The sequence below is a fragment of the Stegostoma tigrinum genome, chromosome 1 (genome assembly GCF_030684315.1).
Source record: "Stegostoma tigrinum isolate sSteTig4 chromosome 1, sSteTig4.hap1, whole genome shotgun sequence".
NCBI classification, from domain to species: domain Eukaryota; kingdom Metazoa; phylum Chordata; class Chondrichthyes; order Orectolobiformes; family Stegostomatidae; genus Stegostoma; species Stegostoma tigrinum.
This window is the reverse complement of record NC_081354.1, coordinates 79,319,542-79,391,630: the sequence shown is the minus strand read 5'-3', so window position 1 is coordinate 79,391,630 and position 72,089 is coordinate 79,319,542. Positions and strand designations below refer to the sequence as shown.

General features: G+C 42.2%; 1 protein-coding gene across 3 annotated transcripts; it reads left to right on the top strand.

Annotated features, from left to right (window-relative positions):
• Positions 1-58,197: 58,197 nt before the first annotated feature.
• On the top strand, positions 58,198-63,938 carry LOC125456027 (heparan sulfate glucosamine 3-O-sulfotransferase 1-like). 3 transcript variants are annotated; one of them, XM_048538658.2, is made up of 2 exons: positions 58,198-59,069; positions 62,033-63,938. In XM_048538658.2, exon 2 carries the CDS (start codon positions 62,148-62,150, stop codon positions 63,096-63,098), a length of 951 nt encoding a protein of 316 aa, XP_048394615.1. In that variant the 5' UTR covers positions 58,198-59,069; positions 62,033-62,147; the 3' UTR covers positions 63,099-63,938. The 3 variants fall into 3 exon arrangements, with proteins under 3 accessions (XP_048394615.1, XP_048394609.1, XP_048394626.1); XM_048538652.1 differs by lacking the exon at positions 58,198-59,069 and adding an exon at positions 60,732-60,859; XM_048538669.2 differs by lacking the exon at positions 58,198-59,069 and adding an exon at positions 60,896-61,790.
• The last annotated feature ends 8,151 nt before the right edge of the window (positions 63,939-72,089 follow it).

Sequence of the window (72,089 nt, the reverse complement as noted above, 5' to 3'; positions counted from 1 at the left end):
ACTATGAAGGGGTCTTCTATTCAACTTCTTCCTTCACTTGAGACGTTGTGACCCTTAGGTTAGATCACCACCAGTTAAGTCTCTCTCATGACAGGACAGCACTATGGCCCAGTGCGACAACAGCTATTTCCTGATATGGCTATGTGTCATTTCTTGTTTTATAATTCCCACCAAGGGCACTTTATGCTGTTTTATTATTTTCAAAGAGTTATATAAATATAAATGTTGCTATCCTATCCATCTTCTTGATGCATAAGCTCAAAAATGTTCGTCAAATTATCCCTAAATTCCAGGAAAACAATCTTTGCGTAATCCTTCCCAGTAATTTAAATTTTGGAATCCACATATTCTGATAAATCTATGCTGTGCTCCCTCCGTAGGCGTTATATTTTCTGAAGTCTTAGTGACAAGAATGATTTAAATACTCCAGCTGTGGTCTAATGAGCACTCTGTATAGCAGTAGCGTATCTCTCTACTCCTTCATTGTGGTAACATCCTCTAGATATTAATGCCAACAATGCAGTATAAAAATTAAATTTTGTTTATGCCATTTCAATGATCTTCCTAACCTTGAATCCAAAGCACTATTTTCCTGTGGGCTTTTAATGTTTCTAGTTTTTCAACATTTATAAATTACTCTGTTTTACCTTTTCCAGGTCCAAAGTGGATAAATTAGATTTACCTACATCAAATTTGATTTTGCTCTATTTATTTCACTCATTTGAACTATTAATATTTCATTTTATACCCTTTTATAAACTCTCTATCTCCTGTTGTTCGTGTGAAGTTGATAACTAGGTCAATAATTTTTCTTCAGTTTCATGAGATTTAATTTAGTTGATCATCTCTTCTCAAACTCTTATCCTTTCTTTTGTTCAGGCATTATACTCCAAATAACTTTGCATTAGCTTCATGTTTGTGATTTTTTTTTAGTTTTGCGATTTTATTTTTATTTGAAGTTGTGTTCCCAATACTCTGTTGCAGTAGTAGGCCTGCTTTAATAGGAAAGCTATTTAGCAACCACACATGTTAATGACTTCCTGCTTTTCCTCCCTTACTTACATGGCACCCCGCCAAAAGAGTCTGTTCTTTTTTTCAATTTGTCCCTGGGATTTAGGCATTGATGGCAAAGTCAACAATTAGCACCCATCCCTAAATGCCCTTCGGAAAATGGTGGTGAGATGCAGTGCTGCGGTACATGTGTCGATGCTCCTGGACTGTTCTATCGTATTATTAGTGAAGGCCCTGGAGCTGCCCACCTCACATTATGAAAATCTGCATGTTATTATCTCAATGCAAAGATGCCTTTCTTGGCTGATGTGTGGTTTGAGTGGAGGCGAGGGGGAGCGAAGTTCTGAATCTTCCAACCACACTTGTAGTCTCCTACCTTATGTGTGCCACATGGCTTGTGCAGCATTCATTTGAATGAGATCTACAATTTTAAAGGACCGTGTGAAAATATCCTATTATGTTCCTTGTCAGAGACTAATGTTTTCAGGACAATATTAAAATGAAGTTTGTGGGTGCTGTGACTGCAGTCGGATCATGTTACTGAGGAGCTGTTCTGTTTCTGATATTGTTCATATAGACTCATTAGAACTGTCCTCAATGGACCCAGGCACAGAGATCGCTTCCATCTCTGTACCTGCTGCATGAAGAGCATCCAAAGGACTGCACAAGGAACCTGTCTGACTGCAAGCCCAGAACTAGCATCAGCCTCCACTGGATGTGGAGCAGTCTCCTAATGCAGTGTTCCCAGCAAAAGGTGCTCTAAAGGCAGTGAGAATTTGGGATATGCCCCAGTTGTTTGTCTTTCATGGAATCCATGAATGAGAAAGGGCTAGTCGTGTTCGGCTCCTTATGGAGGTAGCAGCCATGATGTCCAGTACATCTGCCCCACAACTCCTTTTCTTATTCGGGCCAACAAGAGCCTTTTACAATGTTTTCTCAACATCAGGTTCCCATGCAGATAATGTTTTGGGTTTTGTTGCGGTACTGTATATATAGAAGATGCCATCAAATTCTCGGATGCATTTCTCTGGATAATTAGAATGGATAATAATGCTATAATAATAAATAGTGAGGACCCATGAGAGCCTATGACATTGCACTGAAAGGAAAATGAGCACATTTGTCAGAAGGAAGATCATTTTCACCATCCTACAGCCCAGCAGCATTGGCCAAAGCAATGCAGGCAGCACTTCAGTGAACATCATTCAATGAAATGATTACATAAAGTCATCTTTCACTGACTGGAAATATTTTCATGCTGCAGACGCAAATGCAGCTTGCAGTTCTCCTGTTTTTATGCTTTTCTTGTTGCTTAATGTAAGTTAAAGTTACAAACTGATAGGTGGATAGAGATAATTGAGGGAAGATGCTACATACAATACTGGGAGTGGTGGCCCATGAGTCTAGGTGGGACATGGGTGGAGTAGAAAAGTTAGAGCGAGTGTGAAAGGACAGAGAAGTTGGCAGTGCTTAAACTTGCTGAGCACAAAAGGCCATTAACCATCTTTCTGCATTGCTGGGTACTGCACTTTACCATGGAGATCACATTGACCTAGGTGGTAACTGCTGACCAGACTGGCAGGGTCTACACTGTGGTCTCTTCTGGAGACCCTGAGTAGAAATGATAGTAGTGTAGCCCACCATCCTATCTACAGTACCGCCAAGTACCTGTCAGCAACCCTGGGTGCCTCTATTGGCCAACTGACCACCCTATATTTGTGTAAGGTTATTCATGTTTGCAGCTTTTGAATAGGTACACATTTGGGGTTTAAACCTGGAAGGTCCTGGCCAAGAAAGAGCGGTGACATGGGGCATGAATCAGAATTAATGAGAGAAAACATCTTGCGACTCTCCAATATTGACACAGCTGATTTTCTTTAAAAGATCAGTCCTAAGCATTGATGAGCACAGTATTAGTGAATAACTGCCCCTTCATAGCATTGCCTATGGCTCTATCCATTGCTTTGCTGATGTTTGGGGGTAGTCCGATGGAGTGTTAGCTGGTCAGATTCAATTTGTTCTGCTTTTTTGGGCAAGATATAGCTGGGCAATTTTCCACCTTACTGGCTAGAACAGTATTGTATTTGTGTGTCAATCAAGTACATTGTGGAGAATGGTAGCTTTTAAATGATTATTTGCCCTATCAGAGCTTCATCAAATTCAAGTTTTATTGCTCCAAAAACAAAAGTAGGAAATACAATAAAATGTCATTAAGGATATACAATTAGGAAAAATTGTCATGCCTTGAAGTAATCTTGCTCAGATTAAATTTTTTCTCTTTTGCCTCTTTTCAGTTTAAGTTCATTTGAATGGGAGAGTTGTTACTAAACTCCCTCAGGCAATCTTCTTAATAAGTATTGATTTCTGGCAGCAACCTACTTTCTGACAAACCAATAAAAACAAACTAGCTGAACACATTAATGTTTAGAAAGATGGACCATACTACTCCTGAATTCATTATATTTCAATAAATAAATGGATCTATTTTGAAGTGTTTCATGTTCTGTACCTTGGAGGAGAGATTCCACTTGTTTATGATAATGTCAGCACAGTCTTGGCAGATTTGGCTGCAAATCAGAGGATTTTGAACATAAGTTACACCTAAATATATGTAATTACCATTTTGCATCTTTATATTCACACCTGAAATGCTGGGTCAAGATTGAATTCCTCCAGATCAATCCATGCACAGATGTATGACCATGACCCCATTTTAATACAGTACAATTCCACCAATTGCATTATTCAAAAATACTCTTCAAACTGCACTTACATAAGCACATGTGTATTTCTTAAAGCTTTCATATCAAAATGTTAACTTACTTAAAATCTAGCAAAAACAAAGGAAATTGTTGTTGTTCAATTTTTTAAAGTTGTTTCCCATTTATTTTAAATCAGGTTACTGACTGGTGAAGAAGTAGACACAAACTAAACGTTTACATGAGCTGATGGTATTACATTTTCAGTTGCATTTATAAAACAGACAGGACCAAATTGCTGCAGATGCAGGGATCTGAACTGAGGACAAAAAATGCTGGCGATCACTGCAGGTAAGGTAACATCCATAGAGAGAGAGAGACCAACCTAATGTTTCGAGTCTAGATGACTTTTTAATCAGAGCAATGAAACAGGTTCTCACTCTTAAACACATGAAGGAACACATTTATTGGAAATCCAAAAACGAATAAACTGCCTGATTGTGCTGGTTCATGGAATATTTTATAATTGGGTCTATTGCAATGATTTTGAACAGAAATTTGAACAATATCCTAAGCAACTAAATTTTGAGGCTCCTTTAGGCTCAATTCTACATTACAGCTGAAGCAGGAAGTCAACAACATTGTTTTCTGCCTCAAATTCTAAATAGTAAATTTTACAAGATCATGTTCCCAACATAAGTCTTCACTCAGTTCATGAGAGATTGGTGTCAGAGAATACTGTCTTGTTTGTGGTTCTGACTAATTTTCTGTTTGATAAAACAAACCATCAAAAAAAAGTTGAGTGTACTGACTACCACATCAGATTCTCCTAACTATCCTACTGGTGGGCTAGGCCAGGTGAACCAGGACTTGGCAACATTAACCCAGTTTTAAGCTTGATGCTACTAATTAGCTGATTATGAGTAATGTCAATTGGAATTGAGTGATTACAACACAAAAGAGGATAATGATGCAAAGCAAAGAGATATGGAAATGGGATAAGCTCAGGAGTGACATGTTTTTAGAGGTATCATTATCAACAGCTGCCATCAATAAAAAAGGAAAAAGGACACAAAGGTAATATCTGAATTGGTGAATGACATGTTGAGTATTCATGAGTGTGGAACACCAAGATCAAAGTGCTGTTACTTGCATTAAGCTTTGTTGGAAGAATGTAGGGAGCTAAGGATAGAATGATCAGTATGGGAGTACAGCAGAAAATACAGCATTTTCATGTAAAAATGAGGTATCCTCTATATTTGTGAAACCCAATGCAGATTGTAGAAAATCTCTTCAATTCATAAGTGTCACCTTGACCTTCCAGTTGTATGTCATTTAATTTTTCTATGTCTCTCTCATTCTGAATGATCTGTCCTCAGTTACCCCACCACCTTTTATTGCAATGCCTTAAAAACTGTTCATCTTAAGGTGTTCCCAGTTTGGAGGAAGGATCACTGACTTGCAATGCTGACTCATTCTATGGGTGCTGGCCAGACTGATTAAATACTTCCTGCAGAATTCTCTGTCACAGAAAAACAATTGAGGCTAAAACATGAATGTTTTCAAGACAGAGTTAAATATAGCTCTTAGCATTAAAGGGGTCCAGGGCTAGGGGGAGAAGGTAAGGAACAAGTCAGCCATGATCATATTAAATGTTGGGAAATGGCCTACTCCTACCCATATTTTCTATGTTTCTGTGTTTCCACCATTTTCTGTCCCTATTTCAGATTGTCATTATCCTCAGGACTCTCAAATTCTATCTCATTTCTTCAGTGGATGTGATGTTTACTTAATTGCAACATTGACACCTTTTAGGTACATCTAAAAGCTTTAACTCAACCTGTTATCTTTGTAACACGAATAATTTTTATCATTTGTGATTATATGTTGCTATTTTATCTGTTATTCTGTATTTTCCACCATAATACATTACCATGCTGATTTGTTAACATGCAAAGCAAATCATAAAACAAACCTCAGAATTCATAAGATTGATGCAGAGATTACTATGTTGCATCCCCAATTAGAAAGCATTTCATCATCTTTTTCCTTTAAATGTGGTTCCTCCTTCTCTTCTGAGGTTGCAGTTAAACTATCTCTAATCATTTACAGAGGACTCCCTCCAAAACCTCACTTTCTCCTCTTGAATTCCTCAATCAATATCAACAACTTACCTAAATAAAAAAAGCAGCTGACTAATGGGCTGCCACCCAAAGCTCAAAAATTGGCAATAATATAAAGCAGTAGAAAGTTTTCAGAAAATATTGACTCAAAACAACCCTTAATCAGACTAATTCAGCACATTTTTTAAAACCACTGGCAAGAAAGACAGCTCTTTCGTCTCCACAAGCAGTATGGTTTGACTTAAACGCTAAACTGTCCCAGTCATGTCCTTCACAAGCAACAATATACCAACAATGTTCACCATGACTCTCAAAACAATTGTACTTTAATGGAGATAAACAACTTGTAAAGACAACGTAATCATAGCTGATGACAAGATCAAAGTCCACTCGAGGAGTGGTACAACCATGGATAACTAGTGTAAAGCTTTTTTACAATTGCAGACTGAAATGAGAAGTAATTATTATTAAAAAAACAATATTTGAAAGGTTTTGAAAAACAAGTGACCTGACAACCATGCCAAGCATCATGAAATAGCTGCTTGAACAAGCAATATTTGAAGATTAAGTTGTAGGCAAACCAGATCCAATGGGTTCTGTATTCTAATGGAGCTCTGGTTAGCAACAAGAAGTTATTTTTGTCTATAGGCTAGTGACTAGCTATTGATGTTAAAAAAGCCAATAACCATGAGACTAGGTCTCACCCAATTTAACAGTTTGGGGCTGGAATCGAGGCACAGAGAAGTCATCCGATCTCAACCAGCTCAGAGCTGTACTTCTGAACTCTGAAGTCAAAATCCACCTCAAGCCTGAAGAAAACCAGTAGGTGAGCCAGCCGCCTTGTGTCTCTTGCAGACCTGTTGAGCAATTTTAAAAAAGGAAGATTTGAGAAGAAACCTTCTAATCAGCAAGGGCCAACTCAACAGATCTGTGAGCAACAACTTCCCAGTTTTCCCTCTGTTCATGTTTTGTGTGTGCGCGCGTGTTTGTGTGTGTGTAAGAGGATGTTTAGAAAGGATTAGAGTTTTGGTTAGTGGTCCTACCTGCCAGCACTTTATGCTTGTTTATTGGTAGCCAGAGTATAATTAATTATAATCATAATAATTCTTGTGGTGTACAGAAATCTTGCCTGTGCTTTCTATCAACATGGGTCCAAAAACCATGTAAACTGGGCAACCCAAAGTACTTATTTTAAAATCTTTAACCTTTGTGACAACTTCAGAAATACCAAGAATGGACTTACAGCGCGATACTCCAGTGAGTTATGGCGCTAGAGGACTATGTTTAAAATTGTCCCATGGCTGAACAACACAGACAATGGGGAAATAACAAAAATATAGCTAGAATAAAAAAATTAGATTTTCAACATCAAGAAAACAATTCCTACTTTTGCGTCAAGTTTTTGATGACTAGTTGAGAATCTCATGAGTAAGTGACAAGGGGGCTATGTGCATATATTAACATCTCAATATTAACTAATCTTGCCTCATTCATATAACCATAAAAGCCTCTACAATGTGGAAGCAGGACATTCAGCCCATCAAGCCCACACTGACCCTCCAAACAGTATCCCACCCAGACCCTCAGCCCTACTCTATCCCTGTTTTTCCCCTTGGCAAATTCACCCAGCCTGCATATCCCTGGACACTATGGGCAATTTAACATGGCCTTTCCAACCAACATGCACATCTTTGGACTATGGCAGGAAAGCCACACAGACACAGAGAGAATGTGCAAACTCCACACAGACAGTCTTCCAAGACTGGAATTGAACCTGGGTCCCTGCCACTGTGAGGCAGCAGCGCTAACCATTGAGCCACCGTGCTGCCCCAAATGTAGGTTGCTATTCTCCAAGGTCCTGGTAAGAAACTAGATTCCAATTGGTCCAAGTAGCCTCCACACCAGGTTTTAAAAGAAGTGGCTGCAGTATTAGTACATGTACTATTTCCAATCTTCCTGAATTATCTAAACTCTAGAATGGTTTTATGAATTGGAAGCTAGCAAACTTAGCACTTACTATTCATGTAAGAAAGGAGAAAGGAAACAACAGTCAAGTTGGCCTGATATCAAGATTGGAAAAAATAATGGAATACCTTTATTAAAGATGTGATAACCAGTCACTCCAAAAGTAACATTATAATTAGGCAGCAGCAAATGGTATGAAAGGGAAATCATATTTTACATGTCTGTTACAATCTTTTTGTTGTAAAAGGGAGGGCATAAAAACTGGGATTAGTCAAAGTAGTATATTTAGATTTTCAGAAATCCTTCTATAATGTGGCACACAGATTGTTACATAAGATTGATGTCTTGTGACTTGGAGAAATACATTTAATATGGATTGAAGATTAATTAAAGCACACTAAACAGAGAGTGAGAGTAGGATGACAGGGTGCCGCTAGTAACGGATCAATAACAGAAGAATATGTGGCTTTGCCTTGGTTGTATCCCAGTAAGCATTTACTCAGAATTGAAGGACATTACAGACAAATGCTTTCTAAAAAGAACAGCATGAAGGAAAGGGACCACAGAGGGATGAATCTGATATTTTTGTGGCCAAGTGTCAGCTTTGTTGAGTTTCATGGAGGGTTTCTCTCTGCAAATTCTCTCATCATATCTTAAAAAACTCGACTCATTAATCACCTACTCTCCCCGCTATGGTGCCCATCCTGAATAATTCAGAACCCGTTCACAACTAAGAAATTAGCAATTGCCAAGTGACAGTCTCACATCTACAGCTGAAACTTAAATAAACAATGCAGCAAATTATTCCCAATATCAAGATAGGCCTCACTGGACTTCTCACATGATTCTGCCAAAGTTCTCACAATAACCCCCATTGTTCTGGCACCCACAATGACTACATGTGCTAGAAAAGGCAAAAGAATCTTAGCATCATGTGGTTTAAAAATTGGATATAATGCTCAAAGTAGTCTGGGAAAGAGACATTAGAAGAAAAATCAAATTAAAAAAAAATCAGAAAGAGGCAATTTTAACACAACTTTACAATTTAAAACTGTTAGAATCAACTCAATGCTGGTTTTACTTCATGTCTCATTTGACTTTAATGTGTTGCGGCAAATGATGGGTAATTTTAAGCACAGTGTGAAACCCGATCTCCCAGCCTCATGATCGTGGGTCCTGATGGGATAGGCTAGGAAAATGGTGTGAAGCTGTGCCAGGATAGCTCCCTGATGCATTTTCACGGCCAGGAATCTTGGTGCATAGGTGGAATGGGTAGGGGAGTGGCTTGACTGCCAGTTGTGTGGAGTTTGGCCGACAATTTGTAAAATTAAGGTTCATTTCGAAAAACTTCATGGCTTCGCCGCCATCTCGGAGGCAGCTGCATTGAAGACTGATCTCCTGGTCCTAATGAAATCAGGTTTAAGTTCAGTACCACCATTTGGTCCTGACATGGAGGCCATAAAGCCCGTGACAAGTTGCAGCCTGGAGAATTTCCCATCTTGACAGTTAGGCTACAATTAGCACCAGAGAGTGTGGGAACAACTTACAACTGCAAGTGGAGTTGTTGCTAAGCTTGAAGATGACACCAATACAGGTGGAGGGGCAGATAGCACTGAGGACATGGGGAGACTGCAGAAGGAGATGGACACGCTAGGAGAGTGGGCAAAAAAAGTGGCAGATGCAATACAATGTGGGAAATTAAGATGCATAGGGGCAGAAACTATTTTCTAAATAGGCAAAAGCTTCAGAAATCTGAAGCACAAAGGAACTTGAGAGCCCCAGTTCAGGAATCTCTTAAAGATACCATGCAGGTTCAGTTTGCAGTTGGAAAGGCAATGTCAACGTTGAATTCATTTCAAGAGGGCTAGAACACAAGAAGATAAATACTGAGGGTCTATAAGGCTTTGGTCAGACTACATTTGGAATATTGTGAGCAGTTTTATGCATCCGTGTCTAAGGAAGAATGTGCCGGCATTGGAGGGGTCCAGAGGAGGTTCACAGGAATAATCTCAGGAATGAAGGGCTTGTCATATTAGGAGCAGTTCAGGAGTCTGAGTCTGTACTCTACAAAGTTCAGAAGGATTAGAGGTGGAATCTTAATGAAACTTATAGAATACTGAAAATCATGGGTGGAGTGCACCTGGGATAATGATTCCATTAGTAGGAGAAGTTAGGATCCGAGGGCACAGCCTCAGATTGAAGAGATATTCTTTTAGAGCTGGGATGAGGAGGAATGTCTTCAGTCAGAGGGTGGTTAATCTGTGGAACTCAGAGCCGCAGAAGGGTGTTGAGGCCACTTAATTGAGTATGTTAAAGACTGACATATATAGGTTCTTGATTTTATTCTTATTCAGTCATAGAATGTGGGCATTACTAGTTAGACCAGCCTTAACTGCCCAGAGGGCGGTTAAGAGTCAATCACATTGGTGTTGGTCTGGAGTCACATGTAGGCCAGACCAGGTAACGATAGCACTTTCCTTCCCTAAAGGACATTAATGAACCAGATGGGTGTTTTCCAAACAATAAACTATGGATTCGTGGTCATCATTAGACTCCTAATTCCAGGGTTTTTTTCTTGAGTTCAAATTCCACAATCCGCCATGACAGGATTCATGCCCGAGTCACCAAAACATTATCTAAGCATCTGGGGTAACAGTCCAGTGATCATGCCACTAGGTCATTGCCTCGACTGAATCCCTTACCAAGGGTTACAGGGAGAAGGTAGGAGAATAATTTGAGAAATGCATCAATCGTGATCAAATGGTGGAGCAGACTTACTGGGCTGAATGGCCTATTTCTGCTCCTGCGTTTTATGGTCTTAAGGAGAGAAGAATGTGAAATGCTGGCAGAGTAGGGCAGGTTCCAGGAGCCCGGAGTCTGCTGGTAAAACAGCTTTTGAACACTGACATGCAGGTCCCAAACAGGTAACAGAAAGCCTGGTTGTGCGCTCACAAAGACATGAATCCAGATATTCATGTCTCTCACAAACAGAAGCACCTGGCCGTATTTCATTGGCAATAAATATTTTCCACTTAGACAGCAACAAGCTGATGCTGAACAGACAGCAGCTCTCACAGACAGTACAACATCAATATCTAATGTCAGCTTGCGTTCAGTTAGCAGTAGTCTAATTCCAACAGATATCTCTCAGACATATGGGAAAAATGAAATATAACAAACAGATCTTACACAAAGTGTAGCTTTCAATATTTCATTCTGAGAAATCTTCTCCAGGTGGATAACGGAGCAGTAAAAGCAGCTGGGATTCAGGCTGATAGCCAGCCCCGATTCGTACAAAAGTTTGTTTTCCTTCTAGGACAGTACAGTTCCTATACAGATACTATGATATTAATGCTCTGGTCAGACATGGTCCCAACTGGGAACACTGTGTGCAATGGTCATGGCGCCTGCACAACATCAAGAGCACTATCATTTACTGAGATCAGCTTCATTAAAATATTTTGGCTGAGCTCAAGCCATTAGCAAGCTTCCGTTTGAGACCATGAATATCGAGCATGGAAAATTGCAAAGTTCATTTATTCCCAACTCAGTAACATTGCCCATATTCAACTCTTTCTACCTCAACCCATCTGCTGCCCAATTCCTTCAGTACCCATCTTCTCCAAACATGTTTATTTAATCACTGCCCTAACCAAACTTCTTTGGTTACTATTTGTACCTCACAGCTCCAGGGACCCAGGCTCGATTCCAGCATCAGGCAACTGTCCTTGTGGAGTTTGCACCTTCTCTCCATATCTGTTTCCTCTGGGTGTTCTGGTTTCTTCCCATAGCCCAAAGTCATGCAGGTTAGGTGGATTGGCCATGCTAAATCACCCAGAGTGTCCAGGGATGTGGAAGCTAGGTGGATTAGCCATTGTTGATATGGCGTTACAGGGATTAGATTGTGAGGTAGGTCTTGTTGTGATGCTGTTCAGAGGGTCAGTTCAGACTCGAGGGGTCGAATGGCCTCTATCTGCATTGTAAGGATTCTATGATTCTATAAGTCATTACAAACCTGCACTCCTGCAACTTACTCTGAATTCATCCACTCACTAATCCTGCCTTGCTATAGTGATCTGCCTGGAAGAGACTTTTAACTCTAGGTGGGTGCAGGAGGGGGCTCCTGGCGCAAACTGAGTGCATTGAGAATCCAGCTCCACCTGTAACTGCAGCTGGATGGAAGCGCTTATCAATTTCATTCTGTTCATTGCCCATTTGAAGTGAAATTGAAATGATTTTGAGGGATGTAATCTGGATCCATAAATCTCCTAAAACTTATCAGGCCAAAACTAGGCAGGAATACAGCAGATATATTATTTTTATTTACTCCCAAATGTACGCATCACTGAGGCCAACATTTATTGTCCATCCCTAACTGCACTGCTGCAAGTGCAGGAACTGAGTAGCTTGCTAGGCCATTTCAGAGGGCAGTGTGGGGTCAATCTTATTGTGGATCTTAAGTCATCTGCAGGCCAGGCTGGGAAAGGACAGCAGATTTCCAAGTCTAAATGGCATTATAGTGCAAGGGCATCTCCAAGCTTTTGGTTGCCTGTTGTTGTAAATCTCTCCGTTCGTCCGACTAGGACCACTTCACTGATGGAACCCACCTGCCATAATCTGCTAACTAACCAACTCCGGTGAGATTCTGATCGCCTGCACTAGATACAATGAATGAGTTCAGTATCTGGATTAAGGCCTAATGCTTGAAAATTTTCAAAGACCAGGTAGCAACAGCAATTCATTTTGTTACTCCCTCAAAAAAATGTCCTGATGAGTATTTCCATCACTTTCCGCTTCTTTTTCAGGTATCCAGTACGTCCAGCAGTTTACTTGTTACAGTAGCAGCTAATAATTATACCAGGTTATGGACATATTATATTATGAGTTGAAAGGCTAACAGCCTGGTTTAGGCTGGGTCTGTATTGAAATGGATGTAAGATTAATGCTTGCGATCAGTGCTTCATGGTAGAAGTCACTTGGTCACAGCAACCCAGGAGGCACATTGTTACATTAAAATAAAACAAAGAACTGGATGTTGGAGAAACAAACAGAAATTGCCAGAGAAACTCGGCAAGTCTGCCAGTATCCTTGGAGAGAAAACAGAGATAATGTTTCGAGTCCAGTGACCCTCCTTCAGAACTGTAGCTTTCTGTCATCTCTAAATCATTGCAAATATTCATTCCCTACATCTTACCCTGAAACCGCTGTCAGTGGGGCCATCGTTTTGGTGATGAAGACTGTGAAGAAGCTGCTGTCTCCTTACAGCGACGAAGAAAGAATGAGTTATGAAGTTGGGGGAGATGTTTGGGAATGTTAGAGTACATTCAGAGTGTTGATAATAGGAGAGCAGTACAAGGAAAGACAATGATTCTATCTTGACTGCTGATGCACCGAAGTTTGAAGCATTGCCATAAGAGTGTTTATAGAGTCATAGCACCGTACAGCACAGAAATAGACCCTTTAGCTCACCTCACTCATGCTGTAAGGATATCCTAAATCAATCCTGTCCTATTTGCCAGCATTTGGACTATATCTCTCTAAACTTTCTATTCCTGTACCCATCCAGATGCCTTTTAAATGTTGTAATTTTCCCAGCTTCAGCCACTTTCTCTGTCAGCTCATTCCATATACGCACCACCCTCTGTGTGAACATGTTACTCCTTAGGTCCCTTTTAAATCTTTTCTCCTATCACCTTAAACTTATGCCCTTTAGTTTTGAACTCTCCTACCTTGGGAAAAAGTCCTTTGCTATTTACCTTATGCATGCCCTTCATGGTTTTACAAACCTATATAAGATCACCCTTCAGCCTCCGAAGCTCCAGAGAAAATAACCCCAGCCTATTCAGCTTCTTCTGTACAGGTCAAGCTCCAGCAACTTGCTTGTAAATCTTTTCTGCACCCTTTCATGTAGAACTACATTTTTCCCTGTAGCAGGGAGACTGGAATTCAATGCACGATTCCAAAATGGTCATGGCCCTGACCCACAAAAGCAAGGACCTTCTCCTTGGAGGGAATGGGGAGATGGAGTGTTGGGTATATCCCCTCCCCATCCTGGCTCTTTCAGGCCTTTTGTGGGGAGTTTTACCTTGAAGTGAGAGAAAGACAGGAATTGAGTCAGATGAAAGTGGTCGACACTGCAGTTACTGCTGATGTAGGTGGGGAGAAGTGGCGGAGGTGTATCAAGTGAGTGAGTGGGCAACACAAAAGGCCTGAGGGTCGCCAGATTTTTTGGAGTTGTAGGTGGGTGACAGCAACTGTGGGAAGATGTTACGGGCAAAAGTGAGAGCAGTGTGGCATGTGCTTGGGTGGAAGGTGTTTGTAGTGGTAGAGTTAGACTGAGACAAAAACAGAAGTTGCTGGAAAAGCTCAGCAGGTCTGGCACCATCTGTGAAGGAGAAAACAGAGTCAACGTTTTGGGTCCGGTGACCCTTCCTCAGAACTGATTGTGGCTGGAAAACCGTCAGTTTATATGCAGAAAATAGAGAAGTGGGTAGGGTAGAGAGTAAACAGTAGGATAGAGCCCAGAGAGTGAGCGAGAGCGCGAGAGCGAGAGCGAGAGAGATTTGGACAGACAGAGATTTGGACAGGCAAAAGAGTTGCTAACAATCAGGCTGGGAGGGCGAACAGTTGTTAATGGGGACTGCTAGTGACTAACAACTGGGGGTGTGTAACGGCCGGCTATGTGGTAACAATGCTTGGTGTGTGGAGTGGGAGCTAGGACATAGGAGAGCTTAGGCCCTAAAATTATTGAACTGTGTAAACTGAGTATGAGTTAGCAGAAAGAAGATGGTGGCACTTACCCCGTTGGAACGCAGAAAGTCATTGACTTTCTTATGACATTGCTGGATGTTAGTGCCCAGGTCCAGGTTCCAGGTGGCAACTTTGGACCAGACTTGGCAGAGTTTGGTGTCATGTTCTCCTCTGGCATCCACAGCAAAGAGGACAGCCTCTCTCTAAACAATCAATGAGTAAATCTGTTTGCCTTGTTTATATATCGCATGAAGATCTTAACTTTATCACTTGATAATATTCTTTGCTGATGCTTGAGAGTAAATAAAAGCAAATTGACTAAAATGCTTTGAAGTTGCTTGTAGCCGAACAGGACTATCACTTTGTTGCTTTCTCAATAGCTTTTGATGAAATGCTCACGTAAAAACAAGGTAATGACCACACACTCTTTGACCTGAGTGTAGCCTCCATATTCATTGAATTACCTTCTGTTGCCCCCAACATGATGCCACCAACAAATACATCTCCCCCTTTCTCTTACTTTTCAGTATTCTATGCAGAACACAGCATGACCATACGTTTCTGGCCACTGGTCACAGCACTAATAGATTTAGACTGAGGTGGAACACACAGAGGCTGCTGTCCCAGTTTTCATTACAACATAGACATAATGGGCTAGGGAGTGGTAGACAGCTAAGTGTGGGGTGCTGAATGGGTAAGGAGTAAGGGCAGATACTGAGGGTGCCACGTAAGTAGGGTGCCAGGCAAGCAGTGCCCCAACTGTACAGGGGATAGCGTGTCAGGCAGGTGCAATGCCAAGTAGGAAGAGGGCCAAAGTGTAAGGTGGCAAGGTAAATGATATAGTGTTATAAGTAGATCAAAGAGGATGAGGGAAATTTGGGCCAGTAGAAGAGGGAGGGGGTGTTGTTGGTGGGTGTTGGGGAGGTTAGGTCAGAGCATGTCTGGTCGGGCAGAGGGGTCAGGTTCTGGGGTGATGTCAGGTTGAGTGTGGAGCATAGAGTTTTGGTTGGACGTGACAGAGGATGAGGCTATCAGGTAGGGTCAGGGAATTGGGTTGGTTAGGGAAGGAGGTGTATGTAGTTGCTTGGAATGCCAAGGGAGTGAAAATGGTGTGGGGGAGGTGTATGAGATAACTAAAGGAGCTGTTAAATAGTTACACAGCAGTTAAACCGTGTTTTTATTTGATGGTGTAACATTTCTCAACTAACTATTTTACTTAACTTTATCGGAATCCTCTAAAGTCTCTGATTTAAATGGTGTTTCTGTTGATCACCAGTAATTCAAATATTCCCATTCATGATTACACAACGGAAAAGGAGGATTCCGGGTAAAGAGGAATTACCCAGCAGAAAGTTCAGTTTCATGGACGGTTCCTTTAGGTCTACGACAATGGGGATTTTTCACGCACCTTCCATCTACACTGAAATAACACAACATCACTGTTTCCTGCCTCACCTGTATGGCCCTAACTATTCCAACCCTTTTCAATTTGATTCTAGGATGATATCCATGAAGCTGCTCCAGGCCAGATGCAGAGAAAGCAGTGGCCACGGCTGAGACAGGTGAGACACTTTAAACTTTCTAACCCACGAACAGGGACACCATCATACCATGAAATCATCTTGCAGACCTGTAATAAAACCATTTGTCAATTGATGGTAACCCAGGGGAACGCCAACCAGATAGATGTAATTGATCCCCATAATTTAACCCTTGAATTTACATGCTCCCTCTGTAAAGCCACAATAGTTTCAGAGGACTGTAGAGTTGCCCTCTTATGGTAGATGGCAGTCACATGCCTCCGGTGAGGGGACAGATTGAGCAAGAGGGACCTTCATGGTAACCTCAGCTGGTGCAAGAATGGAACCAATACTGCTGGCATCATTCCTCACTGCAAACCTGCTGTACAGCCAACTGAACTAACAACCCCAACCCTCACCATATGTTTTGCATGAAGTGTGATGTGCAAAACTGAATGTTGTCCAAATTTAATTTCTTCGTGGCTTTTTATAACTGTGTATAAATATCTCATGTTTGTCTTCTCTAATTCCTTAGAATAAAGGCAAACATTCATTGAGATGTGTAGATTTTTTGTGAAGCTCCCCCAACACTCCACAATGTACTTCATAGAATCCGAACAGTGTAGAAATGGGCCATTCAGTCCATCTAGTCTACACCGAACCGCCAAAGAGCACCCCACTCGGATTCAAACTCCTACCTTATCCCTGCATTTCTCCTGCTTAATCCACCAAATGTGCACATCCCTGGGCAGTACAGGCAATTTAGCATGGTTAATCTACCTAACCTGCACATCTTTAGACTGTGAGGGAACTGGAGCACCCAGAGGAAACCCACGTAAACACAGGGAAAACATACACACTCCACACAGACAGTGTAATCGATCCTGGGTCCCTAGCACTGAGGCAGCAGTGATAACCACTGAGTCACCGTACTGCATTTTGAGACGACAATCTTGTTTTTGATTTGATTCATGAAAAAAAAGTTATTTTTGAAATTTTCCACTGACAGACCAAAACCTGACACGACCTATGAATGACCTGTCATGTGGATATTTGCAGGGACGACACACACTGATAGATAACAAAGTGTGGGGGTGGATGAACACAGCAGGCCAAGCAGCATCTTCAGAGCACATAAGCTGATGTTTTGGGCCTAGACCCTTCATCAGAAAATTTTTTTTCTGATAAAGGGTCAAGGCCTGAAACGTCAGCTTTTGTGCTCCTAAGATGCTGCTCGGCCTGCGTTCATCCAGCCCCACACTTTGCTTTCTTGGATTCTCCAGCATCTGCAGTTCCCATTATCTCTCTCGCACGGATAGATACAAGGTTCTCTATCAATCTGACAGTGTTCTGATTTGAGCCTTTACAATTAAGGTGTTGAGCTGGTAAATCTATGGATTTACAATTTTAAGTTTATGGCTCAAAGTTCAGGTTTTTACACATAGGCTTTTGATGAAAGATGTGGCTGGAAAAATATCACAACAGAAAGGTCTGTTGCTAAACAGCTTCAATCAAAACATAGAAATTTATGATGGCATCACTATGACCGACAGAATGATCACATTTTTACCCTTTTATGTGTGACCAATAAATTATTTAACATTGTCCCTTATGAGACTGGATGCATTTCAAGGGCATTTGGCTGTATTGAAAGCAGTTACTTTAATCATATACAGATCGTTGATGATTATGATTGCAGAACTTAGAACTTCAACACAACTTCTGAGTTGGTTTGGAATGCATGAGTGGATTTTCATCTTCATTGCTTGAGAGATAACATGATAGATAATTCACCCATGATTGAACTCCGCCAAGTTTCAATTGATTGATTTCAATTTTATATGTGGAAATAAAAATTGCATTATCATCTTGAACAGTTTCTATTATGAGGGTTTTTTTTTAAATTCTGGATTATTTTGCCCTTGTATCTGAAATCATCCTCCAGAGAAAATCTGAATGCTCCTGCCTTTATGAGAATCTGTCTCAACTTTGAGATCCACCAATAAATACATTTTTAGTAACAAGCTCAGAATAACAAAAAATAATTTGGGAAAATGCCACGAATCCTCAACAGGTCAGGCTACAACCATGGAGACAGAACAAGAAAATTCTGTCTGTTCATTAAATCTTTTACAGTGTCTCAAGTTACCTTTCTCTTACGGAATGTTATCTCTCAGGGCTTACAGAGTTAGTTGTCGATTTTGTGACTGTAGAGCACTAAAGTAAACAATGTAAAATTGTCATCTTGAAAGAGGTAACTGTGGAAAAAGTGATGCATTGATGAGCAACTTCCAAAACGCTACCGATTCTAGAATGCTTCACCTGAATTAGAAGGTAGGAAATGTCACTCCTCTATTTAAGAAGAGATGGGAGGCCATACAGGAAACCAAAGGCTTGGTAGTCTTTTCAGCAGTGATAGGGAAAGTACTTGTGTCTATTATAAATGGTGAAATAACTGGACACATGGATAATAATGAACTAACTGGGGATCGGCAACATGGATTTGTGTACTGAAAATCATGTTTGTTAAAACAGTTGGAGTTTTTTGAGAATGATACCAGCAAAATTGAGAAAGGAAAGTTACTATGAACGTAGTGCCCTGCACCCCTCTTCTTCCTACCAAAGCAGAAAACCTCCAACTTTTCCATTGAGTTCAGTTTTGATAAGGTTTTTCTCACTGGAGGAGATTGGTTAGAAATTTTAAGGTACAGCAAATAGGATATAATGTATTTACAATGATTTGAAAAATGGCAGGAAACAGAATAGAAATAAACAGCCATTCTCAAAATTAGCAGGATGCTATGAGTAGTATACTGCAAGGGTCGGTAGTTGGACCCATCCGTATGTAACGTATCAACACTTGAACATGTAGTATTTTGAAGTTGGTGGATGTCAAAGCTATGTGGGAATATATAATGTGAGAAAGATGCAAAGCGGCTTCAAAACAATTTGGACGACCTTAGCGATTGGGCATGGACATGGCAGATGGAACTCAATGGAAAAGTCTACTTTATTCGGAAGAGTAGAGGTGCACTCCTAAAGAATTTATGTATCATTGCTAGTTAGCCTTCTGTAAGAACAAATATGGAGCTTGTACTTGGGCTGTGAAGTTAAACTACTGGGGTAAAGCTCCAGTGGGGGGCCTTCCCACTCTGATTCAACTACTGCTAATTGTGCTTGTCAATAATCCTGATTTTTATTTTATAACCAAGCATTGACATTTCTACAGTTTCTTTTATTTTGTAATTGCATGAAAAAGAATTAAAACCAAATGGGCTGAGTATGCTATAATTTGTCTGACATGGTGATTGGCTGATTATCAGCTGAATTTTCCCTTTTGGAACCAATTGGCTTGACTATCTCTCAAATGTACTGACATTAGCATCAATCACAATGGTAAAATATCTAGACCAGACCTTCTGGCTCCACTGTAAAGCATTGCTCTTTATGTCTGAGGCTTAAAGTGAGTATGTACTAACTTCAATCAGAACACTTGCTATTCATAACAAGCTACAACACTGTAACACATCTACGTTTGGTCATCAAAAACATGAGTTACTGCACTGGAAATATCAGCTACACAATATATTTGTGGAATACATTGCAAAAGTGATAATTCATGATTTGAAAAAAAAATCATTCGGTGTTGTTGTAATAATTTACTCCTGCAGATTGCGCACTCTGAGCCAAAAACTCTTTACTGTTCCTAACTCTCTCTTTGTAAGGTCTTTTATGTATCTTTGAAACATTTATTTTCTGTTACAGATATTCATTAATACATCCCAAAGGAGTCAACAAACAGCCTGGAATAAATTAATAAATCTCACAAAAAAGATCAAAATGATAAGGAACTCCCCAGAGCATCACTGAACATAGTCAAAAGGAAATATTATTTTAGAAGTCCAAAATTAAACTTGAGATTTATTTTAAAGTCATTTTTAAACATGATTTGTTATATTATTTATTGCTGCACTAACTCGAAAAATATTACACGTCTGAACTCAGTTCAGCGTATAAACAGACCAGAATTCATCTCATGTGGATTAGTCTGAAAGAAGGAACAATATTTACATTGTAACCTTTGCACTTTCTGGAGGATATATTAAAAAAAAATCACTGAATAAGCATGACTAAATACTTATACACAGTATTATGTAGTTTGTATTTATAAACTGCTTCAGACCCAGAATTATTCCCACCTAATAATCAAAAACTTGGCAAAATAAATGTGATCTCAAATACATCCATCAGAGAAATTTAAAAGAAACTTCTTTACATAAAACCCCTAATATGTCCAACGTACCAACATTTGCCACACCTCAGAGAGTCATTGAGTTTTCAGCAGGGAAACAGACCATTTGGTCGAACTCGTCCATGCTGATCAGAAATCTTAAAAAAAAATCTAGTTCCATTTGGCCCATATCCCTCAACCCTTCCTATTCTCATATGCATCCAGATACCTTTAAAATGTTGTGATTGTACCAGCCTTCACCATTTCCTCTGGCAGCTCATTCCATACATGCACCACGCTCAATGTGGAAAAAGTTGTCCCTTAGATCCCTTTTAAACCTTTCCCCTCTTAAATCTATGCCCTCTAGTTTTGGATTCCCCACACCACGGAAAATACCTTAGCTATTTACTCTACCCAAGTCCCTCATGATTTTATAAATCTATACGTTCACACCTCAGCCTCCAGTTCCCCCAGGGAAAATAGCCTCAATCTATGCCACCTCTCCTTGTAGCTCAAATCCTCCAACACTGGCAACATCCTTGTAAACCTTTTCTGAAATCTTTCAAGTTTCACAACATCGTCCCTGTAGCAGGGAAACCAGAGCCGCATGCAATATTTCAATAGTGGCCAAACCAATGTTTTGTATAGCCACAACATGACTCCCAACTCCTATACTCAATGCACTGAGCAATAAAGACAGCCTACCAAATGCCTTCTTCACTATCCCATCTACCTGTGACTCTACTTTCAGGGAACAATGGACCTGCACTCTGTCTCTCTGTTCAGCAGCATTTCCCCAGTACCTTACCACTAAGTGCTTAAGCCCTGCCCTAATTTGCCTTTCCAAAATGCAGGACCTCCCATTTGTCTAATTTAAACTCCGTCTGCCACCCTTCATCCCAGTGGCCCCAGTTGATCAAGATCTAGTTGTATGCTGAGGTAACCTTCTTCCCTGTCCACTATACTTTCAATTTAGGTGTTAACTGACCCAAAATAAACTAAATTCTATCATGTGAAACCCTTCCTGACAATTTAATTCTGCCTTCAGACCTCCCTCACCCACTGCCCAAGCTGACTTGAATAGACCAAAATAGCCTAACAAATTAGAAAGGCAAAGGGTATTGAAATATACCTGAAACGTTATGGATTAGATCTTCCAGTCTCTGGATAGTTAGACACAGGATGTACATCCAGAGAAACATGCTGGGACCCCCTTGGAAATTGTCTGGGAAGTTTAAACTTTCCCGTGATAGTTCCCCTGCCCTCTGCGATCCCCGGAGAAAGCCGCAAACTCTGAGTTACTGTTGATGGCTTCCGGAAGTTCTGCCTTACTGACATGAACAGCCAATCAGGAAAGGTTAGATGCAAAAATCCTCATTTGACTCTTGGGTGACTATACACTTGATACATGACACGTCCATCATGAACGTGACAGCCTCTTTGACATACTCCCTTAACCAAGCCCACTGACAATGACAATAGACCCTTCAGCACCTACACAGGCCCCAAGCCCCACCTCTTCCTCCGTTACATTGATGACTGTATAGGTGCCGCCTCGTGCTCCCCAGAGGAGCTCGAACAGTTCTTCCACTTCACCAACACCTTCCACTCCAACCTTCAGTTCATCTGGGCCATCTCCAGCACATCCCTCACCTTCCTGGACCTCTCAGTCTCCATCTCAGGCAACCAGCTTGTAACTGATGCCCATTTCAAGCCCAGCGACTCCCACAGCTACCTAGAATACACCTCCTCCCACCCACTCTCCTGCAAAAATTCCATCCCCTATTCCCAATTCCTCCGCCTCCGCCGCATCTGCTCCCACGATGAGGCATTCCACTCCCGCACATCCCAGATGTCCAAGCTCTTCAAGGACTGCAACTTTCCCCCCACAGTGGTCGAGAACGCTCTTGACCACGTCTCCCGCATTTCCCGCAACACATCCCTCACACCGCACCCCCGCCACAACCGCCCAAAGAGGATCCCCCTCATTCTCACACACCACCCCACCAACCTCCGGATACAACGCATCATCCTCCGACACTTCCGCCATCTACAATCCGACCCCACCACCCAAGACATTTTTCCATCCCCACCCCTGTCTGCTTTCTGGAGAGGCCACTCTCTCCGTGACTCCCTTGTTCGCTCCACACTGCCCTCCAACCCCACCACACCCGGCACCTTCCCCTGCAACCACAGGAAATGCTACACTTGCCCCCACACCTCCTCCCTCACCCCTATCCCAGGCCCCAAGATGACTTTCCACAATAAGCAGAGGTTCACCTGCACATCTGCCAATGTGGTATACTGCATCCACTGTACCCGGTGTGGCTTCCTCTACATTGGGGAAACCAAGCGAAGGCTTGGGGACCGCTTTGTAGAACACCTCCGCTCGGTTCGCAATAAACAACTGCACCTCCTAGTCGCAAACCATTTCCACTCCCCCTCCCATTCTTTAGATGACATGTCCATCATGGGCCTCCTGCAGTGCCACAATGATGCCACCTGAAGGTTGCAGGAACAGCAACTCATATTCCGCTTGGGAACCCTGCAGCCCAATGGTATCAATGTGGACTTCACCAGCTTCAAAATCTCCCCTTCCCCCACCTCATCCCAAAACCAGCCCAGTTCGTCCCCTCCCCCCACTGCATCACACAACCAGCCCAGCGCTTCCCCTCTCCCCACTGCATCCCAAAACCAGTCCAACCTGTCTCTGCCTCCCTAACCTGTTCTTCCTCTCACCCATCCCTTCCTCCTACCCCAAGCCACACCTCCATCTCCTACTTACTAACCTCATCCCACCTCCTTGACCTGTCTGTCTTCCCTGGACTGACCTATCCCCTCCCTACCTCCCCATCTATACTCTCCTCTCCACCTATCTTCTTTTCTCTCCATCTTCAGTCCGCCTCCCCCTCTCTCCCTATTTATTCCAGAACCCTCACCCCATCCCCCTCTCTGATGAAGTGTCTAGGCCCAAAACGTCAGCTTTTGTGCTCTTGAGTTGCTGCTGGGCCTGCTGTGTTCATCCAGCCTCACATTTTATTATCTTACATTTTAAATAGTTTGTTTTCATAGCTCCCTTCAAGAATTCCTGTGCCATTGAGTTCCGGAGTTGCCTCAAATGAAAGGTTGGCCAGAAAATCGAGGGAAATGTAAGTTTTTTTTTGTCTGATATATGGATAAGCTACACTGACTGGAAGATCTAGGCTTCTGGCTCATCTTTCTGTCCTCATTCAAAGTGACTAATCGAATACTCCAAGCATTTTTTAGCTTTTTAGCTTTTATATTCAGTGTCACAGCAATGGAGGGGAGACAAATAATCAAATGGGCATCACAATGTAGTTTCTTGCCAGCCCCTGAGTGATGTGAGCTATTGTGAAGTGGATGGCAGAATCAGGCAGGATTTACAGTGAGGTCGATCTCGACGTCAAGATCATCCCTCATCACATAGATTGTAGAGTCATAGAGTCACACAGCACAGACACAAACACCTTCAGTCCAACTTGTCAATGCCAACCAGACATCTTAAATTGATCTAGTCCCATTTGCCAGCATTTAGTCCTATCCATCTAAACCCCTCCTACTCAAGCATCCATCCAGATGCCTTTTAACTGTTGTTATTGTACCTACATCCATCACTTCGTCTGGCAGCTTGTTCCGTACACACACCACCCTCTCTGTGAGAAATTTGCCCCTCAGGTCCCTTTCAAATCTTTCCCCTTTCACCTTAAACCTAGGCCCTCTGGTTTTGGACTCTCCTCCCCTGAGAAAAATGTCTTTGCTATTTACCCTATCCATGTTCCTCATGGTTTTATAAACCTCTGTAAGGCCATCCCTCAGCGTCTGGTGCTCCAGAGAAAAAAGCACCAGCCTATTCAGCCTCTCCCTATAGCTCAAGCCCTCCAGATCTGGCAACATTTTTGTACATCTTTTCTGAACTGTTTCAATTTTAACAACATCTTTCCCGTGGCAGGGAGACCAGAATTGAACATAGCATTCTAAAAGAAAATTCACCAATGCCCTGTACAGCTTTAACATGATGTCCCAACACCCGTACTCAATGCATGGACCAATGAAGGCAAGTGTGCCAAATGCCTTAATTGCCACCCTGTCTACCTGCGAATCCACTTTCATGGAACTATGCCCCTGCACCCCTCGGTCTCTTTGTTCAGCAACACTGTTCAGAGCCCCACCATTAGCTGTAAATCCTGTTCTGGCTTGCCTTTCCAAAGTGCAGCACCTCATGTTTAGTTAAATTAAACTCCATCTGCTGCTCCTTGGCCCATTAGCCCATCTGATCAACATCCCTTTGCACTCTCAGAAAAACTCCTTCACTGCCCACTACACCACTTATTTTGGTGTAATACCCACACCTCCTATATTTTTCTCAAGCAGTGTGTCATGGTTATTGTCAGGCGATAGTGAATTCCTAATTGACACTTGTTACTACTCATTAACTGTCTTATTAACAGTCCAACTGGCCAAAGGTGGCAATCTTAACAAATTTGCTATAACAGCATGCCATTGAGAAATCTTGACATGGATCCAGACTGGGTTCTTGGCAAGAACAACTCACCACTTGTTTTAAACTATCTCTATCATGCCTATGGCCAAAGGTAGACCAGGACATGATCCACCAGCACACACGACCTGTGTCCTTCCACCACGGGCATTTTCAATGACTCACGTGGGAGCAGAACTTGAGCCTGGGCCTGCAAGATGAGTTAGAACGTTGCATCTTATCATAGAATCCCTACGGTGTGGAAACAGGCCATTCAGCCCAACAAGTCCACACCAAACCTCTGGGCATTCCACCCAGACCCATTCCCCTATAACCCACTTAATCTGCATCCCTGAACACTACGAGCAATTTAGCACAGCCAATTCACCTAGCCTGTACATCTTTGGACTGTGGGAAGAAACCAGAGCACTCAGAGGGAACCCACGCAGTCACAGGGAGAATGCGCAAACTCCGCACAGGCAGTCACCCGAGGGTGGGATCGAACCCAAGTTCCTGGCGCTGTGAGGCAGCAGTGCTAACCACTGAGCTACCATGCCACATGCAAACCCAGATGCCCGTGTTAAAAAATCCATATTAAAATTTTTCTTTCTGACCTCCTTTGAGACAATCAGTATGGCTTCTGAGAGAAGGAAATGTGAAAGTATTCTTTCTATTTTTCAAACCAGAATTATTAAACCAACAGTTAAGAATGAATGTATTAGTGGTCATTTGAAAATTTGGGATCAAAATTTCAAAGATGACAAAAAATAATTCCTGAGAAAACTTAGGAGTATCAAAAATGTGAGCTGATGATGAACTTTAACAAACCAGATTCAAGGAGAATCCCAAGGTTTTTTTATGCTTATATTAGAAGAAAGAGGATAACAATCGAAAGAATAGGCCCCCCTCAAGGACAAAGAAGGGAAGTTATGTGCGGACCCACAGGAAGTGGAAGAAATCCTTAAGTGTTTTGTGTCGGTATTCGCCAAGGAGGAGGATGTGACTGATGTTGAGGTCAGGGATGAGTGTGTGAATACTCTAAAGAAAGTCAATATATTAAAGGAGGAAGTTTTGGGTATCCTAAATTGCATTAAAATAGACAAGTTCTCAGGACCAGATGGGATCCCTGTGAGAGGCAAGGGAAGGAATAGCTGAGGCATTAGCAGATATCGTCACATCCTCCTTGACCATAAACAAGGTTCCAGAGGACTGGAGATTAGCTAATATTGTTTCCTAGTTTCAGAAAGGAGGCCAGGATAATCCAGGAAATTATAGACTAGCAAGTCTGACATCTGTGGTCTGGAAGCTCTTAGACAAGATACTGAGAGACAGGATATATGCACATTTGGTAGAAAAGTCACTAATTAGCAACAGACAGTATGGTTTCATATGGGGACGTCTCACCAACCTGATTTTGAGAAATTTGAACAAAATCTCGACACGTAAAATCCACAATTTTTCAGAATCTCTCAGCTGTCACCACCTAACACAGGAGTTCAAGATAATAAAATGTGAGGCTGGATGAACACAGCAGGCCCAGCAGCATCTCAGGAGCACAAAAGCTGACGTTTCGGGCCTAGACCCTTCATCAGAGAGGGGGATGGGGGGAGGGTTCTGGAATAAATAGGGAGAGAGGGGGAGGTGGACTGAAGATGGAGAGAAAAGAAGGTAGGTGGAGAGGAGAGTATAAGTGGGGAGGTAGGGAGGGGATAGGTCAGTCCAGGGAAGACGGACAGGTCAAGGAGGTGGGATGAGGTTAGTAGGTAGGAGATGGAGGTGCAGCTTGGGGTAGGAGGAAGGGATAGGCGAGAGGAAGAACAGGTTAGGGAGGCAGAGACAAGTTAGGCTGGTTTTGGGATGCAGTGGGTGGAGGGGAAGAGCTGGACTGGTTGTGTGGTGCAGTGGGGGGAAGGGACGAACTGGGCTGGTTTTGGGATGCGGTGGGGGAAGGGGAGATTTTGAAGCTGGTGAAGTCCACATTGATACCATTGGGCTGCAGGGTTCCAAAGCGGAATATGAGTTGCTGTTCCTGCAACCTTTGGGTGGCATCATTGTGGCACTGCAGGAGGCCCATGATGGACATGTCATCAAAAGAATGGGAGGAGAAGTGGAAATGGTTTGCGACTGGGAGGTGCAGTTGTTTATTGTGAACCGAGCGGAGGTGCTCTACAAAGCGGTCCCCAAGCCTCCACTTGGTTTCCCCAATGTAGAGGAGGCCACACTGGGTACAGTGGATGCAGTATACCACATTGGCAGATGTGCAGATGTCCAGACCAGTTCGTCCCCTCCCCCCACTGCACCACACGACCAGCCCAGCTCTTCCCCTCTACCCACTGCATCCCAAAACCAGTCCAACCTGTCTCTGCTTCCCTAACCTGTTCTTCCTCTCACCCATCCCTTCCTCCCACCCCAAGCCGCACCTCCATCTCCTACTTACTAACCTCATCCCACCTCCTTGACCTGTCCGCCTTCCCTGGACTGACCTATCCCCTCCCTACCTCCCCACCTATACTCTCCTCTCCACCTATCTTCTTTTCTCTCCATCTTCGGTCCGCCTCCCCCTCTCTCCCTATTTATTCCAGAACCCTCATCCCATCCCCCTCTCTGATGAAGGGTCTAGGCCCGAAACGTCAGCTTTTGTGCTCCTGAGATGCTGCTGGGCCTGCTGTGTTCATTCAGCCTCACATTTTATTATCTTGGATTCTCCAGCATCTGCAGTTCTCATTATCACTAACACAGGAGTTCATCTCCATTGCCAGGAGGCTGCAGAATACATTGGTAACCCAATGTTTCCAATCCTTATCAAGCCCCCTCTGTGAACCCAGAAACCCAACAATGTTCACAAAAACCACAAGGTCCCTCTTTTAACATGGGTACAAACCTTCAACTTTTGCCAACCATCAGACAGTCTGTTCTGCACTTCAGGAAATTAGATTGTTAGAATTGAGTATGCAGACAAAATAACACACATATTCTACTTTACACCAATCACTAATTTCATGGGCCGCCTTCTCTGTTTATGTACGACTTTACAGCCTTGGAGACCTACTATTATCGTGTATGCAGGAACAGAATGTGATGGGTGCAGTGGAACAAGTTCCCAATGATTGTCCTTATAGTGAGGATTATGACGGTGTCTAACAGTGCATTGAGGGGTGACAGGTGTCAATGCCTTAATTTTTCTCATTGTCTCTCATAATTCCAGATGAAATCATTTGGGACTATAGAGGTTAATCTTTCCCAGCTCTCACGCCACATTACACACCTTTTGAGTATTGTGAAGTGATCTCACTTGGCATTATTTTAAATGTTTAAAAGTTGTTTTTCTGGCACAGCTTGGACTATACATCTTCATTTCTGCAAACAGAAAAGGAATTTTCTAATTAAAACAAACTTTGAAAACATCTTCCAACTACTATTGCTTCTACGCCATCTCGTGCTAGAAACACATGTGAAGCAGATGGGGGACCATTTAGTGAGCACTCCTTTCCAAACCAATTTTAGTGGAAGTAGAGAGAAGAATTATAATCATTAATAGTAAATCATTAGAGTCATTTTGCCCAAATTGTAGTCACATCATATCTCAGCTGTCAGGGCTATATACGCCAGGAATTCAATGTATTTACTCTTAATTTTTGAATGAGGAAAATTGACACAGTTATTCAGTACTAATGGCTAAAATTAGCTCAATTAGATTGGCCTGGATTAAAATCTAGCTCCTGGAACTTAAAGATATTTTAAATAACCAATGGCATCATTCACCTTGCTGGCTTTTTCCCTGCCCATCATTGCTTTAACAGGAAATAAGGTTGTAAACACTCCTTTCATGCTCAAGTGTTGTAGTCCTGTTTCCAGGCAACTGATTCATTATGACTTTATGACTAATTCTGACATTGGGTATTAAAATATTGATGTGTGCCATAACAACGATATGAGAAATATGTTGCAACTTCAATCAAAATTAGCAAAAATAAATGATTTTTTCAGACACTGACTAAACATCCTTGCTTTAAACTCAGAGTGGTCATCACTTGATTAAGGGCTAAGGTGAGTGTGACCCATCCTTGACTTCAGTAGACTGAAGATCTGACGATATTAGTCCTCCCTGATCTCATGTGTATTTCATCATTCTGCCCAAAATGGGCAGGAGCAGCTGCAGGAGTGAATTGGTAACCAGCAGGAGGCCACCATCTGGTTACAGTAAAAAATCCACAGAACTGAGGAAAATCCATGGAAGGAGGAAGCCCAAGAAAGGTGAGGCCTAAATTTCCCTTGTGTAGACCAGTAAGTAGTCCTGCTCCTTCTGGAACCAGTTTTGTTTTAAATCATTCTAAAGCTTACTTCTGTGGATTCCACTCCTAGCTCTATAGTTCACCAAGTTCACCTGGCAGGAAAACTGCAAAACTACAGGTATAGGATGCAGGCAAAAGTAACAGTCCAAGTCAAGTAATCAGAGCTCAATCTATAAGCTTGAATGGGACCCTGTCAGTTTCAGGTGGGTTTCCTGAGCTGAGAAGCACATTAAAGTCAAAGGCTGCCATAAGTAAGTGCAGTGTCAGCAGGTAAGTGCCCCACTCAACGCAAATTATGGCCTTGGTTTCCACTGTTAAGCAGGGTTAGAATCACCCTTAGTGCAATAATTCTAAATAAAGAATGTATTTTGGGCAATATGAAATGAATAGCACCATATTTTATGTGAAATAGTTGAAGCTTCAAAGACTGCTCACAAAAACTTTATAATGTACTGAGAAAGTGTCTGTATGAACTGGCTGAAAATTTCACGACCTACATACACTAACTACTTATAGTAGGGGACTAATTTGGAAATAGCGACCACAATTCCGTAAGTTTTACAATACTCATGGACAAGGATGGGAGTGGTCCTAAAGGAAGAGTACTAAACTGGGGGAAGGCCAACTATACCAAGACTCGGCAGGATCTGAGGAATGTAGATTGGGAGAAACTGTTTGAAGGTAAATCCACATTTGATATGTGGGAGGCTTTTAAGGAGAGGTTGATTAGCATGCAGGAGGGACATGTTCTTGTGAAAATGAGGAATAGAAATGGCAAGATTAAGGAACCATGGATGACAGGTGAAATTGTGAGACTAGCCAAGAGGAAAAAAGGAAGCATACATGAGGTCTAGACAATTGAAGACAGACGAAGCTTTGCAAGAGTATCGGGAATGTAGAGCGAATCTGAAACGAGGCATTAAGAGGGCTAAGAGAGGACGTGAGATATTGCTGGCAAACATGGTTAAGGAAAATCCCAAAGCCTTTTATTCATATATAAAGAGCAAGAGGGTAACTAGAGAAAGGATTGGCCCACTTAAGGACAAAGAAGAAAAGTTATGCGCTGATTCAGAGAAAATGAGTGACGTTCTTAACGAGTACTTTGCATCGGTATTCACCAAGGAGAGGGACATGGCGGATGTTGAGGCTAGGGATAGATATTTGCTTACTCTAGGTCAAGTTGACATGAGGAAGGAGGAAGTGTTGGGTATCCTAACAGACATTAAGGTGGACAAGTCCCCAGGTCCAGATGGGATCTATCCCAGGTTGCTGAGGGAAGCGAGAGACGAAATAGCTGGGCCCTTAACAGATATCTTTGCAGCATCCTTAGACACGGGTGATGTCCCAGAGGACTGGAGGCTTGCTAACGTTGTCCCCTTGTTTAAGAAGGGCAGCAAGGATAATCCAGGTAATTATGATGTACAGAGAGATCTGGGTGTTCAGGTCCATTGTTCCCTGAAGGTGACAACGCAGGTCAATAGGGTGGTCAAGAAGACATATGGCATGCTTTCCTTCATTGGACGGGGTATTGAGTACAAGAGTTGGCAGGTCATGTTGCAGTTGTATAGGACTTTGGTTCGGCCACATTTGGAGTACTGTGTACAGTTCTGGTCGCCACATTATCAAAAGGATGTGGATGCTTTGGAGAGGGTGCAGAGGAGATTCACCAGGATGTTGCCTAGTATGGAGGGTGCTAGCTTTGAAGAGAGGTTGAGTAGATTAGGATTATTTTCATTAGAAAGACGGAGATTGAGGGGGTACCTGATTGAGGTCTACAAAATCATAAGTATAGACAGGGTGGATAGCAAAAAGCTTTTTCACAGAGTGGGGGACTCAATTACGCGGGGCCATGAGTTCAAAGTCAGTGGAGGAAAGTTTAAGGGAGATATGCGTGGAAAGTTCTTTACATAGAGGGTGGTGGGTGCCTGGAACAAGTTGCCAGCGAAGGTGGTAGACGCAGACACATTAGCGTCTTTTAAGATATATTTGGACAGGTACATGGATGGGCAGGGAGCAAATAGACACAGACCGTTAGAAAATAGATGACAGATTAGACAGAGGATCTTGATCGGCTCAGGCTTGGAGGGCCGAAAGGCCTGTTCCAGTGCTGTAATTTTCTTTGGTTCTTTGTACGTGTAGTTAATACTCTATTACTCAATTTTTACAGGAAGATAACAATCCGATCTGAACTATGAGTACACTACTAGTCATACCTATTTCTCTTGAACAGTAAGAATTACAGGTTTGCCAAGATTCTGTGCTAGTCAGATTGCCTACTGTGACTGCTCTTTCCTGAATTGACACTCTGCCATTCTGCCAGCTTAACACTACATGCCTCCTTTATTCTCTGGCCTTTGATCTACTGTCAGTTAGGTCTCCCAAATGTCATAAAACCGGAGCCTTCCTGGATGAATGGTTTTGCTTGCTTTGCCCAATCTATAATATGTTTGCCTGAAGTTTAAAAATCAATTGCTTGCAATATTTACAACGAAACTCATTATGTATTTTATGGCAGTTTCTTGAAACCATTTTAAGCAGGTCGGTTAAAAATGCAGGATGAGGAACAAAGCACATATCCTCTGATATTGCACAACAAAAAAATCATTTCTACATTTTAGAAATTCCTCCTAGAGCCAAAACCAACAAAATAGTATTAGATCAACATGCATTTGATATGTTATCTGTGGAGGTTTGCTGTCCACAATGTGGTTGTAGTATAAGCTCTTACATTAATTCACAACAATCACTTCATTTGGAAATTAATACATTGTCTGTGCTTTGGAAAGTCCTATGGCCATAATATGGTTCTAAGTCAATGAAAGCCCTTTTGTCTTTTCATTGAGTTTCCCTCTCTATCCAGCTTTCATGCTATTTTAGGAATATAGAGATGGTGTACATTCTTTTTTGTAATACTCCTGTCTGTACTGAGGTTACAACCACTTTCTTTCATGTCTTGTACCTTTTTTTTGTCTTTAGTAGGTGCACAATATGTACAAAATTGCAAACATCTTTAAAATCATAGAGTTATAGAGACGTACAGCACAGAAACAGGCCCGTCGGTCCAGCTCATCCATGCCGACCAGATATCCGAAATTAATTGTGTCCTATTTGACCCAAATCCCTCTAAACCATTCCCACTCATATACCCATCCGGATGCTTTTTAAATGTTGTAATTGTACCAGCTTCCACCAATTTTTCTGGCAGCTCTGTCCATACACACATCACCCTCTATGTGAAAAAGTTACCCCTTAGGCACTTTAAAATCTTTTTCCTCTTAAAAATATGCCCTTTAGTTTTGGACTCCTCAACCCCAAAGTGAACTCAAACCACAAGCTCTAGATTCAGCAAATGTCTGCATCTCCACCCACACAATTTAAAAACAGGTCATTTTGCATAATAGGCGAGGTAGCATTTATTTCTTATACCTTGTTGCTTAAGAAGGGAGCTGATGGCCTAGTAGTATTATCACTGGGCTATTAATCCAGGGACCTAGATAATATTCTGGGGATCTGGGTTTAAATCCCACCACTGCAGATGGTGGAATTTGAGTTCAATTCTTTTTTTAAAAAAAGCCTGGAATTAAGAGTCCAATGATGACCATGAATCCATTGTCAAAAATTGGGGGAAAAAAACCCTCTGGTACACTGATATCCTTCAGAGGAGGAAACTACCATCCTTACCTGGCCTGGCCTACATGTAATTCCAGACCCATAGCAATGTGGTTAACACTGAAATGCCCTCTGGGCAACTGGGGATGGGCAATAGATGCTGCCCTGGCCAACAACATATTCATCTCATGAATGAAAAAATTTAAAAATCCGAGGGAAAGACCTTGTCTATTTCCCCTATCCAGGCCTGTCGAGGTTTAATAAACCTTGATAAGGCCACACCTCAGCCTCTGATGCTTCGGGTAAAATAGCCCCATCCTATTCAGTCTTTCCCCATAACTCAAACCGTCCAACCCTGGCAACATTCTTGTAAATCTTTTCTGACCCCTTTCACTTTTCACAATATCCTTCCTATGGCAGGGAGACCAAATTGCACACAATGTCCCAAAGGTGGCCTAACCAATGCAGTCTGCAAAGCAACGCTTTACCAACATACTCTGCCCTCTACCTTCAAGCCAGTTCAATTTCCAAATGGCTGGTTGTCCCTGTATTCAATGTGATCTAACTTTGCCAGACAGTCTACCATGAGGAACCTTGTTGAACATCCTATTGAAGTCCATATTAATCATGTCCACCACTATGTCCTCATTAATCTTCTTTGTTACTTGTTCAACAAACTCAATTGAGTTGAGTGAAAGATGATTTCCCATGCACAAAGCCATGTTGACTATTCCCAAGGGGACTATCCCTAAGACTATCCCTATCAGTCCTTGCCTTCCCATATATACATAAATCCTGTCACTCAGATTCTCTCCAACAACTTACCCACCATCGATGTCAGGCTCACCAGTCTATAGTTCCCTGGCTTTTCCTTACTTTTTTTATTCATTTTTCCCTTTATTCATTCACGGGATGAGGACATCGCTGAGCAGGCAACACTTAATGCCCATCCCTAATTGCCTCAGTGGGTAGTTAAACATTTCTGTGACTCTGGAGTCACATGTAGGCCAGACAAGGTAAGGATGGCAGTTTCCTTTGCAAAACGATACTTGCGAACCAGATAGGTTTTTGCGACTATCAACAATGGGTTCTTGGCCACTATTAGATTCTTAATTCCAGATATTTTATTGAATTCAAATTCCACCCTCTGTTATGTTGGGAGTCAAACCTGCTCCCCAGAAGGTCATCTGGGGTCTCTGGATTAACAGACAAGTGGCAATATCACTCGGCCATTGCCCACTTACCACCATTCTTAAATAATGGGACCACATTAACCAACCTCCAGTCTTCCGACACCTCATCTATGGTTATCAATGATACAAATATGTCAGCAATGGGCCCAGCAATCACTTCCCTAGCTTCCCACAGAGTTCTAGGGTACAACTCATCAGGTCACAAGGATTTATCCACCTTGATGAATTTTAATCCATCCAGCACATCCTCTTTTGAACAATGAACATTTTTCAAGATGTTATTTATTTCTCCACATTCCCTATCTTACAAATGCTTCTCCACAGTGAACACTGATGCAAGATACTTGTTTAGTATCTCCCTCACCTCCTGCAGTACCACACATAGGTGGCCCTGCTGATTTTTAAGGGGCCCTATTCTCTCCGTATTTACCCTTTTGTCCTTAATATATTAGTAAAATCCCTTTGGGTTCTCATTCACCCTGTTTGCCAAAGCTATTTCAAGTCCCGTTTTTGCCCTCCTGATTTCCTCTTAAGTATATTGCTACTGCATTTATACTCTTCTAGGGATTCACTCAATCTCTGTTGTCTATACCTGGCATACGCTCCCTTCTTTTTCTTAAAAAATTTCTTCATAATATTCTACACAGTTTGTTCTCTGTTGTCCATATTCTTCTATATATATTCTTTATTCATGTTTCTAAAGGTTCCAATTTTTTTTCCATTTCCTTGTTTTCTAGTTGCTCATTAGTTTCTTCATTTGTTTTCCTCAGTTTCCTGTGCCAAACATCATCCTAGCTATTGACAACTATAGATTTCTGAACATTCTGTTCTTTTTATATATTGTGTTTTCATTTTCACTCTGGTCTTTGATCTCTGGAATCTCGCTGAGTGATACTAATGAGGCAACATTTGAAGCAGCTGAAATACTTTGACATTCCATTACAGCTTCACCAACCAGCAAGGATTTTCTTAGATCGATGTGAGAAGCTCTACTGAGTGAGTGCTGCATTGTCCAAGGGTTGTACCTTTTATGAAACATTAAGCTTTTGGCCTGGCAATTTTAACTCCCAGTTCTCAGTAAGACTGACAACCCATGACATCAAGGTTATATTTGACTGCGTGTGGCATCAAGGAGCCCAAGCACAACTGTAATCAATGAATATCAGGGCAAACTCTCCACTGGCTGGAATCATACCTGACGCATGGGAAGATAGTTGTTGTTGTTGGAGGTCAGTCATCCCGGCTCCAGGACACCTCTGCAGGAGTTCCTCAGTGTACTGCCCTAGGCTCAACCATCTTCAGCTGCTTCATCAATGACCCTCCCTCCATCATAAGGTCAGAATTGGGTGTGTTGCCAATGATTGCACAATATTTAGCACCATTCACAACTCTTCAGATACTGAAGCAGTCCACGATCAAATGTAACAAGATTTGGACAATTTCCAGGCATGGGCTGACGAGAGGCAAGGAACATTCATACCACACATATGCCAGGCTATGACCATCACCAAAAAGAAACATTCTAACCAGTGTTACTTGACATTTAATTGTGTTACAATCTCGGAATTCCCCACTATCAACATCCTGGGGATTATCATTGACCAGAGACTCAACAAATATAGTGGCTAAGAGAGCAGGCTAGAAGATAGGAATACTGCAGTGCGTAACTCTACTCCTGACTCCTCGAAGCCTGTCTACCATCTGCAAGGTACAAATTAGGAGTGTGATGGAATACTCCCCACTTGCCTGGATGAGTGCAGCTCTAACAATACTCAAGTAGCTTGACACCATCCAGGACAAAGCAGCCCACTTGATTGGAATTGCATCCAAAAGCATCTACTCCCTCCACTCCCGACACTCAGTAGCAGCAGTGTGAACCATCTACAAGATGCACTGCAGAAAGTTACCAAAGATCCTCAGGCAACACCTTCCAAACACATGCTCACTTCCATCGAGAGGGACAGGGGGCAGCAGATATATGGGAACACCACCACCTTCAAGCTCCACTTGAAGACATTCTGGCATGAAAATATATTGCTGTTCCTTCACTGTCACTGGGTCACTCCTGAAATTCTCTCCCTAATGGCATTGTGAGTCAACCCACAGCAGGTGGACTGCAGTGGTGCAAGAAGGCGGCTCACCACCACCTTCTCAAGGGCAACTAGGGATGGGCTGACTATCCAGCAACGCCCACATCCCACAACTGAATAAAAGAAAGTCCCTGAGATCCCTATTCATTCGTCCACCTGAAACCAAAGGGGAATTGCAGTTGGTCAGTTGATGTGAAAGGTGGGGCAGCAAGAGGCCGCCAGCTGGGAGTAAAAGAATGGTGTCTATTACTTGGTAAGCTGTGGGAAGGAAATTATGGATCACCTTTCAACTGAGAAGTGAGGAAGCGGGACTCAAGTGTGCCTATTTGGATGGATGTAAAATGTTCTGCAGTATCATTTGCAAAGATCCAGGGGAATTTTCGTCACATCCTGACCTACTTTTATCTTTAAAACAATACTATGTTTAAAAAACACTGTTTTGGGATCTGTCTATGCAATAAATTGAAACTTGCACCTTGTCCTAGAGGCTTGTTCTTTGATGTATTCCTAAGGTTTTCTTACACAAAAAGGTTAAACAAGTCGACATGTGTTAGAGTTTACAGGAATGAGAGGTCATCTTTTTGAAATATGTAAGATCCTAACTGGACTGGATAGAATGAATAGCCAGAGAACGTTTCCACACTGAGACTATGGGATATGGTCTGAAGAATAAGAGGTCTTCCTTTCAAGTCCTCTTGAGATAGAACATAGAACAGTACAGCACAGAACAGGCCCTTCAGCCCACGATGTTGTGCCGAACATTGATCCTCATGTATGCACCCGCGAATTTCTGTGACCATATGCATGTCCAGCAGTCTCTTAAATGTCCCCAATGACCTTGCTTCCACAACTGCTGCTGGCAATGCATTCCATGCTCTCACAAGGAGATTGTTTGTTTTTCTTTGGGGTAATTGTTATGTGATGAAATCCTTTTCCTGGAATGGAGTGGAGGTTGAGACTTTAAATTTATTTATGCCTGAGTTAGATATATTGACAAGGGAGTAAAATGTTACTGATGCAGGTAAAAAAGTGGAGATGACAGAACAACCAGATCAGCCATGATCTTATTATATGGTGTCTAAGGCCTGATGGGCTAAATAAAACATAGAACAGTACAACACAGTACAGGCCCTCCAGCCCTCGATATTATGCTGAACTTTTCCCTAACCCTAAGGTCAACCTGACCTCCACCGCTACCTTATACTATCATCAATAAATGCCAACTCCTGTTCATACGTCCTACGCTCCTATATTCTTCTCCTCCACCGTCTTCCACTAAGTAGCACATGTACACTGAGATTCCATGTACGTCACTTGGGATTATTCTGTCTCTTTGTTGATAGAACAGAACCAGCTGTATGCTGTTTCGACTCTTCATAAAAGCCACCCCATTTTTCTTGGTGAAAACTCACATGTTATGCAGGGCAGTCAAGTGGCTTCTTTCTCTGCTGTAACTATTCCATGATACTAAGACAAAGGAGGCCTGGCCTACACATTATCCATTGCATGCAGTGAGTGAGTAAAATTGAACACTGGGCAGTAAAACAATGGGAGACATCGTCACCTACTTCATATAACCTCAATGTAAATTTAAAATGCAGAAATGAAAAGCAAAACTTGCTATTTATACATGTCTCATAATTAACAATCAGAAGAATGTGAATCTACAAGGCTGAAATTATGCTCTTTGCACCTTAGTTACAGTAAACTCTACCCCATTACACATCAAGAAAAGCTGGAGAACAGGGACTCTGCCTTTTTTGCCTGTATTATTCTCCATAATTAACTTAAATGCAGAGGAGAGGTGACCCTGGTAATTTATAACATTCATGGTTATTTACAACAGATATTTCAATTGTTTACTCTTCTAGGTCCACTATTCTCTATGTACTAAAACAATTTCCCTTTGAAGATGTAGAAGCTGCAGATTCTGCCTGTGAGTTGGTACTTTATTATCATAGAATCCATGCAGTGGGGAAACAAGCCCTTTAGCCTAACAAATCCACTCCAACCCTCTGAAGAGCATCCCACCCAGACTCAGTCCCCCAGACCACCCTATCATCCTATATTTCCCATGGCTAACCTACACATTCTTGGACACTATGTTCAATTTAGCATGGCCAAACCACCTAACCTGCACATCTTTGAACTGGGAGAGGAAACTAAAGCACCCGGAGGAAATCCGTGCAGACACGGAAAGAATGTGTAAACTCTACAGTGGCACTTACTGAAGGTGGAATCGAACCTGGGTCCCTGGTGCTGTGAGGTAGCAGTGCGAACAACTGAGCCACCTTGCTGCCCTAACAGAGCCACTGTGCTCATCCAAAGATGTCAATTAAGTTCAACCGAAGAATACTCCTTGGGGGTTGGTATTTTGGTGGTCACAACCAAGATTAGGATATGGCACCAGTACCCACCCAAGCAGAGGCATCGGCTGAAAACCCACATTCAGATTTCCATTTTCATTGAAGACTTGGTAACACAAACAGAAAGAATGCAAATCGGAATGAAGATTTGCCAAGCCCAAGTTCCAAGAATGTGTGATCAATTTCCTGTTTTGCAAATTACCAATAAGCAATAAATGAAAACCTGCAATTAATATGAGGTACAGCATTTTTTAAAAAATCCAATAAACTGTGTCTGTTAGTACCTGGCTGTGTTTAATTTGAAGCCAAATGAATAGAAATAGAAAACAAATGTGTGCTGAGAGCCACTAAATCTCAACTACATTTTCAATTCTACATGTCTTGCCTTTACGAGTAACTGATTTTCATTATGACTACAGAATTCAGCACATGTGTTGTATTTGGATCCGTTCCAAAAAGCAATCACTCTAGAGTTAGTAGGAACACTTGTATTCCCCATGCAGATGGCCTAAAGGCCCTCCATTTCTTCCTGTCCCGCAAAACCGACCAGTCCAAATCCCATCCGCCTGGCCAAACTCATCCTCACCCTCAACAACTTCTCTTTCAATTTCTCCCACGTCCCACAGACAAAGGGGGTGGCCATGGGTACCCGCATGGGCCCAAGCTATGCCTGCCTCTTTTTGGGATACGTGGAACAGTCCCTCTTCTGCACCTACACTGGCCCTAAACCCCCCCTCTTCCTCCATTACATCAATGACTGTATCAGCACTGTTTCGTGCTCCCACGAGGAGCTCAAACAGTTCAGCCATTTCACCAACACCTTCCACCCAAACCTTAAGTTCACCTGGACCATCTCTGATACCTCACTCTCCTTCCTGGATCTCTCTGTTTCCATCTCTGGCAACCACTTAGAAACTGATATCCATTTCAAGCCCACCGACTCCCATAGCTACTTAGAATGGACCTCCTCCCATTCACCTTCCTGCAAAAACGCTACCTCCTATTCCCAATTCCTTTGCCTCAACCGCATCTGCTCCCGGAATGAGGCATTGCACTCCTGGACATCCCATATGTCCTTGTTTTTCAAGGAACACAACATACTCCCCCCCCCCCCCCCAGTATGGTTGAAAACACCCTCGACCACGTCTCCCGCATTTCCAGTAACACATCCCTCACACCCCATTCCGCACAATAACAACGAAAACAGAATCCCCCTCATCCTCGCGTACTACCCCACCAACCTCCGGATCCAATGCATCATCCTCCAACACTTCCACCATCTGCAATCTGGCCCCACTACCAAAGACATTTTTCCCTCTCCACCCTTATCTGCTTTCGAGAGGGATCACTTTCTCCATGACTCCCTCATCCACTCCACACTCCCCACCACACCTGGTACTTTTCCCTGCCACCGCAGGTAGTGCTACACCTGCCCCCACACCTCCCCCACTCACCCCTTCCCAGGCCCCAAGAAGACCTTCCACATCAAACAAATGTTCACCTGTGCATCTGTTAATGTGATATATTGTATCCACTGTTCCCGATGTGGACTTGTCAACATTGGGGAAACCAAGCAGAGGCATGGGGACCGCTTTGCAGAACACCTCCGCTCGGTTCACAACAAAAAACTGCACCTCCCAGTCGAGAACCATTTCAACTCCCCTTCCCACTCCTTGGACGACATGTCCATCCTGGGCCTCCTGCAGTGCCACAACGATGCCACCCAAAGGTTGCAGAAACAGCATCTCATATTTCGCTTGGGAACACTGCAGCCCAATGGTATCAATATGGACTTCACAAGCTTCAAAATTTCCCCTCCCCCTACCGCATCCCAAAACCAGCCCAGCTATTCCCTGCCTCCCTAACCTGTCCTTCCTCCCACATATCCAGTCCTCCTACCTCAAGCCCCACCTCATCTCCTGCCAACCAGCCACATCCCACCCTCTTGATCTGTCCATATTCCCTGGACTAACCTATCCCCTCCCTAACTCCCCACCCTACACTCGCCTGTACTGGCTCCACTCCTGCCTCTTTGACTTGTCTGTCTCCTCTCCACCTACCTTCTCCTTTATCCTTCTTTTATCCACCTCCTCCCTCTCGCTATTTATTTCGGAATCCCCTTCCCTCCCCCATTTCTGAAGATGGGTCTCGGCCCAAAACGTCAGCTTTCCTGCCCTTCTGATGCTACTTGGCCTGCTGTGTTCATCCAGATCTACACCTTGTTATCTCAATCACTCTTGAGTGTTGCCACACTTTCAGTGTCCCAATGTATTCACAGTTAATCCTTATAAAGCAGAAAGTTACCAGTTGAAGATTCTGCGATCTGTTGCTTCCAAGAAATTGCATGTTGCGTGTAGTTTTCCATTTATCAAATTTATCAGTGTGACCTCAAAATGTTTGCAGCAGTTAGACTGGGGGCCAGCAAATCTGAGTCCTAATCTCCAATGCAAACTTCCATGAAGCTGTATTTGAGAGCAGGACCTCACTGCTCCCTGACGTGGTTCTTTATATCTGATTGCATGTATCAGGATATGGCTTTCACATCTCAGCTCAAGGACCTGCCTGCCACCTACTATTGCAGGTAAAAGGAAGTCTAGCAGCTTCCTGACCAGCATAAGAATGGCCCACTGGCACTGGATCATGGCCAAATTCATATATATTTTGTTTTTGCCTTATCTTTTAGTGTCTTTGGTTAATAATTCCTGCTAAACACAAGCAGCCCTGCTAAAATAGTTTGAATTAAGAGCCTATCAAAATTTAGATAAATAAGTTATTTTTAACATGGGTACCAGGTTACCAACAACTGGTTGAAACAATGGTTACCTTATGCCATAATCAAGTGCAAATATTGTTCATTATTCATGAAGGCAAACTGTGGTATTGCTTGATACGGAAGTTGTTCATGCTGGGAGTTCCCTTTGATTCCATTGAGCTGCAACATGGCAGATTTCAAGATAAAGATATAGTCTGTGAATCCTTACTTTAAGGTTTGCTCAATCTGATCATATTGAAGCTGAGTTAGGATTAGGGTTAGTGTTAGGGCTCCACTGAATGACTCTAAAGCAGTGATCTGAAGCTTCATAAAACATATTCCCATTTGAATGAGACATGGGAATCTCTGCTGTGGATCTACTGTTGTTGTGCAAACTGAAGACTAAAGTCCAAAAAAGCATTTTTGTACAGCAATAAAATATTGCATTCTTGACTACACTCTGACTATGCAAAAGATTAAAGCAGAATCCATTCTTTCATCCAGAGTGAGCTTCATTAATAAGTGACTGAAAAATTTGGATATTTTGAGCATTAGCATTGAAAAAAGAAACTCACAAACTACCTTTCACAAGTGCATGATCAACATCCTTCTTAGTCTAAAGGTAAACACTTACTTCTAACATTTAATGAGAATGACAGCAGGCCCAGTGATGTGTTACCTTATCCTACCTGCTAACTGGTTGGCAAACTGTTATTTAAGGGTAAATGTCAAAATGCTCATTGAGGATGACACGATGCACCATACAGAAGAAAAAACATCACAAATACAATGAGAGAGTTTTTTTTTACTTGACTGCAACCTATCAGTTACAAATTATAATGTGTAAGTGGCTTAACTAGGGCAGGTTGTGACTTTTAAGGAGGCCTTCAGTTTTGCATTTCCACACTAGGCCTCATAGTTAGACTAATCAAGTGTGGCTTCTTCAAAGCAATTAAAGCTTCAAAATTTCTGGGCTCTGTTCCAGCTTAGAAACGTTTCCTTCTGTTACAAACAATTTTCTACATCAAGAAGAGAGGTTGGAAGTATGTACCATGACCACCATGTATATTTTTTTAACTCTTGCCTGGGGTGAGGATATCACCGGCAAGGCCTTCATTTGTCATACATCATTGTTGCCCTCGAACGGTTTGGTTCTTCTGCCATATTTTTATGGATCTGGGGCTACATAGAGGCCAGAGAGGGCAAGGATAACAAATTCCCCTTCTCTAAAGGATCTGAGTGAGCCAGAAGTAGTTTTGTGAAAATGAACACCAGATCATTGTTAGTCTAGCCTACAAGTCCAGATTTTTATTAAATTCTTAAATACTTAAATTTTTATTAATTTTTTATTAAATTTTATTAAATTTTGAAGCTTTAATTGCTTTGAAGAAACCACACTTGATTAGTCTAACTATGAGGGCCTAGCTATCATGGTACGATTTGGTCCCACTGTCCCCCGAACGTTAACCTGGGTCTCAGATTACTAGTCCAGTGCCATCAACACTGCATTATCCCCTTGAGTAAATATGTTAACAATCAGACTGATAATTGCACAAGCTGAAAGAATCTATGCCCGAAAATATTCTGCCCCCTTTTGGTACTTAATACTTGTGTCGACATGCCAGAAGCTTGTCTCTTCATGCATTTTTCTTCACTTCTGTGTCTTAATGGCTCATGAAGTTTGCATCGCACAACATGGTTAGAAGAAAAACATTTTGCACTCATGCCTTTGTTGCTCAGTCCTTTGAGTATAGGAGTTGGGAAGTCATGCTGAGGTTGTACAGGGCATTGGTGAGATCTCTTCTGGAGTACAGTGTCCAATTCTGGTCACCCAGTTATAGGAGAGGATTCAGAAGTGATTTAATAGAATGTTGCCGCATATGGAATGCTTGAGTTATAAAGAAAGACTGGATAAGCTCGGATGTTTTCACTGGAGAGTCGGACATTAAGAGGCGACTTGATAGAAGTTCATAAAATAATGCGAGGTATAGAAAGAGCTCATTGTAGTTGTATTTTACTTAGGATGGGGGACTTCAAGACTAGGGGGCACATTTTCAAGTGAGAGGAGAGACATTTAACAAAGGCAATTTGTTTACAAGGAGGGTGGCTCATGTGTGGAATGAACTACCAGAGGAGGTGGTGGATGTGAGCACAATTACAAATCACTTTGATTGCAAATTCATGACAATATTGAATTTTGATTGGAAAGAACAATATATGAATAGCCAACAGGACTCCTGGAACAACGCTGTGGCAAAATTAATTAAGCACCACAAGAAGATAAATGGGTAGATAAATGAACATGAAACGTTTGGAGGGATATGGGCCATGAGCAAGCAGAATAGGACTAGTTTAGTTTGATGTTATGTTCGGCATGGGCTGGTTAGACCAAAGGGTCTGATTCCTTGCTCTGTGGCTCTATGACTGTGACGATGACTATTTGGAGGAGCTGACCATGGCATGCAGGTGAGCCTGGAAAATATTTGGTACCCAGAACCCCAAGAATTCTTAATGTGGCTTTGGTTAATCAGCCCACATCCTGAGACAAGACTGTATTAGAAAGATTTTCTAAGTAAGTACCTTGTTACAATTTCAATGTGCTTCCTTTAACCATGGCTTCAGGGACTGAAACTATGTGAGCAGGTTTTATCCCCCACAATGAGTGGGGAGGTGTGAGGGATAGGAAGGTGGCATTGAGGGGGTAGAGGTTAGGATTTAAATTTGGCTGTGTCCATTTACAGACCTGAAATCACTCCTTCGCACCATTTCATCTGGGGTGGTGGCAAATGGCTCAAAGGAATTTTAGAACAGCACTGCGTGAGATAATGAATAGGCTCAAAGGGAGGTCCAAAAGGTTAAAAATATGGAAACTAAAACATTGACCAGAAGTCGACATTGTGCATTTTGCCAAATTATTTTTGATAGAATTTCTTACTAGGAGGAGCAGACTGCACTGCCCTGCCACACATTCTAGAACCCACAAAGATATCCTTGGCCCTTCCAAACTCTAATCTAGCCTCTCTCTCTCTCTCTCTCTCTCTCTCTCTCTCTCTCTCTCAGCCAATCCCTGGCCCCCTCTTTCTCTCTCTCTCTCCTCTCACCCTCTCACTCTGTGGATGATGATATCAGCAGCTGAAGTTCTTTGCATAGCACAGGTTACACCAAACCACTTTTCTTCAACTGAGTGTTCCGAGCAGATTTCCCATTCCTTCTCATCTGTCCTAAAATCGGCATTGCCTATACTTTGATTATTATGTGAAGCCCAAGAGTTCAATTAGCCCAGGCCACACACTGATCTTCCACACTGGATTCCCCCTCAACCATTCCAAGCATGCTGTCCCAGAAAACTGAAGGTGTTTGAAGCTGAACTTGTTGGGCATATGTTTTCCATTCTCCAGCAGCAGTGTCACATGAATCCTCTGCTGTTGGTGAGCTGTTGAGAATGCAGTCAGTTAAATGTTTGCTGTAGCCTATTCATTATCTCATGCAGTGCTGTTCTAAAATTCCTTTGAGCCATCTGCCACCACTCCATTTTGTAAATCACTCTGATTGCAAATTTATGACAATATTGAATTTTGATTGGGAAGAACAATGTATGAATAGCCAACAGGACTCCTGGAACAACGTTGTGGCAAAATGAATTAAGCTCCAAAAGTAGAGTGTCTACGATTGTAGCAGTTATTTAGAATAAATCAGCTCCTTTTTGTTTTGCAGTGCACATTTTTTATAACATAATTATGTCTTCAATATATTTGAGATACAGTCTATTTCTAGTCAACTCAATTTCAACCAAAGAATTGAATAGTTCAATCATTTTAATTAAGCATGAATAGTTGACACAACCATTTGGGGAATATTGTACAAATTTCAAATTATTATATAATGTGAATCTGGTAATTTTAAAGACGGGGCAGTGGAGTGTTTTACATCAATTTTGTTTTGAGGATTGAGCACCTATTTGGTATTTATTTACCCAGTTATCAACAAACCTTTAATGTGGCTTTGTTAAAATTGGGCCCCAGTTCTGTAAACCTCTCACATTCTTCATATTACCCCTGCAAACAGCTGAATAAAATGCATACAGCTGGAGTAAGATTCTCACAAACCATGTAGTTGGCCCATGATGAACTTGTTCTGCCACTGCAAAGCTATTTATTTGTGATATCATTCATGTGTTTAAATTTTAAATTCATTTGGGGTAAAATTGACCTTTGGAGCCAGTATGAAACAAGATCATAGCAGGGCAAGCAGCCACTTAACATCACACCCAGTGTTTTCCAACATTGACTTGGGAAGAACAATTTCATACAATTGCCTTTAAAGGGTTGTTCAAAATCATTTAAACTGTGTGCTAAATGTGTCAACTGCATGCAGTTGGACTAGTTTTCATAGGTTTAGATGTACTGAAAATCATCCTCCTATACACAAATCGAACAGGTCCATATATGCAGCAATATCTGTGAGATAAGGCAAGAACAGGCTTAGAGTTGACAGAGGGCTTTCATCACTGAATCTATTCACTATTATTTTTGTTTTACTACCTATGTTTATTCATAATGTATAATATATCTGTTTAGAACTTTTATTTATCATTAATGAAATGAACTTAACCCTGAGCTGTGTCATCTAGAATATCATAGTGACACTTTAAAAGTGATGGTAATTCATCTCTTCAACACTTCACATTGTTGCATTACACACAAGCTCAGTTACATTCTAGGCTATACTCCGAGGGAGAGATTTTACAGCATGCAATCATTCATAAACAGCATTCAAATATTCATAAATAATTTCATCATGGGATGGGAGCTTTGATGCTTAAAATACATGGAGAAGAAATGGTGTGGGGGTAGGGGGACGCTGCTGAAAGACAGTTTCAGCCCATGTAATTCACCAGAATGCCATAGAAAATTCACTCATTGGGGTGGCCAAAGAAAAGTAGTTCACAAAAGAGGGATGGAAATGGTAAGGAGCAGCTCTTCCATTCTCAGGCTGGTTCCTTCCTGAAACTTCTCACTCGCTATGAATCCAGCATCAGACAGAACCAACCTGCGATTGTGGAGTAATTTGTAGTTTGGAAAGTTGATTAATATGAGGGAGTCACCAGAGAAATGCGTGCTAGGATGCAGAGGCCAGGGACTGAGAGCCAAGTGCTGATAACCAGTGGCTGGGAGAGCAGAGAGAGTGGACACAGCTGCAAGAGGTTTGGAGGGAGAGATGGAGGTTGCCTGAAGGCTGTGTTGGGGAAGGTGGGAGGTGTAGGACAAAACAGATAGGAAGAATTTTACAAGAGGAGGAGGCTGCAAGAGGGGTTGGGTTAAAGAAACACTACAAGCGAGATATGAGAGAGAAGGAGGCTGCAACGGCAGGGGATATCAGTCAATGAAACACTGTAAGGGAGGTGTGGGGGAGGAGGTTGCAATATCAGTGGTGTAAAAGAAGAGTGCAAGGGAGATATGGGGGAAGAGGAAAGTTACAAGAAGGGCATGGGGGGCATTGTTTTTTTTTATTCTTTAACGGGATGTGGGTCTTACTAGCTAGGCCAGCATATATTGCCCTTCAGAATGTGGTGTTGAGCTGTCTGCTTAAACTGCTGCAATGCACACAGCATGGGTACATTCTCAGTTCTATTTGGGAGGGAATTCCAGGACTTTTACCCAGTAACACTGAAGGAATGATGACATATTTTCAAGTCAGGATGGTAAGTGGCTTGAAGGGGACCTTGTAGATGGTATCTGTTGTCCTTGCCATTCTTGATGATCAACGCCATGGGTCACATCTTAGTGAATTTCTGCAGTGCATTTTGCAAGGGGCAGGGGGTGGTGTAAAATAGAGGCTGTCTAAAAGAGCGAATTGTTTTAAACCTGTCAACAAAGGAATACTCAGCTAACCGGGATCCAGGAATAATTGAAATGATTCCTTACAAATTAATGTGTAATTTCTCATTTAAGGTTAAGGAGCTGTTATGCTTGGGAATATTCAGGAGCTGTTATGCTTGGGAAAATGTATTAGATCCTCATTAAATGAACACTTGTTAAATTTAAATCTCAGATTGAGATCTGAGATGTAATAAATAAGGTTGTAACCATGGACTAAGTGGATCAAGTGCCTGTGGGAGAACATTTAGCAGACAATGATCTTTGTTCCATAAAGTTTAGGGTGGCTATGGGAACAAACAAGGAACAATCCACAATAGAATAGCTAGTTGAGGGAAATTCAATACAAATGGCATAAGAATGGATCTGGGCTAAATACACTGGAATCAAAGGTTGGTAGGCATTAAAATAACTGAGCAGTTGACTGTTTTAAGAACTAGTTCTGCTACATTCAAGGTACTTTTCCTTAGAAGTAATAGGTACTGCAAATAATTCAAAGCTCCTGGGCTGATTAAAATGGCAGTAAAATGAAAAATAAAAGGTGTGCTTAAGGCAGATATCTGGTGGATAATACAATTGAAAACTAGGCTAAAAACATAGATACTAGAAGCTGAGAGGAAGTATAAAAGCACATTTGTAGAAAACATGAAGTGGAATCTCAAATGCTTCCATAGGGTCAAGAAATAGTAAAACAGTATCAAAAGAAGGAGTGGGGTCAATTAAGAGCTAAACAGGGTCTTATACATGGAGCAAGAAACATGGCTGAGGTATTAAATAAATATTTTGCATCCATCTTTACCAGGGAATACGGTGTTGCACTGATGATGATGAGGGAGGAGACAGTGCAGGCATGAGTCGAGTTTATTACTTTTTGAGCAAATAATTTTTATTCAATATTTGCACCACGGGGTAGAATACCCAGTAACAAGCAAAGTTCAATAGAGACAATGGTTATGTAAGAAAAGTGAAGGGGAAGGGTAGGGATTAAATCAAAATGGAATTGGAGGGGGAAGTAAAGCACTCCACATGCGCACCCCCAACAAGCCACCACCACCCCGCCCCCCAACCCCCGGTGATGCCCACGCCTCCTTAGAGGCATTGATAGCTTTGCTTGACACTGCATGCTTCCTCTCCAAGTACACTCTGGGCTGGAATATAGCTGTGGAAGAGGGGCAGACAGTCAACCGAAATGGTACCCTCCATAGCCCACTGCCTGACTTTTATAATTGATGTTTATAATTGATTTATAATTGATGACAACGTAGTTTTGGAAAGGCGGCCTGTACTGAAAGTTGATAAGTAAGCAAAACCAGATGAGATGCAACAATGTGTTTTGAGGGAAGCGAGAGTACAAATTGCAAAGGCACTAGCAGTAATTTTTATTTCTTACAATTCTTGATATATTCAACAGCCTATAATTTGGTGCATAGGGCATAATTTCAAAATTTGCAGATGATACAAAACTTGAAAGCATGGCAAACTGTGAGAAGATTGCACAGAATTTCAACTGGATTTAGATGATTCAGCAAAATGGATGGACGAGTGCCCAGTGAAACTCAGTGTAGAGAAGTGTTAACTAATTCACTTTGGAGGAAGAGAAACTAACCCAACTTTAAGGTTATGGGAAAAGAAGCAATGGAGACACAAGGAGAGATTTCCTCAGGTGGTGAATGGCTACAATGGATTGCTACCTGAGCATGTGGTGGAGGTAGGATAAAATGCAGTATTCAGAAAAGAATTTTATGTAATAAAGAGGAAAGTGCAGCATTACAGGGAGAAGGCAGGAGAAAAGATATCTGATGAAGGCTCATGCAAAATGGACACAATGGGCCAAATTGTCTCCTTTTGCATTGGGACAATCTTGCGACAGGTAGTGAACCGTAATTGTTTTAGCCCAAAGAACAGCTTTTGAATTGTACGTTTATTAAGTAATTGTCCTTACCATTTTGCCAAACATAAAGAATTCCATCATCTCATTTACTCCTCCCATTGTTATCTCCTCCCTCTCATGGCATCCCCACTCCATTCCTAAGCTATCCCTCACTGACTGAATCTCTCTAACTGGGATAACTTTGTTGATGGGATTCTCTGGTTTTCCATCAATGATCCCATTACTGCCTTTGTTTGTGCTGGGCACTGCCCATCAAATCTAATAACTAGTAGCATCTTAAATGCATCAATCATAACAATCCAGACAGATAAAAGTGCTACTGTAATTAACTTGGACCTTATATCAGTTCCTATTTTAATTATTTTTATCATAGTTTACAATACAAATGCAATATTGCTTTCAGTTATGCAATCTCTTTGTGTTAGCTTATAAACATGAACTATATGTTCAACGTTCTGAAATACTGCGAAAGAAAGTTGAATATTAAATTATAGTTCAATGAATAAACACTGGCCTGAATACTCACAGGTAAACTCAACCGGAGTTATAAGTTGAGTTAAGACAAGATATAAATTTCATACTCTACTGGCCTCCAAAGCATGTTCTGCTTATAACACACAATCCCTTAATGACCTTGTGGTTTGAAAAAGCCCTGCTGTAGCAATACATTTTGCTAATGCAATTTTTTCACACTTTCTTTCTTTAAAAGATTTTCCTCGTGTTGTATTTGCCCTCATTTCCTCCCGGAACTCTTCCTGTCTATGAGATCAACGTCCAGGTCCCAATAATCTGCTGACCACCCAACTTCCGTACCAGGCTCCATGGTCATCAATACAGTTAACAATTCTTCCTCTTCAAGTGCTGCTTGTACATCCCACAAATCAACTGTCATAAAACCTCCTCTCAGAGGCAAGTCTTGGTTTTTTCCAATGTTACAAACAACCATGCTATCTCCAAACTTCTTTCCTTTCCCAAAGTGATTGAATGTGCAGCCACTTCCCAAACACGTCTGTTCTTTCCAGAATTCCATGTTTGAATCATTACTGTCACATTTCTACACCTACCGCAGGAAAATAATGTATCGTTTAAATCAAAATCACAGATGATTCAAATGAAGGAAGCAATTTGACCCATTATGTCACTATTGGCTTTCCATATGAGCACTTGACCTTGTGTTGTTTCCCCTATATGACTGATGCCAATTAGATTACCCATCTCACCTTTTCAACACCAATGCCTCTCTACCATTGACCAGCTGACTAGAACTGCACTCACTTGATTCCATTTTCATCAATCCAACTGTAGCCAGAGATAATGGGAACTGCAGATGCTGGAGAGTCCAAGATAACAAAGTGTGGAGCTGGATGAACACAGCAGGCCAAGCAGCATCTCAGGAGCACAAAAGCTGACTTTTCGGGCCTAGTCCCTGTAGCCAGAGAATTGTCTGCAAAGCTTCCCTTCCCATTTCTTCATCTATCCCTGGTGCCCACCAAGGATTTACCCTTGGTCCCGTCCTTTCTTCATCTACATGCTGTCTTTCAGGGACAGTATTCAAAATACGCAGTGCCTCTTTCCATATGTTTGTTGGTGACATTGTTCACTACCACACATCACTGTCATTAAATTATCAGACTGTCAAATGTGTAGTACCCAATGTCCATCAATTCTTCAATTAAATTTTTTGACCACCAGAGACCCCTACACAAATTCTGTTCCTTAACACCGACACTATGTCTCTCCCTGACTGCTGTCTCAGGCTAAACCAGATAGTTCACAATATTGGTTTAATTTGTGACCCCAAAATTAGCTTCTATCCAGATGTCCACATTGTCAGTAAGATCACGGATTTTCATTTCCATAACTGACCCAGTTCATCTACTTTTGAACCACTCATCCATGGCTTTACTACCACTAGGATTGACTAATCTAATGCACTCTTGATGAGTTTAACATGGTCTTTCCTTCTTCAGCTCTACACCATTCAAACCTCTGTTGCCCATGTTTTAAACCACACCAAGCCCATTCATCACCCTTGCGCTATCTGACCTGTGCTGGCTCCCAGTTAAGCAGTGCCTCGATTTTAAAATTCTTATCCATATTTTCAAACCAATCCATATTCTGACCTTTCCCTATCTCTAAACTCCTCTGGGTTGACAACTCTCTGAAATATCTGTGCTCTTTCGATACTGGCCTCTTGAACATTCGATTTTTATTTACTTTGCCATCGGTTGCCCTGCCTTCACCTGGTAAGGCCTTGATTTCTGGAATTCTCTCCCTACTCCTTTGCTCTTCCCTTGCCTTCCTTGTGCCATTAAGGTGCTGTTTACAACCACCTTCCTTGATCGAACATTTTGGTCATTTGTCCTAATATCTCCTTACATGGCTCGGAGTAAAATATTTGTTTCATACTACTCCGATAAAGCACCGTAAGACATATTACTATATTAAAGGCTCTATCAAAGTGTAAATTTCTGAAAAAGGGCCCTGACCTGAAACATCAGCTTTCCTGATCCTCTGATGCTGCCTGGCATGCTATGTTGCTCCAGCTCCATACTTCATTATCAAAATGCAAGTTGATGTTTTTGCTGCTCCCGAAGAGGAAGCATTTCTGTGCTCTAAGGATTGGCAACAGAGCTATTCCTACACCAGAGCTCCTACTGGCCTACTTTTAGGTGAACAAGAATAAGCCTGCTGTTTTGCCTCTCAATTCGCATTCTTAGCTGCTCGGTGCCTTGCGTCATGACGCAGCAGAAACCGAGAACTCCTCATGTGAAGAATCACAAACATGAACTCCTGTTTTCTGTTTCTCACTTTGTGGTGCTCCATAGCACTCCACCATCTGTTCTATATCACAGGTGGAGGCGTTCTGTGGATTGCATGCTAGTTTTTGTTGTTACACAACGATGCTGGAAGGAAACTGATGACTGAATTTGCAGGCAAAAATCTTCATTGTGCAATCATTGTTTCTCATAATGAGTAATTCATTAGTGGACAAACATATGGCAGATTGTCTAATGAAGAGAAGTTAAATAGCCCAGGCTTTTATCCATTGGGATTTACATGAGTAAGAGGCTTGATTGAAACAAGCTAAGATACCAAGCCGTCATGGAGGTGTGAATGTGGAAAGGGTGTTTCCACATCAGGGACAATCTAGAACTAGGGTGTCACTGTTTAAATGTAAAAGGTCTCCTATTTATGACAAAGATAAGGAGTTTTTTTTATCACTGGTGGTTGAGTCATTTGAATTCTTTCCCTCAAAGGTCATGGAAGAAAAATCTTAACGCAATGTTAAATCGATTCTTCATAAGCAAGAAGGAAAGAGCAGAAACATAGTGGAACCAGATCAGCCATGATCTTATTTAATAGTGAGGCATTGTCAAAGGGTTGAGTGGCCTCATTTTTATGTTTGTATGGTTGTCTAATGCGTGCTGTACAATTTTATTTTATTTCAAATACCCAGGTTGAACTACTCACCTACCCTCCAATTTGAGATGGGCATCTACATGTCATCACATTAGGATTATAAATAAACGATCAACCATAGTAATGCTATCACACGAATCATAGTATTGGAGTAACAAGAAAAGGGAGGGCTCAATAAACGTGAGGACACGCGAAAGCTTACAGGAACAAAGGGATCTTTTGTGGCACTTGTCCACAAATCCCTGACGGTGGCTGGGCAGATTAATAGAGTAGCTAAGAAGGCATATAGGACACTTGCCTCTAGCAATCAAAGCATAGATTAAAAGAGCAGGTAAGTCGTGTTGGAGTTACACAGAACCTTGATTAGATCACAGATGGAGTACAGTGTGCAGTCCTGTCACTGCACTATGCCAAGTATGTGACTGACTGGTGAGGATGCAGAGGAGATTAACTAGGGTAATGCCTGGGACATAGCGCTGCAGCTGTGGACAGAACTGGAGAAGCCTGGGTTGTTTTCTTTGGAACAGAGAGGTTGAAGGGTGACATGACAAAGTTGCATAAGATTAAAAAGGGCTTAGACAAGGTGGACAGACAGTAACTGTTCCTCTTAGTGGAAGGGTCAAGTACAAAAGGACACACTTTTACAGTGGAAGAGAAGGGATTTAGTGGGAATTTGAGGAAAACCTTTTTCATCTAGAGGATCTGGAATGCATTGCCTCGGAGGGTAGTTGAGGTAAAAATCTCATGACCTTTAAAACATACTTAGAACAGCACTTGAAATGTCAGAACATTCATGGCTGTGGGCTTTGTGCTGAAAAGTAGGACAAGTGTAGAGTTAGAGCTGTGTTGGCAGTATAAACTTGATGGGCTGGCAAGTCTATTCTGTACAATTTAATGATTCTGTAATTACATTATGATGCTCAGTCCTTAACTGACAAATAACAATTATGGTGCATCATCTAAAAGCAGGAGAAAGAACTGAATGCAGAACATGAATCTTGCCAATGGCACCTTAAAGTACAAAATCCCCGTTAACAATTTATTATCATCTTAACCACCAGGAAAAATGATACCCTTTGTTACTCCACCATCTAGATGAAACTCTATCTCATTACTTTTAATAGAGCAAACTGTTTGTTAACCAGCACCTATAGGACCATGAGTGTGCCATTTGATCAATATCTGGATAATCAAGAGGTATGCTTGACCTCAATAAACCCTGACCCAGTGAAACTTCGGCAAACCAAGGTCTCTCAAAAAATCTATATAAAACATCAACATGTCTCCTACAATCAATGTAAAAACACAGAGTAAGTAATAGAAACATAATGCAGTGGGTATACACATCAATGTTATACTTTATTCATAGCATAAATACTTGGACATCACAGTATTTGAGGCATTTTTTTGCCAGTTTATTTTAGATTATATTACCTACAGTATGGAAACAGGCCCTTCAGCCCAAGTCCACGCTGCCCCTTGAAGCATCCCACCCAAACCCATTGCCATATAACCCACATACTCCTGAATGCAATGGGCAATTTAGCATGGCTGATCCACCTAGCCCGCACATCTTTGGACTGTGGGAGGAAACCCACGCAGACATGGGGAGAATGTGCAAACTCCACACAGACAGTCACCCAAGACTGGAATTGAACCTGGGTCCCTGGTGCTGTGAGGCTGCAGTGCTAACCATCAAGCCACCATGCTTTGCAGTTGGTGAGGTGACAGCTGAAACAAAGTTTTCAGTCTTTCAATTTTTTTTCTCTCAGGCTTGTGAATCGTTGAAAGTCCCTTCCTCAAAGTGGATGCGGAATGTTCAAATATTTTTGAGACAGTGGTAGATAGATTCTTGATTACCAAAGAGATGAAAACTGTCAGGAATACAGAGGAATGTAGAGATGATGTTAAAATCAGATTCGCCATGATCTCATTCAGAGCAGGCTTGAAGGATTGAGTGACATACTCTATTCATTGTTGTATGTTGTTTGTGCTCAAATTCAAGGATATTAGTATTAAGGGACAGCATATATTTTAATTCATACAGTTTGCCAGACGTGCATAGGGCCTTGATCTGCAGCAGCAATATGGTTTCACTATAAAAATTAACTGTGACCAGTTATGGCTGAGGAAGGGTCACTGGACCCGAAACATCGTTTCTTGCCTTCACAGATGCTACCAGATCTGCCGAGCTGTTCCAGCAACTTTGCTTTTGTTCCTGATTTACAGCATTCGCAGTTCTTTTTGGTTTTATGGTTGACCGGCAACTGCCACCCCATTCCCTACCCAAACAAAGGGCAATTTTTAATTGCTAATATTACCGATTGGTATGTTCCAGTCAATAGGTATATGGTGGCATTTAAGTTAAATGGTTTCATTTAAAATTTGAAAGATTCAATTGATAGTAATTCACTCCAAATTAGTGCTAACCACTCGGTGACATTATGGTCCTCCAAATCAGCCTTCAGTGCTGGAAGACAGAGCACCCTTCAACTTCCGTCCCTTGGTCAGTGCAATTTGAAGTCAACTACTGTATATGTTGAAAAGTAAAGAGATTCATATTATGTAACTTTCAACAAAACTGTAGATTATTTTTGATATAAAGGTTTGTCCTTTTGTTACACGTAGACTATCACATAAATTTTCTCTAAATCTGTCTCAGTACAAATCTCAATGCAGCAGCCTCCACTGCACCAGTGAGGTCTTTTCTGTTTTGCACACTTGTCGTTCTTATGATTTTGATCAAATAGCATTGTTAATGCAGTCAATTTGTAGCAAAGGGTAGGTACTGTTTAACCATGAAATGATATCCTTTAGAAACAAGTTAATACTACCAAAAATTCATTGCAGAAATGCATGATTTCAGTTGCAATGTTCTACTTACAACCAGTAGACAGAAAGAATTTCATCTGACCTGTGTGAGCAGTATTCAAACTCAGCTCCAGTGGTGAAGCGATATTACACTAATCCATCAAACAAAATGCTTGATGAAAGTATCCAAAATAGAAAATAGTACGTTTCCCACATTGGGTATCATTTATAGGTACATGTCCTGGAAGGATTTCAGCATTGTTATCTCATTTCAGGGATATTTTTACACTTCATATTGCAATTAATGCAACATTGGCAAAGCAGTCTTTGTCTCATCTTCTTTGTTATCATGAGTCTGGGACTTAGGTGTCTGTATCCCAGACCATTATAGGGGAAAGGGGGTCGTGTCCCTCTCCTGAAAGAGGGAGATCTGTGAAACTGAGATAATAAGGTATGGAGCTGGATGAACACAGCAGTCTAAGCAGCATCAGAGGAGCAGGAAGGCTGATGTTTTGGGCCTCGACCCTTCTTCAGAAATGGGGGATTGGAAGAGGGTTCTGAAATAAATAGGGAGAGAGGGGGAAAATAGGCGGAGAGGAGACAGGCAAGTTAAAGAGGCAGGGATGGAGCCAGTAAAGGTGAGTGTAGGTGGGGAGGTAGGGAGGAGATAGGTCAGTCCAGGGAGGACGGAAAGGTCAAGGGAGCGGGATGAGGTTAGTAGGTAGGAAATGGGGATGCGGCTTGAGGTGGAAGGAGGGGATAAGTGAGAGGAAGAACAAGTTCGGGATGTGGGGATGATCTGGGCTGGTTTCAGGATGCAGTAGGGGGAGGAGAAATTTTGAAGCTTGTGAACCAAGCAGAGGCTTGGGGACCACTTTGCAGACCACCTACGCTTGGTTCACAATAAACAACTGCACCTCCCAGTCGTAAACCATTTCAACTCCCCCTCTCATTCCTCAGATGACGTGTCCACCCTGGGCCTCCCGCAGTGCCACAACGATGCCACATGAAGGTTGCAGGAACAGCAACTCATATTCTGCCTGGGCACCTTGCAGCCCAATGGTATCAATGTGGATTTCACAAGCTTCAAAATCTCCCCTCCCCCTATCACATCCCAAAACCAGCCCAGCTCACCCCCACCTCCTTAACCTGTTCTTCCTCACCTATTCTCTCCTGTGACCTCAAGCTGCACCCCCATTTCCTACCTACTAACCTCATCCTGCCCCCTTGACTTGTCCACCCTCCCTGGACTGACCCATCTCCTCCCTACCTCCCCACCTACACTCACCTCTACTGACTCCATCCCCGCCTCTTTAACTTGACTGTCTCCTCTCCACCTACCTTCTCCTCTATCCATCTTTGATCCGCCTCCCCCTCCTTATTTATTTCAGAACTTTCTTCCCCTCCCCCATTTCTGATGAAGGGTCTAAGCCCGAAACGTCATCTTTCCTGCTCCTCTGATGCTGCTTAGCCTGCTGTGTTCATCCAGCATCACACCTTGTTATCTCGGATTTCCAGCATCTGTAGTTCCTATTATCTCAGATCTGTGAAACAGCTCTTTTTTCTCCCAATTTGACGGGTCAATATTTTTAATGTTCATTTTCTAGAACTGAGCTGAAAATTGTCAAATGTATTGACTTCAAATACACAATTTACAATGGAATTCATAATCACTGCTGTGCAAATTCCAAATATTAAATGGTGAGCCATTTCATCCTGGTGATATAAATAATGTCAACATCATGCTGTGTTTCTAGCTGCGCGTATGTTGCCTTAATATCCTGCTGGTATTGCTGGCTTATGTAGCTATCTCACAGAGCAGCAGTCCATTTTAAACTAGTGAGTGTCTTGACACTGTAACAAGTTTAATTTTATGTTTCTGCTGAAAGCAGGGTGGCATTATGTGGGAGTTGGTGACCACAGCGCAACCTAAAACACAATATTAAAACAGACCATCACACATCTGCATCCCGCAATAACATTGTTACAGAATGATGAATCCTCAAAGTTACTTTTAAGTTTTATCCTCTTACATTTGCAGTTACAAATATTATAGCAGCATTGTTTCTCTGCTAGAGATCAAGTCTACGATTAGCAGCTGCAGCTTACCCAAGGAAACAGATACTTCCTTGGGAGAAGTGCAACAAAACTGCACCTACTCTGCTTCCTCGGATGGAAGAGCAGTCCTCTCATTGAGGTTATCAAATTCTTAAGGGACTCGAGAGGATGGAAGTTGGGAGGATGTTTGTCATGGTCAGTCTGTCGAGAACCAGGGTTACAGAATAAATGACAGCTTTGCCATTTAGAACGGACGAGAAATTCTTTGAAACGTTTATGAATACTTGGAATTCTAAATCGCAAATATCTGCGGACACTCAGTCACTGAGCGTAGTCATGACTAATACTGAGAGATCATAGATAGTAAGGGGATCGAGATATAGGAGGTAAGTGGAGTTTATAGGAAACGATCAGCCACGGTTTTATTGACTGACAGAGCAGCCCCCTGGGCTGGTGCTGCTACTCTTAATGTTCCAATGTGTGATCCATCCCGGAATTATAACAAAAGCGACACCTTGCTGCAAAAGCAGGCTCTGACCGTCAGGAGGAAGTCCAGTATATTCATGTGTCCAAGCAGACCACTTGGACATAGTATTTTAATGCGGGTTTAAATGGGAGGGAACAACTGTTTCCACTCATTAAAAAAAAAGACTGCCAACACTTCATAAAGTCCCCATGGTTTAAACAGGTTGTTACAGCATTTTATAAAAATTGCACACTGATGCCTTCGGAGTTATCTTCTGGGCACAGGCAAGCCTTAACTATGAGATCACTTGCGAGGGAAGGGTGTTCGCATTTCTTGGGATCTGGTTTAAGTTCTGACTCTGGAATCAGGCCAAGGGCTGGGTTTCTACTTTTGCCGAGATGTGTGACTGAAAACAGGTTTGCCTTGGCCAGAAAACATCACGTGTAGAGAAGCTGACAGATTGATAAGTGCGGGCAGCTAGTTTTTTTTATGGCTCGTCACAGCCGGAAGTCTCAATCGCTGGCCCTTTGCATACTTGCACTCAGAAGGTTGATAAACAGCCAGGGATCCTGTTTCTGGCCCCGATATCCGTGACCTCTAACTGAGTACATTCTGCTCTGCAGCGCCCGTGATCGCATGTGCAGTCAGTTCAGAGAGAGGCGGATATCTGAATAGACAATGAGGCAGGGAAGGATCAGAAACACCGCACGAAGTTATCCTCCCAGTCTTTTGAGGAAATAAAACTCCTAGAATAATGCAGTCAGAATCCCTGCAGCATTCTTAACAAAACAAAAACAGGGATAAAAAGTTACATCCCGAGAATGCCAAAGCGCTGCAGTTCAGTAGACCAACTGTGCAGAACGGCCGCGCTCTTTCAGCCGCATGGATTCGGGGTTACAGTATGTCTCCGGCGCGTTATAAATCCGGCTGAAGTAAAGCCAAGGGCCCGCCGCCCGATTCCGCCTCCCCAGGCACCTTGTTATTCCCGCTGGGAATCGGAACTCCCGTGCATTTCGAAGGAAGTCACTCCGCGTCAGCAAGAAAGGAGCGGCTGAGTGTGAGTGAGAATGAGGTGGCGGGGTGGGTAAGTGGGAAGGGAAAGGCAGTGGGCGGGCAGGGCGGATTTAACCCAGCCTTCGCCAATGAGCTAGCCCAAACGCTGCTGTCAGTCTCACTGCTGAGACCAAGATCCCGGACTGTCTTCGCAGCAAGCGGTTCCAGTCTATCTTCCAGCTGTGTGTTGTGACTGTAGCTGACCGCGTAGCCTCAATCTCCAAAGGCAAAGAGAGACGGAGAGGGGTTGAATAATCAACAGTCCTTTGAAATTCTACAGCAAGGTGATTTCAGCTGACGGGGTACAGCAGCCCCGAGGAGAGGAGTTACCGCTCGCTGCTATGCGAGACTCGTTTGTGAACCGTGGCTTGTGAGGGAGACTTGTATCACAGGTAATGTTGGAACCTAATTGTAAATCTTCGGTCGTGTGATTTTTTTAAATTTTACTTCTCTTTATCACTGGCGGGTTTTGTTTAAAGATGTAGAATATTTTGACCTCAAAAGAAGCAGCAGATGGTGCGGATTGTTTCGAGTCTGTGGTTATCTCGCTGAGCAAAGTGGAGGTGATGCTTGTTTGACTGATGTTTTGTTTTGATTTTAAAAAAACTATCATTTCACACTTCGGGCGCTACTTTTAAACAGTTCAGTTCAAAAAAACTTTCAAACGGAAAATAACGTGCCACTTGTTTGACTAGTTGCACCTTTACAAATCTGAAATGGTGTTTCTGGATTAGTGTTAAACTACGACGAGATCTGCAGGTTATTGATGTGCAATGGTCGAGGCTGAAAGCACAAAGCGTTGGGAATCTCCGACAAGTGGGTTTAAGCAAAAAGTAAAGTTAGCGTGTCGCCTACGACCCTTTGGTAGTTTGCAAGGTGTTTGTGCATGACGCCTGGCGGAAGTTTCGAATGTACTGTCTGCATTTTTCGATTCGTGTCTTTCGACTCCATCGTGTGGCTCGCAATGTTCTCTGACAGTGCTGTTAAGGTCCCAATTATTTTTGTGATCTCGGGACTCATTAGGTGTATTGGTACAGATTCAGTTTGCAGAATGCAAAAGTGTTAAAAAGGAGTTTTCGCAGGATCTTAACTCTGGCGCTATTTATGTGTTGCAAGATAATCATCAGGCTTGAGTTTACACGATATACCAGCTGAACCTCCTCTATTCCCTGTGGAAAGGCTTTGAAGTTTCTCTGTGATTTCTTAACGCCTCAATACTATTCCAGCAACAAAGCTTGGCTAAGCCAGTCCCCTCGCTGCTAACATGATGGTTCCCCAGTTGCTGTGGTTCGTGTTGTCAACGCGTAACTATTAGAGAGACTGATGCGAGATGCCCAATCTCATTTCCCTTCCCGTCTATCAGAATCTCTCGATTGAAATCACTTGACGGAACCGAGCGGCGGTTTCAGCCACTTCCCGACAATGTCAGGGAGAAACGGCGATGAAAACATGGGTTTTATAACTGGCCACAAGCAACACGCAACAGCATTTAATTCTATATTCTAATGCATTGCAAGGGCTGCTCCTATAGATTACTGAAGAGCTGACGGCATGTGCGGTTAGTCTGGGGAGAGAATCGCTCGGTGGTACTGTACTGAGATCGAATTCCTAACCATCCATCCATTCACGGGTACACAAAGCATCTACAGCAGGCGTCATCAACTTATTGTGTTTCTATTTTTCGGTCAGTCGTACAGGACACGGTGAGATGGAAGTGCATTGCTGTCTTCCTGATGGTGTTCTGGATTCTGTAAAATCTATCTTTCAAGCAAATGGCCCATGAGGGAGGTGTGTTCCTGCCAGACCTCCCCCCCCCCCCCAAAGTCGCCGCTATTCATCCAATAGCTGGGCGCTCCCGGACTCGTGTACACCAGAGACACTGGGATTGCACCTGATGTAAACAGCCACTGCCGGACTTCCTCAGTCTGTAGAACACCCCCGTTCCCCCACCCACAGCGAAGCCGATATGTCGGCGTCAGCACACGCTTTTGTCTGCTCTGAAGTTCTTTCCCACCCGCCCCCCCACCCCCTCAGCCTCCCCGTTGACAGCACGGCCGCTGCTGACTTTATAAAGCCTTTCGAGTGGCCTATAATTCATTGGGGATGTGGACTCACAAATGGATCGCTCGTCCTGACTTCAGCGCAGATCAAGGCAGATGCACAGCAGCGAGTCTTTGGAGAGGTTGGAGGGCAGCTCTCTTTGGGGCTTCGCCTCACTTTTGGGTTGACCTCAATCCCTCCCCTCCCTCGCCCCCACACCCCCCGGACCTGGTGGACATGGAGCTTAGGAGGTGGAAGCTGGCGCCGTGTTCCCCAGGTTTTACGCGCTGCAGAAATTCAGAATGTCCATTCATCACTCACTCCATCGCGCCGTATAAAAAGATACACGCGATGAAAGCGAAGGGAAAAATATCGTGCAGGAAACGGACCTCCTAGCGAGTGTGAAACAAAAGCACATACAAAGGATCTGTTGGTGGGCGCTATGCTCCGGATGGAGGGCAAACTGGGATATTATCACACTCAATGTTGTCTTTTTCGTTTCTTTTTTTTAACCGTTGCCTCTTTCATAAAAAAACATTCGGCTTAAAGCAGAAAAAAAGGGACATTTCCTTGAGACCACTTTCCCTAACCTACCTTCAGAACGAAGCCAAACTGGCTGGTGTTGAAAACACTATTCTCATCGTAGAGTAGAATTCGCTCTTACATTCACTATGAACACAATCGGGATAAAAGTACTGATATCAAATTCCATTGGGAAGCAATTTTTGGATCATTAATGCTGGCCAAAACGCTTCCGCACTTCTGAAAGGAGAGGAAGCTGGAATCACATCGCGGGTCTGTCAGTACGCAGAGGGGGCAGGCCTGATCTCAGTTCTGGGGAAGAGTCTTCCTCCTCTGTTGATGTCGGGGTTTCCCTTTACAGAAGCGAGTCCGTGTATATGTATGTGTCCAGCACAGTAAACAGAAGTTGCTGGAAAAAACCTCAACAGGTCCGTCAGCATCTGTGAAGAGAAATCAAGAGTTAACGTTTGGCGTCCGGTGACCCCCTTCCTCAGAACCGATCTCCAGCATCTCTACTTTCTTTTAGATGCGCTGTATTTGTAAGTCACATGGTGAGGAGTTTTCCATTTGCTTTATCGTTGAAAGACGCAGCGGTGATTCAATGGAAGTTAGATTGCAGGTTCTGGGGAAAGTAAATCGATAGGTTTTAAAGGGCATGAGCATAGTTTGTCAAGAATACTAGCTGCGTTTAGACTACATGGCTACAAGCCACAGGCACCTTGATTACACTGAGTAGCGTTGGTGAGACACATTTAAATGCATCTCTTGTTTTTTTTATCTATTCTCTCTTCAGTGAGTGTCGGTCCCAGAAGAATCTCAGCATACTCCGAAGAGTCCCTGTGTATTTCCATGTGGAGTTTAGTCCGTACACCCTCCGCTGGTTTAATAAATCCAGACTGAAGTCTTCCATGATGGCCACTTTATTTCTGGGCCTGTTCCTGTTCTTGCTGCAGCCGGTAGCTGTGCCTTCCCGGCCGGTGTTTGATCTGAGCCGGGTGCTGCCGCCTCCCGCCCTGCGCTACCTCGTACAGAACAGCGCGGGCAGCGGCGAGCCTTTCCGGGAGGTGGTCTTCCCGAACGGGACCATTCAGCGGCTGCCTCAGACCATCATCATCGGAGTGAGGAAGGGGGGGACGCGGGCTTTGCTGGAAATGCTGAACCTTCACCCGGAGGTCCGAGCCGCTGACAGCGAGATTCACTTCTTCGACTGGGAAGGCAACTACGAGAAGGGCCTCCAGTGGTACAGCCGCCAAATGCCCGTCTCTTACCCCCACCAGACCACGGTGGAAAAGACACCCGCCTACTTCACCTCACACAAAGTGCCTGAAAGGATCTACAAAATGAACCAAACTATTCGCCTCCTGCTCATACTGCGAGACCCAACCGAGAGAGTGATATCGGACTACACTCAGGTCTTGTTCAACAGGATGCAAAAACACAAGCCCTTCCAGTCGGTGGAGGAGCTGCTGGTCCGAGGGGGCCGCATCAACGTTGACTACAAGGCGATCAACCGCAGCTTGTACTACGTCCATCTACAAAACTGGCTGAGGTACTTCCCGCTCAGCCAGATCCACATTGTGGACGGCGACCGGCTGATCAGGGACCCCTTTCCGGAAATGGAGAAAGTGGAGAAATTCTTGAGGCTGTCGCCGCGGATTAACAGGTCCAATTTTTACTTCAACAAAACGAAGGGATTTTACTGCCTCCGGGATGGGGCCAGGGAGAGGTGCTTGCATGAGTCTAAAGGGAGAACGCACCCGCGAGTAGACTCCGCTGTGCTCAACAAGTTACACGGCTTCTTTAGTGAACCAAACCGCAAATTCTTCGACTTGGTTGGCAGAACATTCGACTGGCATTAAATTAATGTCTCTCTTTTCTAAAACCCCATGATATACAATGTACAGAATTATTCTGAAATAGTAATTTAAGTGGATTTCCTTAGTACGAGTAACTGTACAATATGACAAGTAGACCAATCTTTATTCAGAGCTAGTTATATTTTTCTACATTGTCGCAACGATGGTGTAAAGCCCAGCTTCCCAATGTGAGATAACAAGGTATAGAGCTGGATGAACACACCAAGACCCTTCGGGCCTAGGCCCTTTCCGATGTGCGTCCTGTTTGTTTGATTAGTTATGTAACGGAACTGCAGAGAGACACGGGGGTATGCTAAATGAATGGGCGTGGAGAGAAGGGGGCTGGAATCGGTATGGTTTGGTGTGTTTCGCGGGAAGGAAAGGCCGGAACCATGTCGTTTAATGTTGGAATTCCATATATCCCTAATTCCTCTTTCTCGTTTGCAAGCAAACGTTCCGTGCCCCCACCCCAAACAAGTGCAATATTTTGCTGGAGTCATGTTATTCACAAGGTGTTGTACAGACGCTGCTATTGTTGGTAGCATTAAGCACTTCTCACAACTGGAACTGGCTCTGCACCGATGGCAAGCGTTTGATGGGGTCCCCATCAGACTGAGAGCGCCATTTATATATTTACTACTAGTTCCCACTGTTCTGCAGTTTTATTTTGGGTTTATTTATTTATGCAGGAGAGCAGTAAAGACGAACTTTGTTTTGTAACGAGTATCCATGCAATCTGGTTCTGGATACTGTCAGTTTTTTTTGTAATCTACGGATTTTCGGCTAATATTGTATAAATAGACCGTAATCTATGAAATAAAGCAACAGTGTTTGTAACATTGATATCTTATCTTTTATTCAGCCTATGCCATTTCATGTTTGTCGTTTACAAACCGATTTGCATTAGAATGGAACGAATCTCAAGTAAACTAGAATTTGGAATCGCCAACATTTTGGGAGGCAGTAGTTTACATTGATTTAAAGCTTCCAGGAAGCACAGGCTAAAATATAAGATACCGCCCAAGTATAAACTTCCGTCAATTTTCGTTGAACCCATTCCTAGCATGTAACTAACAATTTTCAACTTCAAACGGTACCTTCACCTTTAGGTCACAGCCACTCTTTAAATCCCACTTTTCTGTGAAATGTGTTCATGTTTTGTGGATAATAACAGAGAAACCAAACGTGGACTTGAGCATGAGAATTCGTGTCCAAGGAGTTCACAGATTCCCAGCGTTTACTCACGGGTGACTTTGGCCTTTACCTCATAGCTTTAACCAACTGTCCAGAGATGAAATGACACAACTCTGAACTAGATAGGACTCAAACGCTCGCCTCCATGCCTCAGAGGCTGAGCACAATCATTGCGCCACAAGTCGTCCTCTATAAATAACACGGTGTAGAGCTGGGTGAACACAGCAGGCCAAGCAGCATCAAAGGTGCAGGAAAGCTGACGTTTCGGGCCTAGATGCTTCTTCAGAAAATGCTGTTTTTTGTTGTCTATTTAACATGGTCTTGAACTGAGTTGCCCATTCAGCCACTTCGGAGTCAATCGCATTTTGGGTGTGGAGGTTAGGCAAAAGAACAGTAGTGAGCCAGATTTCTTTTTTAACGGCGTAGCTATGATCCTTTTTAATTCCAGATCTTAATTAAAACCCCACAATTATCGCGACGTGATTTCAAATCCAACCGAGAGATTTTACTTCACTCAAAGCCCTCCACATTCAGGCTTAAAGGGGTCCAGTTCTTAACTCTCGTGAGGCAATGAAATTTGAGTGAATTAATGTCTTACTCAGTCCTGTCCCTAACAAACATGCAGTCATCCTCTAGTCACACTTGCCCTTGGAGTCTGGAGTTGGTCGCATTTCTAGCTATTAACTGCAGCGCCTGGAATGAAAGTGGGATATAACCTATATCAATGGAGTGGTATTCACGCTGTACTTGGAACGAGGACAGTCATAAGTATTGTAAAGCATGCTGCAGGTTCATTCGGCAGAAAATAATTCACTTCTTCTCACCGGCCACTGCACTACAATCTTAAACGATACGTGAACAGGCATCAAACCCAGGCCATACGTATGTCAGCTTTAAAGAAGATATATAGAGAATCAATCCGTTGATCTGCTGGTATTCTAAACCACTGGGTAGATTATTGAATAAGGATTGAGTTGGCGCATTTAAAACAAGCCTTTAACAGCAATGTGTGCCGTAATTTGTCTGAATGATTTGCAGTAAGAAAAGTGAATGCCTTACACGCTCAGAGTTATGCCGAAACTTCAAACAGACGCAGTACCAAATGACTTTTCCTTCTCCTGCCCGTTCTCCCTCTTACAATGCATGGAAATAGATTATAATCAAGATTTGCATGTTGGAAACTTCAGGGCAAAAACACCAGAAGTCAGTCTTCTTATCAAAATTCGCCCGCCTTCGCTGTTTGTTGTAACAGCTAATTCCATACGAGGAAACTGACGTTTAACATGTATTGCCATAGTCCCAGCACATGAAGCAGAACATTACCTCGTGTTGTAAGTTAATATATGATACATTACTTAACAAAAATCTTCCAATGTATTGTATAAACATGGGGATTAAGATACTAAATGTATCTGCAACATCTTGACCCTCGCACTAAACGAAAGCCCCTCCTATTTCAACGTATCAAATGTTTTGAATAAAAAAACACTGGTGTGTCAGCAGGTTCTGCTGTAACAAAATAATGGAAACAAATTACTTTCAAATGTTAATTTTCCATCACTGCTGTATATCTGAAAAATCTACAATTTTTTTGTTTTTTTTAAGAACAATCCAGTTAGGTTTACCTTGTTGGTTGAGAACTGTTGGAAACTCTGTAAGTGAGCAATTTTCCCCTTCCGGGAAATCCTGCCTTTATGCTTAGAAATAGATTGTTGCGGTCATGGGTCGTTTTTAATCGGTTACGTTTTCGAAACTTATAACTGTATGACACAGGACACCTGCACTTCTGTTAAAAATATGGAGGCAGCTAATCCCCATTCAAATTGTAAAGTAGGAAAACAAAGCTAACATTTCAGTTAGGCGACTTTTCATCCGAACCGTGAGCTCGGGGATAGGATCATCGACTTAGAATGTTAAATTTTGTTTCTCCTCAGAAGCTGTCAGATCTGCCGAGAATTTCCTGCATTTCAATTTCAGATTTCCAACACCCGCAGTGCTTTTGGCAAATTAGAACACGCTTCATTCAGTCAGAAGTGAAGTTATTAAATAGCTGCTTGACATTTATGAGTAGTTACAGACTCATTCCCATGCTATTTAAGAGCACTGGGACCATTTACGACTTTAAAGAAGCTATATAAATGCGATTTTTGTTGCACGACCTTGAAAAATGATCTGTCGTTTTCCTCCGTTTTAATCCAAATAACACAACCGAATTTTGTAAGCAGCATTTTGACCTTGGGAGATTGAAAATAAACAGCTTCAGAAAAGATATTTAGATACTGAAAGTCCAGTTAGTTGTCGGCCAAAAATAATAGTTAATTAATGCTTAACTGCCTGATTATGATGTTTGGTGTTAACTATCGATACAAGTCATACAAAGCAATCACCTTTTACCATTTAAAAAAATTGATAATTTTGCTATTGGTCACGTGGAATCTGGGAAAGACAGCTCACTCGATAGCTGTATCAGAGATAATGGGAGGGTCTAGGCCCGAAACTTCAGCTTCTGTGCTCCTAAGAGGCTGCTTGGCTTGCTGTGTTCATCCAGCTCCGCACTTTGTTCACTCGATAGCTGAACAGCTAGCTGTCTAAATGAATGGCGCACTGTTCTCAGTTAGCTCATTTGGGGTCTTCAGGCTATGGATATAAAAACAATCCGAATCTTGTACCAATAATTCCCATTTTATAGTTAGCTGTGCGCTTGGAGTTCACTTTCAGCAAGTTGATAATGTTCATTTCAAATAAATACCATGTGATGTTTGTACCTTTCTGATCCTAAAGTATCATGAAAAAAGCTTTTTATTTTATGCGCGGAACATGGCTACAATTTTAGCAATGTAAGTGATCCATCAATCATGAAATATCGTTCAACTCTGGCTGCAGCAACGTTACTTTCCTTTTGTTTGCCTTTTCATTCATTCTTGGGACATAGCTTGAATGGCCCAGCATTTATTTAAAAGGGCAATTAAGATTAGATTCCCTACAGTGTGGAAACAGGCTCTTTGGCCCAACAAGCCCACACCGCCCCTTGAAGCTTCTCACCCAGACCCATCCCCCTATAACCCACACAGCCCTGAACACTACTGGCAATTTAGCATGGCCGATTCACCCTAGCCTAGGTTGGTGTTACCTGAGGCTGGAATTGAACCTGTGGCCCTGGTGCTGTGAGGCTGCAGTGCTAACCACTGAGCCACCATGCCACCCCAAAGTTGACTACTTTGAGTCTGGAGTCTCATGTAGTCAAGGCCTGGTGAGAATGGCAGCATTCCTTCTGTAAAGGATATTAGTCAATCAGATATGTTTTGTGAACATTTCACAATGGTTATACAGTCACCATGAGGCTAAAGGTTTGCTCCACATTTTCATTGTGTTCAAGTTTCCACAACCTACCATTGTGGAATTCTAACCAAAATTCTGGGTTCTGGATGATTAGTTCAGTGACATTACCACTAAAGCTTTTGTTTAAAGCAACATTACCATAGTCTCCTTAGAGGAAGACAACTGGTGGCAAGTTTAACCTGAAGAACACTGCAGTGATTGGAACCAGGTGGACCTCATTGACTATGAAGCCCTTGATTGGGGTTGTTAACTTGGGCCAATCAGGAGAACCCTAGCTAACCAATAGAGCAGTGTATTAAACTGCTGAAGAGTTGGGGATTCAGGGGTTGTGCATTCAATTCCCATCAGAGTTGACTTTGATTTCCAGTTCCAAATGAATCAACGCTGTTCTGTGAAAATGGCTTCAAAAAATATATAACCCGGAGATGAGAACCTATTCAGTTGAAGGGACCGACTCCAAGCTATCTGGCCACAGGCAATGTACCATACACCAGTAAATAGGGGGTGATTTTGTGACAGGATACTAGCCCCTGTGCAGTTAGTTCAATCACCAACACCCTAAGGCAAGGTTGAGAACATGAGGCCTTTAAGATGACCTCAGCCAGTATAAGAATTGAACCCACTCTGCTGGTCTCATTCTACATTTCAAACCAGGCACACAAGTGACTGAGGTAGCCAACCCCCAATATTATCACTACACCGCCAGTAATTTATACTTAAAGGTCATAGATCATAAGGCAAGGGTCACTTTGATGTGGGAATGATAGAACATATAGCAATTAATGTTGATGTTCAGCAATCAAATAAACTAGAAAGTCTGTTGCTTTTTTTGAATTGTTGCACATACATTTCTGTTTCTCTACAGTGAAATGATGGTATGATTCCAGAATCAGGACTCCATTCCATTTCAGTAGTAGCATGAAATCTTTTTTGATCCAGTTGAACTCACAACAATAAATAAACTTCAGTAATGTACCAACACCACTTTATAAATTGCTGTGAGTCCACTTGACTTTGTAAACTGATGCACAATTTAGTTAAAGATTTTGAGGGCATTGACAATCTCAGACAGCACCAAAGCTGTGCACATGTTTGAAAGCGGTCAAAGCTGTATTAAGCAGGCCTGGCCTGTGTGGAACTAATCTTGTAGACACTTATCTGAGATAGGCAGATACATTATGACCTCAGTCAGGGTCAAGTCTCATTTTTCAAAGTCAAAATCAGTTACATCTTAGTTCCACGTACTCCCGTGGCTTTAAAGCTCTCTCCTGAGACTTGAGCATGCAAAAAAATCTAATACTCCAGTACAATGCTGAAGAAGTGTTGCATTATTGAATGCACAGTCTTTCAGATGAGACAGTAAACTTGGGTTCAATCTGTCCTCCCAGGTGAAACATTAGAGATCCTGATACAAAGGAGTAAAGGATTATATTTATCCCTCAACCATAACCAATAAAATGTGATGTATGGCTATTATCAAATTTCTGTGGGACTTTGTTCAGTGTATATTTGGCTGTCAACATTGGTCACACCTTTAAAGTATTTCAATTTGCTGCACTTTGGTATGCTCAGGGTCCAAAAAAACATGAGTCCTTTCAAGTGCTGTTATTCAAAATGTAAATTAGTTTTAGTACCTCAACCCGCAAGAGAGCAAAATCTAAACATTGTTTAAGACATGACAATAGAAACTGAAAGATGAACTCCACTGTTGAATTTTAGAGTTATCCGAAATGGCTTTCTTTATCTCTGTGCCAAACTTTCAATCCCAAGCTGTCCCCTTTTTTTGGCATTAACTGTTTTGTTTGTCCTTTGGTTGGAAGGAGGCAGCCAGATATTAAAACACTTTTGCAGAGTAATTTTTAAAGTGATTTATAAGATGTATTTTTCTTTGAAACAACCTCAACAGATTGAATACTTGTTCCTGTTAGTTCTATCATAGCACTATTGAAGTGTTCTATACTTTGCTTTAGGGGGTGACTAATAGAAAGAAAAGTTTGAACAGAAAATGTAATTTATTGGGAAACTGATCCACAATAATGTTACGTCCCTGAACTCACCACTCCTGCTCATTGTAGCTCATTTTCAGGCCTACATGTGTATCAGATGATCCTTCTCCTCAACTTTTGTGGCTACAAACATGCCCTGAAACAATTCATCTCGTGATGAAATGAGTCAGGCACTGATACTGGGAGAGAAGATTATTTTTGCTTTCTGTGCTCTGAGACTGAATTTTCACAATAGTGAACAGATTGATTTCATAATGAGTGGGAAACTAGGCTTGATTTGCCTTCTAGTATCATTCACCGAATCTCTGCCAATCTAAAGAAAAAGAAATGGCATGCAATGGCAGGCCAAGAGAGATGTGACTGAGAGAGATATTTAATAGGAAGAGAGACTTAGAGCCACACTAGAAACCTACAGGGGCATTTCTTTCTAATTTACATGTAAAAGTGAAAAGTCATTTCAAAATACACTCATGGCTCACGCAATTCATAACAATTGGCAGCAATAATACTAGCAAGGGAAATTTGAGCTAACAGTGTAATTAGAGAAGGTTGATCAAACAGCAGTATCTGAAACTGAATGTTTTTGCAATACATTTGCTTCTATTCTGAGAGTTACTGAAAGTCCTTAATGTTTTGAAAACTGATGATGAAGGAGTTGGTAAGATTGGTTTCATTTGATAAAATATCTTTAGCACGGGTTGACTGTTATTTCCTGTTCATTGAAACGTGGACAATTTACAACATAGGAGTCAAAGAGTCACAGATGTACAGTATGGAACAGTATCATATCCCTCTAAACCCTTCCTATTCATATACCCATCCTAATGCCTTTTAAATGTTATTTAAGGTCTTAGCGAAGATCTGTAGCTCGGGTTGTGGGTGAAGTTATTGACTTGCTTATCGAGCTGGCTTGTTTTTGCCCAGACATTTCATCACCATGCTCAGTAAGATCATCAGTGAAGCCTCCACTAAAGAGATATTTTTATACTCCGTTTGGAATTTATACCGTCTGGTCTGTTATGGCAAGTAGTGTCTTTTCCAGTTTTGATCTGTATGGGTTTGTATATGGGGTCCAATTCTATATGTTTGTTGATTGTATTATGGGTGGAGAACCATGCTTCTAGGTATTCCTGTGCGTGTCGATGTTTGGCTTGGTCTGGTATGGCTACGTTGTCCCAGTTAAACTGATGGCCTTCATTGTCTGAGTGTACCAATCTCAAGGAGAGTTTGTTGTGCCATTTTGCTGCGAGTTAATGTTCATGTATTCTGATGGCTAGTTTCCTCCCTGCTCATCTGATGTAATGTTTGTGGCAGTCATTGCATTGTATTTTGTAAATTATGTTGGTTCTGCATGTCATGGGAGTGGGGTCTTTAATCCTTGAGAGTGTTTGTCATAGAGTGGCTGTGGGCTACATGCGCCGACTGCCACAAACGTTACATCAGACAGGCAGGACAGAAACTAGCCATCAGAATACATGAATATCAACTAACAGCAAAATGGCACAACAAACTCTCCTTAATATTGGTTCACTCAGATAATGAAGGCCGTCAGTTTATCTGGGACAAGGTAACCATAGTAGTCCAGCCAAACATTGGCATGCACAAGAATACCTAGAGGCATGGCTCTTAACCTGTAATGCAGTCAACAAACACATAGAATTGGACACCATATACCAAACAATACAGATCAAAACCAAAAATGGCACCACTCAACATATGGTATAAATTCCAAGTGGAGTAGAACAACATTGCTTCATTGGAGGCCTCACTGATGATATTACCTAGCATGGTGATGAAAAATCTGAGCGAAACAAGCCAGCTCAGTGAGCAAGTCAACAAACTTTTAAATGTTATAATTGTACCAGTCTCCATCATCTCCTCTGACAGCTCATTCCATACATGCACCACCCTCTGTGTGAAAAAGCTGTCTCTTAGGTCTCTTTTAAATCTCTCACCTTAATCCTATGCCATCTAGTTTTGAACTTCACTACCCTGGTTGTTCACCCTATCCATGAACTTAATGATTTTATAAATCTCTTTAAGGTCACCCCTGAACCTCCAACACTCCAGGGAAGATCGCCCCAGCCTATTCAGCCTGTCCCCATAGCTCAAGCCCTCCAACCCTGACAATATCCTGGTAAATCCTTTCTGCACCCTGTCAGGTTTCACAACATCTTTCCTATAACAGGGAGACCAGAATTGAATGTGGTATTCAAAAGGTTGCCTTACCAATGTCTGTACAGCCACAGCTTGACATCCCAACTCCTTTAGTCAATATGTTGACTAATAAAGGTAAGTCCATTCATTCCATCAAGCAGTGGTAGTTGAAAAAGACCTATCCAACTTTACTCTACTATCTAGCTCTAGCTGTTAGCCCCCATTACAACCAAATTAGCAGAGGTGAACGGAATCTTTTCCTTGTCTCATTCCTCCACCAGTTAGAACAAATTAATTC

Coding starts and splice junctions, on each gene's coding strand:
- LOC125456027 (XM_048538652.1), top strand. CDS start 60,834: ATGCACAGCAGCGAGTCTTTGGAGAG. Junction 60,860..62,032: donor AGCAGCGAGTCTTTGGAGAG/GTTGGAGGGCAG, acceptor TTCTCTCTTCAG/TGAGTGTCGGTCCCAGAAGA.